This window comes from Corvus kubaryi, unplaced genomic scaffold (assembly GCF_017639235.1).
Source record: "Corvus kubaryi isolate FWS band 111438036 unplaced genomic scaffold, C.kubaryi_AGA036_p1.0 37385, whole genome shotgun sequence".
NCBI lineage: Eukaryota > Metazoa > Chordata > Aves > Passeriformes > Corvidae > Corvus > Corvus kubaryi.
Window position 1 is genome coordinate 35,718,096 of NW_024581127.1, and position 68,535 is coordinate 35,786,630.

Below are 68,535 nucleotides of genomic sequence, written 5' to 3' on the forward strand. Positions count from 1 at the left end.
CCCAAAACCCAACTCTGTATAAACAATACTGAAAGATGGAGTTTGGGAATAACAAAAGGAAAACTAAATGTGATTACAACTGTTTTAACGCAAGATTCTTTTTATTCTGCTCAAAAGGGTACAGAGAACACAAGATTTTGAGCTCCTTGGATCAGATCATTGGCATGGGAAGTTCAGTCTCCTGCCTCATATTTTAGGCACAGAAATGTCTCCTTAATTTTTTGGGTACAGAGAAGGAGGTCTAGGAAGAACAGCAGAAAATGATGGGGTGGAGAGGACCTGCTCTAAGGAGGTAGGGAAGACTCTTCTCAAGGTTTTTTGCCTTAAATATACTTCACACATTTGAATTTTTTACTTCAAACCCAACCAGACCAGCACAGCAAAGAAACTCCACAATTAATTTTGTGGGAGTTGTTGAAAAATCAATTGAAAAATTTGAGTTGGGCCTTCCTGAGTTTTGCTTCTCTCTTGGTTGTGGGAAAAGTGTGGATGCTAAAAAAACCCTCAATTTTTGGGAGCTGTTGAGGGGTTTTTTTGAGGCATCCACATGGAAAGCTGGGCTGGTGGGGGGTTATTTTCTTCATGGAATTTTCAGAATCGTCCCCTCACAGTCTAGTCCAGAAAAAGGCACAGAGGGAACTTGCGAGGATCCAAGATGGCTCAGCTCTGATCCCCAAATTTTCTGCACCATCGAAGTTGCACAGGTCAGAGTAACAGCAGCTGACAGGATGTGTCATCCCGATGCCATCCACGTCGGAGGGGATGCAGGTGGAGGAGCACATCTTGGTGACAGTTGAGACTTCTGTGACGGGATAAACTACAGCAAAGAAAAAAGCAGGAACAGTTAGGACTGGGAAAAACAGAGGAGAGCATCACCATTCTCTTTTGTCTTCTGATGACCAGGAGTTGGTGTCATAGAATCATAAATTGTTTGGGTTGGAAAGGACCTTCAAGATCATCCCATTCCAACCCCCTGCCATGGGCAGGGACACCTTCCACTATCCCAGATTGCTCCAAACCCTGTTCAACCTGGCCTTGGACACTTCCAGGGATGTAACAGCCACAGCTTCCCTGGGCAACCTGTGCCAGGGCCTCACCCTCCTGGCAGGGAGGAATTTCTTCCTAATATCCAATCTAAACTTACCCTCATTAGGTTTAAAGCCATTCCTTGTTTTCCTATCACCACACGACCCTGTAAAAAATTTAAATCTTATTTCTCAGCATTAGCCAGGAGCTTGCATTCACCAAATATTCCTTCACACAAACACTGCTTTCCACAACAGCAGGAGAGCTGGAGATCCCATGGGAGATCTCTTTTTTAAGTGGAAAGAGGAACCGGTCTCCACACCAGCACTGTCGAAACACTGATTCCTGTCAAAAGTATGGATAAAGAAGGAATTGTCCTTACCATCCTCCAGGGAATACATCGTAGTCTTGCACATGAGCTCACCCTCTGTGCAGTTCTCAATTGTCTGGCATTTGTCAACTGGGGTCAAATCCCTGCAGGTGTAACACCGCAAGAAGTGTCCTGTGAAGAGGGAAAACAGGAGGATGGAAAACATGAGGATGGCCTCAGTGTGGATTCTGTCTGTGCCCCTCCAGGTATCTCTCGGGAGGAATTTTCCAAAATAGTCATGCTGAGAACAGGAATGGAATAATAGAATGTGTTTGGACCGATGGGAATGAGAAACACAAAGGTCTGGTGGTCAAAGCACAGCTTCAGGTCGGGTTCAGACCCCTTGTGATGAGTCAAACAAGAAAGAGCCACACACATAGGAGACCCCGTGACACAGGAAAGATCTTGGGCTGATCTATTTCTCTGTTTTCTGGATCTACATCTTTCCTTAACTTCAGTAGAGCATCAGAAAGAGATCCCAGACTCCCAAACTCCCAGAATCACAGAATGGAGGAGGTTGGAAGGTTGGAAGGGGCGTCTGGAGCTCCACCAGTCCAATCCCTCCTCTCAAGAAGGACCAGCTAAAGCCTCTTGTCCAGGACTGTCTCCAGATGGGGTTTTAATATCTCCAAGAATGGAGATTCCGCAACTTCCCTGGGAAGCCTCTGCCAGTGCTCAGTCAACCTCACAGTCATAAAGTGTTTCCCAATGTTTCCAGTGTTTCAGTTTGTGTCTTTTGCCTGGCCCTGGCACTGGGAATCACTGAAAGGAGCCTGGCTCCGTCCTCTTTGCTCTCTCCCTTCAGGAATTTATAAGATTACCAATTTGAGCCTTCACTTCTCCAGCCTGAGCAGTCCCAGCTTTTCCATCCAGCCCATCCCTCAACTGCTTGTCCATGAGGATCTTGGAACAGGTTTCCCAAAGAGGTTCTGGACCCCCCATCCCTGAAAGTGTCCAAGGCCAGGTTGGATGAGGCTTGGAGCAACCTGGAAGGTTGTGGAAGGTGTCCCTGCCCATGGCAGGGGGTGGAACTGGATGATTTGTATGTCCCTTCCAACCCAAATCGTTCCCTGATTCCATGATCTTATAGGAGAGACCATCAAAGTCCTTCCTGAAGTCCAGGTAGAAAATATCCACAGCTCATCCCTTGTCTACCAGGTCAGTCACTTTATCATAGAAATTTGTCAGCTTGGTCAGGTTTGTCCCCTTGGTGAAGGATCTGGATACACACACAAAAGTCAGACTCGGATGTGAGTTGCAGCAGGGAGAATTTCCTCTGGTGCTGTCCACTCTGCCAGCTCTTCCCAAAGGCTGGGAGGGTGTCCCAGACAGAAGGAATTTGTCTCCATCAAATTCACTGAGCCACGAGAACAAACTGAGCACAACCCTTCCCCTCGTGCTGAGATTCTGGGTTTGTGAGAAGAATGTGTGAGGGGTTATTTTAAATCATGGAATGGTTTGGGTTGGAAGGGACATTAAAATCTTCTAGTTCCACTCCCTGCCATGGGCAGGGACACCTTCCACTTAGACCAGGTTGCTCCAAACCCTGTTGAACCTGGCCTTGGACACTTCCAAGGATGGGGCAGCCACAGCTTCTCTGGGCAACCTGTGCCAGGGCCTCCCCACCCTCAAAGAGAATTAAACTTGACAGCAGCACCATGAATGGATTGCATGGGGACATGTTCTGCTCTAGGCAGAGACCACAGAAACAAAATTTGATACTCAAGACTCCAAATCCATCCTGATCCAGCTCCTCCTGCCTTGTCCCTCACCAGTTCAGAGATGTCCCTCATCCCTGTTAAGCTGTAAAGCCCTCGAGAGCTGAAGGTGCCTCTCAGCTCCTACAACCACAGAATAACCACAGCCCAGATCTTTCAGTGCCTAAAGTCTTCCGAGATGGAGAAACTTTGGAGAAAACCACTGAAGAGCCCAGATTGTTGTGACACAGAGCACTCCAAGCTATCAAATCAAAACAGTATCTGGTGCTTCCTATCACCAAAAAAAAGCCATTTTTCAACAAGTTTTTCTGGGCGTTTTGCTCTCTGAAGGTTTTTCTGAGGAACCCAACACTTGATCTGGGTCCTCTACTCTGGGTCCCCTCTCCCACCCCCAGCAGACCCCTCAAAGTGTGTGTTATAAACACAGCGATGTATTTTGGTGTCATCACACCCCAGCAGCCCCTCTTTGGTCTGGGAAGCCCTTGTCACCCTGTCTGTGTGACATTCCAGCTGAAATTCCTTTAAACCCCACGGAAAGGGAGAAATGATTCAGCTCCTCCCAGCAAAGCTCCAACGGGATGTCAACAGGCTCAGGCAAACAAGTCACCCTATGAAAATAGACACCATCCTAATTAATGAGCCAGAAAAAGCCCTTTTTTAAACAAACACAGCAATTTTCCTGCTTTTATTCAAAGTAAACTTTATTATCTTGCTTGCTCATTGTGACCTGATGCTTTGTTTGCATTAATCCCACATCTGACTGTTATGAAATTCACCTTTAGGAGGAAGCATCGTTTTTAGTCTCACATTTCATGATGCTGGACAAATTCAACCCACAGGATTTGTGATCCTCTCTGAGAAGAAAACCAAACAAGCCACCACCTCTTCCTCCCCTGCAGAATCTGCTCGGCAAGGAGGGAGGAAGGAAAATGTCCTTGCATAAGAAGGAAAGAAATAAGAATTAAAAAATCATAACATAATTCCATAGACAGGCACAGTCTGGATCTGCGAATATCCCAATGAACAGTCACAGGTCCTGGACTGATCCTGCCCAGGAATTACCTTGGACATCCAGGAGAACACCACCAAAACTTGGGATCATCACTTTTTGTCCAAGAAATTGGTGTGGTAGAAACAAGGAACAGAAAGGATGGAGGAAGGATCATGGAATCATGGAATGGAATCACAGAACGGTTTGGGTTGAAAGGGACCTTCATCATCACAGAATTCCACCCCCTGTCACGGGCAGCAACAGCTTTCACTGGACCAAGTTGCTCCAAGCCCTGTCCAGCCTGGCCTTGGACACTTCCAGGGATGGGCATCCACAACTTTTTGGGATAACCTGTTCCAGTGCCTCACTTTGGATGATCTTTAAGGTCCCTTCCAACCCAAACCATTCCATGATTCCGTGATAAACATCAACCCTGCAGTACCTGGGCCACCAGTAATGTCCCAACCCCTCTTTCCCACTTCTAATGGCTAAAACTGGATAAATCACACATGTAACATTTTTGGAGAGATCCCACACATGCTGCATGGAACTGACTTCCGGGGCTAAGTAACAAAAAAGGTACAGAAAGTTAAAAATAACATTAAAAGAAAAAAGACAGTGAGATTGAGCACGAACATGGAAAAAGTGAGAGTGGGAATTTGCATTGAAGGAACGACATGGTTTAATCACACTCTGCCTTGTGACACTTCCTAAAGAGCCTGACCTGACAATCCCAATGACAACATCACCATGCCGAATATATGAAAATATTCCAAAGACAGACTTTTTTTTTCGGAAAACTGCCTAAAGTGGGAGACGTGGCTTTCAGAGGGAACAGGGCACATCCTATCCCATCACGCTGTATCTACTGAAGGAGTCTGGATAAATCCAAGTGGGAACTCACCCAAATCTATGCAAGTGACAGCAGCCAACAGAAGAAACAGAAACACCTTCATCTTGCACAGCTCTTCTTGTCTGGTCACTGGGTTGTCGGCACTCTTCACCAATGTCACACGTCCTGGTGGCTTGGCATACACCAAGATCCGTCCCCAGATCCAAATCTACTGGAAAAACGAGTCTCACTGAGCTATAAATGAATTGAAGGAGCTCCAAAGCAGGCCCCACCTCTTGCCACTCCGTCATCTCTTTTCATGTTCCTTGGAGAAGAAAATTTGGCTTATCAGGGTGGACAATGGCTGGGATTAATCCAGGTGTTTTGTGTCCAAGCAGGATGCAGAAGGCCTTGGAAGGTCTTGTCTTGCAGCTTGGGGATATTTCCTCTCACTTTTGGAGTGGTCTCAAGAAATCCCGGGGAAAAGAGCGTTGGTTGCGTGAATGTCAAGGAATTGAACCTCATGGATTTTTCTCCTCTGTGTTTTTACCTTCAGTGGGGTCCAGAGTTTATCAGGAGGACGAGAATCGTGGAATGGTTTGGATTGGAAGGGATCATCTCATTCCAAACCCTTTCCATGGGCAGAAAGACCTTCCATTAGGCCAGGTTGCCCCAAGGCTCATCCAGCCTGGTCTAGAAGTGGAAATCTGACTTTCAATTCCTCACTCACTGGAAAAAGCATGGAACACTGGGAAAAAAACAGGACCAGGATCTGAAAGTTTGGGCCAAGGGAACCTCTCAGGCTCATAATCCTGAGGAAGGACGGAGTGGAGAAGCCCCTCTGCTCTGAGCCAACCCTCTCCAAGTGTGGTTGCAAGCTCATGACTTTTTTGCTTCCCAAACACTTTTCCCATTCCCAACCCTGCTGCCTCAGGCATCTGCTGGATTCTCCTGCACCTCAGACCAGCTCAGTGGTAGGAAATCCTCCTCCAACCTGGGATGAGCAAGTCTGAGTGTGGAACTGCAAAGACTGGGAAGGAAGAGCCTTTTGGTGGCTATGCTGGGTGCCCTCCCAACAGAGACTTTTACTAAGGAATGGAGAGAAGCTGAATCCAAGATGGTTTTGGAGATATTCCCACCACCTTTGTCATTCCATCACTGAAGGAACTTTATACGGGGTTGTTCACTTGAACTCATGGAATCATTAAGGTTGGGAAAGATGTCAGGATCATCCCATTCAAAGTCAAACCAGCACCACTAAACCCTGTCCTCAAGTGCCACATCCATGGGGTTTTGAGCACTTCCAGGGATGTGACTCCATCACTACCCTGGAGCCTGTTCCAATGCCTGACAACCCTTTCTGTGAAGCAATTTTTCCTAATATCCAATCTAAACATTCCCTGGTACAACTTGAGGCCCATTTGTCTTGTCTTGCCTTGGAATGTTAAAAGTTTTTCTAGGAATGCTGGATAAAAATCCCAATCTCTCCAAATCTAAAGCTCCAGAATCATGGAATGGCTTGGGTTGGAAGGGGTCTTGAAGATCATCCAGTCCCAACCCCCCCTGCCATGGGCAGGGACACCTCCCACTATCCCAGGTTGTTTCAAACCCCATCCAACCTGGCCTTAGACAGTTCTGGGGATGGGGAACAGAGGAAGCCACAGCTTCCCTGGGAATTCCATTCCAGGTCTTCCCCACCCTCACAGGGAAGAAATTTTTCCCTAATATCCAGTCCAAAGGTGGTCTCGGCATTTCAGCAATCCCTGCTGCTTTGCCAAACACCACTTCTGGGTGACCTCCATCCTCAGGAATTCCTATGGATTGTTTTCACAGCTGCCTCTCTAATATTGTAATTATGTGGATTATGAGAGCTAAGCAGTTATTTCCAGCCCCAAAAAATTACCTAGGGAAAGGCATTTAGGTATATTCCAGGTCTGGCATTCCTCCTGTTCAGCAGAAAATGTTATAATCCTATTAAAAGGGTGAAATCCTCTGAGTGTGCTTGCCTTGTTCGTAGGAAAAAAAAAAAGAAAAGAAAAAACATGGATGGGGTGTGGCTCCTGGTTTCTGGTATTAAGTGGCCTCAAACAATTTGTGTTAAATGACTGGTTTCACCTGCACGGCTGAAATGTGATCGCCCTCGCCTCACAAAATCTTGGATGGAAGAATCTCCGCCACCACCCTGCTCTAAATCCTGTTCCCTCCTTTGCTCCGGAGGGTGGTTTTCAGGGGGTGTCAACACACCTTGTTTATGGTTTCAGTTGATCTTTATCTGAGTCCTGAAACGTTTTGTCTTTTATGCACACGCTGTGCTGCTGCTTTGCAGGACTGGCGACTCACCAAAAAAAAAATAACAAGAAATAATGAGAACCTTCAAATATTGTTTTGTTGAATTCCTTTTATTATTTTGTAGCAAACCACAACCTGTTCTGGTGGGGGGGGTCCCACCAATTACAGAAAAAAAAAATTAAAAAGACACAATCTGCATAAATCTGCCTCATCACAAGATGCCTTTAAAAAATAATAGACAATTTGGAGAGTATCTGTTCAAAGGGAAATTAATACAACAATTCTCCACATATCAGATGAGTTTGTTGTCATAAATAAAAGGAAAAGTTCAGCCAAATGTTTACTTCCCATCCTGGGAATCCTGTGCCAAACCCTTTTCCTGTCCTACCTCGCCAGCTGAGGCAGTCTCAGGATGGAGGCATCTTCACCAGACCTGCCTCAGTTGCATCCAGCCTGGAAATCTCCAAATCCCACAACCTCCCAGGTCCTATTCCAAGTCCTAAAATTCCTCATCCACCTCCAGGGCAGAGTTTCAGGAACTAAGGGCTGCAGGCACTGAGAGCCTTCTTGACTTAATTATTTTGAACTCTCCACATTCATTATTCTAATCAGCTCTTGATGTATCTCCTATGAATCCCAAATTTCCAGAGCAGGCAGACGCAGGAGCAAAAGATGGGACTGGATTTAAGGGTGGAGGGGTGCTGACATGACACTGTCATCTCCTAGTGCTAAGTTTTTGTGGGAAGAGGACTTAAAGATCATCCCATTCCCTACCCTGCCATGGGCGGAGACACCTTCCACTATCCCAGGTTGCTCCAGACCCCATCCAACCTGGCCTGGGACAGTTCCAGGGATGGGGCAGCCACAGCTTCTCTGGGAACTGCATTCCAGGGCCTCACCACCCTCACAAGGAAGGATTTCATCCCAATATCCCATCTATCCCTGCCCTCTGGCAGTGGGAAGCCATTCCCTGTGTCCTGTCCCTCCATCCTTTGTCCCAAGTCCCTCTCCAGCTCTCCTGGAGCCCCTTTAGGCACTGGAAGGGGCTCTGAGGTCTCCCCGGAGCCATCTCTTCTCCAGGCTGGACATTCCCAGCTCTCCCAGCCTGGCTCCAGAGCAGAGGGGCTCCAGCCCTTGGAGCATCTCCATGGCCTCCTCTGGACTCGCTCCAGCAGCTCCACGGGTCAGGGATGATGAAAGGCACTCACAGAAGCTGCAAGGATGGGTTACTCTGAGCACTGAACTGCTGCTGGGCAGATGCCAGGGATTAAGTCACCATGAATTTCACCTCTGGGACATCACAGTCCCCACCTGTCTCGCACAGAAACCAAAATTCTCTGGAGATGAGATTCTTGCACCAGAAAGAGAGGAATTAAATCGGTATCCCTTCCCTTCTCCATCTCCTCCATTGATGAGGAACATCTTTAAAAGTTAAAGAGAAAGCTGGAAAAGCAAAGTAAAAAATAAAGAATGCCAAGCCTGACTCTGGCCTACCCCTGTGAATAAGAAGTCAGGAATCCAACCCTGTAGCTCTTTTAGAGCCATTTTCACTAAGGCACCCCTCATTAGCTCATTAGTCACAGCAGCCTTATTCCTCCTAATTGATTTTACTATAATTCCCTACAATGTATGGCCAGGATCCAACATGTCTCTGCCTGGCTCAAAAACTATTACATTGACACAGCTTTGGAGAAAACTCATACCTCTCCCAAGCCTCTGGAGCATGTGAAGGTCGGGTGATTCCCATAACTGAACTTCTGGGAGGTGCCCTCAGGGGTAGGACATGTGTCCTCTCGGTGGGACAAGCCACAGGCTCAGAGAGCAGAGAGTTGTGGCTTTCACACCTGGGAGCAGGTGGGTCTGACACAGATTGGAGCTGCAGATGGATGCAAGAAGTTTGGCTGCTCTCTCCACGCTGGTTTCCCCCTCAGCACTGAAATGGGTCAAGGAATCATGGAATGGTTTGTGTTGGAAGGGACCTTCAAGATTATCTCGTTCCAAATCCCTGCCATGGGCAGGGACACCTCTCACTATCCCAGGCTGTTCCAGACCCCATCCAACCTGGCCTTGAAGGGATGGGGCAGCCACAGCTTCTCTAGGAATTCCATTCCAGGGCCTCACCACCCGCCCAGGGAAGAATTCCTTCCCAATATCCCATCTAACTCTGCCCTCTGGCAGTGGGAAGCCATTCCCTGTGTCCTGTCCCTCCATCCCTTGTCCCAAGTCCCTCTCCAGCTCTCCTGGATCCCCTTTATGTGGAAATACTCACAGCACACTTGGCCGGCTAGGCTCTCAGTTCAGTGCCTCAGAAAGCCCTGAGCTGCCTAGAGACACTGCACGGGCGATCCAGCACTTTAGTAGCTCCAAAAGCGGCAAGTGGTAGCCACAACGCTAATACCACGAGCGGGAGCAAAGAGGTAGAAATGCAGCCCTCGCTCTATGCTTTAATCCTGCTGGTACATTGTGCTAGGTCCGAGACAGAAACACACACAAGCTGCTAGCAGAAGGGTAGCCAGAGCAAGAGAGGGCGGAGCCGCCTCGGCTCGTCTTTTATTCAGGGGAAGGGAAAGGGGAGATCTAGGGGTGGACCCAGGGTATTCAGCGAATCGGACTCTGCTTCGGTGTAAGATAAACAGAAATGCCCAATCAAAATTTATAAAGAAATAACATTTATTATGCGACCGAAGTATCGGTTTCAAAGCCACGATCGAGAAAAGCAGCACCGAGCCCAGGGTCGGAGCTGGGTGAACACGCATAGATCTGATCTCTATCGCACCAGACCTCCCAAGTTCATGACTGCTGCTTTGGCTGGTCCCTTCTTATACAGTTTTTGGGTAGAGTCCGAATTAATTCTATTCTTCTCGTATTCAGGAAGTTTTCTTGTCCCGGAGTTGGGCTGCACAAAGCCTTTCCTGGGTCTGATGAATTGTCCATCCTGGGTGATGAGTGGGCCATTTCTGCTGATGGATGGGCCATCTCTGTTTCCGGGAACAGTTATTTTTGGTTCCCAGAATGTCCGATTCCTTATCAGATGCGATGTAGATATCAGAGTGTGGTGATCAAGTCGTCATGGTGCAAATGTCCCGGTGATAAGATCCAACCCCACCTAGGTGGAATCCTCACTTATTGTGAAAGAAATACTTTTAGTGTTGTGAAATTTTCCTCTCAGCCAGTCTGGTGAAGGGATTTTGAAACTCGGTCTCTGTAGGGTCTGATTACATTCCAGTTTTATACATAATAGCACGAATTACGTACTTTATTTATAACAGGTGGAATCCGAGTTACTTTCAGTTTTACCCGCGCTTAGAACAGAGGGGGTTCAGAGCACATGGCAGGGACAGGTCCTGGCTTCTCTGACCAGTTTTGGGCCTGGCCGCACCTCAGGGGCAGGCAGCAACACCTTCAGGCGCTGGAAGGGGCTCTGAGGTCTTCCCGGAGCCTTCTCTTCTCCAGGCTGGACATTCCCAGCTCTCCCAGCCTGGCTCCAGAGCAGAGGGGCTCCAGCCCTTGGAGCATCTCCATGGCTTCCTCTGGGCTCGCTCCAGGAGCTCCACGTCCTTGTGCTGAGGCCCTCGGAGCTGGACACAGAACTCAGGTGGGATCTACAGGGAGTGGAGCAGAGGGAGGGAATCCCATCCCTGGACGTGCTGGTCACACTCCCTTTGATGCATCCCAGGGTTCTGTTGTCTCCTGGCTCCAACAGAGACCTGAGGGAATGTGATTAAAGCCAGACTCGGGGCAGACAGGCCAGACCACCCCACAAAGGGTTCCTAAACTCTGCTCCTCATCCCAGATTCCCACCAGACCTCACAGTATCCCTGTCTCTGCCCCAGCCATGTGCTGTGAGCTGCACCTGAGGCTCAGATGCTTTGGATGTTCCCCAGGACAAGAAGGCAGGAACAAGATGATTTATTTCTATAAGGAGTCCTGTTCCCTCCAGGTAATCATTCACCCGCCTTTTTATTTTTTTTCCTAACCTGTTTTTCTCCCTCTCTGAATTCCATGCAGGTACCTCTTATCTCCAGGTTATTATTTAGATTAACCTCTGTGTAGCTCTTAACTCTTTCCAGGTGAGACCTTCACGTCCATCGCCTCCCTGGCCAGTGGCCAGCACATGGATACAGTGATTCCATGGGGGAATCCTGGAGGAGTTAATAATTCCTAAAGTGTATTCATGATGTACATAGGAAGGATTGATCATGTATTTATAACTAGTGGGAATTTTAATTCCTTCCCTATCAATTTTTTTCTAGCTCCCTTTTGCTCTTTTTGCTTCCAAGCTGAGAAATTCTCCTTTCCTGTCAACTCTGACCAAGGCAGCAATCACTTATTTGGAGATGATTTGCTCCATCCAGCCTTTCCAAGGCATTGTTAATGATGCAGGAATGTAAATCACTCACTCGGTGTAGCTGTCACCCACCTTAATTATCCCCTGCCTTCGTTCCAGGCTTAATCCAAGGAACAGGAGATACTTTCCTACTTGAGTCACTTCTCTCGTTGACCCAGAAGGGAAGAACAAGGACAACACGTGTAAAACACTAAATAACCCGACTGAAAAGTACCAGCTTTGCCTCCAGGCCCTCTTCATCTCCCTCTAATCCTGCAGAGCTTGGCATTGGAGCTGGAAATATCCACGGTTTTGGCTGCTGGGAGCTGCCCGAACCAGTAGAAAACTTAAATGAAGATTCCACTGCCCAAGTGAGAGGCTCAGTGTATCCTGCACCAAAAGGTTTGGTCTCCAGATGCTTGAAGATTTCAGGAAGATGTTTCTGATCCCAAAGCTTGTGGCTCCCAGAGCATTTCTCCCTGGGAAAGGTGAGGAAAACAACACTTCTCCTATGAGGAAAGGCTGAATTAGGATTGTTCTGCCGGGAGAAGAGAAGGCTCTGGGGACACCTCAGAGAGGCCCCTTCTGGTGCCTAAAGGGGCTCCAAGAGACCTGGAGAGCGACTTTGGATAAGGGCCTGGAGTGGCAGGACAAGAGTCAATGGCTTCACAATAAAAAAAGGTTGCTGGGAATGTGAAGCTTGTTCCAGCTGTCTGGAAAAGGCCTTATCTACTTCCATCTGATCAGGCTGTTATCAGACACCCACAACACCACTACCTGTCCTGATCTGCCCCCTCTCCCTGCCCAGCCAGAGCCCAGCCATGGCAGAACTCAATTCTCTGAGCTATCCCACCATGTCCCTGCGATTCCCAACATTTTGTGTGGTTTGGAACATGGATTTAACCCCAGGCAACACGAGGAGTTATGAGACAGATGGATTTGTTCAGCCTGGAAAACAGGCTGGGAAGGGAGGGCTCAGGGGGCCCCACAGCATCTGCCATGGAAAAGGGTCAAAGAGAGGTCTGGGCTGGATTTATTCCTCATCCACAGGTTCCAAATGAACTCCTTTCTCCATCATGTCCCTTAGGAGAAGGGGCTTGTGGTCCTGGAATGGCAACACTCCCATCCCAGTACATCCCAAGGGAAGCACTGGCAGAACTGGGACCTGCCGCTGCCACCTCCTGACAAGAGAGAAAAATGCAAATCCGTCCTCCCGGCCCATTTCCTAAGGAAGAAAGGAATTTTCAGGATCGTTTTTGGTATTTTTAAATTCTCACTGTTCCCAAAATTCATGGTTTGCAGTCACGTGGTTCCAACCAGCTTGAGGATGAGAAACCTCCAGGTGAAAATAAAATAAGGAGAAAAATTCAGTTTATTTAAATCACCTTGAACAAACCAGCAGCTGAATTCCAACAGGAGTAGCTCCACCTTGTCATTATAAAGAACCTGAGTGGTCAGATGCAAGGTGCCACCATCGTTTATCTACTGACTGAATTGAACCTGAATTTTTTTTGGCATCTTTCCTTCCATAGTTTGGTGCTAAATGGGTGCTGCTGCTGCTGGAACCAGCAGGTTTAACTGGTCTGAGCTCAGGTGCAAAACTCAGCCTCTGGAGCGACAACGGGTGAGTGAACCGCCACAATCTGTGCAATGAGAGATGGAATCTGAGCCGGGAGCACTTGGCACCTGTGGAAAACACCTGATTTAGCTCTGGGTGACAAAGTGTGACAAGAATCCGTGTGACATTCAACCCACCCAGCTGTTGGTGTTAATTGGCGTGGAGCAGAGAGCACGGAGCTACTCACACCTCTCCTCCCAGCAGTTTGGGGCTACTCACACCTCTCTCCCCAGGAGTTTGGTGCTGTTTGTGTTACATTTCCATGCAGCTTTAACTCCTATGCAAAGAACAAGTTATTAATGTCAGCTCGGGTGGCTGAGTATCCCAGGAAAGGTCAGATCATGGAGACGTTGTGCAATGCCTTAAATCTCTTCTTCTGGGGAGGTGATAAGCAGGAATGTTGGAACATGTTCCCACAGCCACGTAAAGCACCTCCCATCTTTCCAGCCCCCCTCCCATCTTTCCAGCCTCCTCCCACCTTTCCAGCCTCCTGGAGCCTGGGGGTGCCATTCCCCCTTTGCCCCCATGATCTCTCAAAATCCATGGGATGGAGAGAAATGAAGCAGGAGGAAAGGAGGTGGAGAGGGTCAGCACTGGCAGGAAGGTGGAGCTCTTGATTCAGCTGGTTTTTTTTTGCCTTCCTTTAGCACCGCTCCAGTTCTAAATTCCAAACTCTCTCCCTACACACCTTTCTTGACTCCTCCACGTCAAAACACCCAAATGAATCAGCTTTCTGGAGACTCCTCTTCAGCTCCAGAGCTTTCTCCTCCTCCGAAACCTGTATTTGCCCTGGATAGAGAGGAGGCCTGTCCAGAGGAACAGCAAAGGGTAGGATATAACCCCCCTACTCTGCCCTCATGAGATCCCACCAGGAATAGTGCATCCAGCTCTGGAGTCATAAGCACATGGATGACAGGAACCTTCTGGAGCAGGTCCAGAGGAAGCCACAGAGATGCTGCAAGGGCTGGAGCCCCTCTGCTCTGGAGCCAGGCTGGGAGAGCTGGGAATGTCCAGCCTGGAGAAGAGAAAGATCCAGGGAGACCTCAGAGCCCCTTCCAGTGCCTAAAGGGGCTCCAGGAGAGCTGGAGAGGGACTGGGGACAAGGGATGGAGGGACAGGACACAGGGAATGGCTTCCCACTGCCAGAGGACAGGGTTCGATGGGATATTGGGAAGGAATTCTTCCCTGGGAAGGTGGTGAGGCCCTGGAATGGAATTTCTAGAGAAGCTGTGGCTGCCCCATCCCTTCAAGGCCAGGTTGGATGGGGTCTGGGGCAGCCTGGGATAGTGGAAGGTGTCCTTGCCCATGGCAGGGGGTTGGAATGAGATGATCTTGAAGGTCCCTTCCAACACAAACCATTCCAGGATCCTATGATGTGGAGGCCAGAATTTTCCCACTTCAGACCCGTTTGGTGTCTCCCACCCTGGAATGATCAGGACAACCTTGGGATGCCAGTGAGGAACATCTGCAGAGTAAACAGGAGATGTGGCACCATTTCCCTCAACTTTCCAAACAACTGAAATACAGAAAAGTCCATCCTGGGCCTGTGCAGAGACAGGCAGATCCTTAGGGAGTAGCAGGAGCTGGGACATGGGTGACAGTGTGAGGAGAAATGATGGGAATGCCAGGCAGGAGCGAGGTGCAGGTTTCTCCCGGCTGTGCAATGTCCCCCAGTCCCCAAAATAGTCCCAATCCCAAAAATCACTTGCAAGTCACGCTGAAAAATATGGGTTGCAAGGAGGGAGGACAGTGAAAATAATCCCTTCCCAGGAAGGAGATAGTCCAGGCTGGGATTTTCCAGAGAAAAGGAAAGATATTTCTGTGTGTTTCAAAGAAACTCCCAAGCCCATCACTGTTATTCTGCATTTGTTTTACATTCCCCAGGGAATATAATCCCCTTCTCCCATGGGATCCAGCTGGGATCCCCAGAAAATCTTTAAACAAAAATTAGGATTACACAATTTGGCAGAGCTGAATGTTGGGAGAGCAGAACAGAGTCTCCAGAGCACCCAGCCCTGTGTCCGTGTGTGCATCTGTCCGGAGGCAGGAGCGGGGTCGGGTCCCTGGGAGTGCAGGAAGAGGAGCAGCTGCCCAGGGACACCCACACAGGGCCCTTTCTGTGCCCAAAATAGACACCCTCTCCCACAAGGAAGAGTGCAGGCTCCAAGGCCAAATCCCATCTCCATTCCCGGCAGGGTCACGGGCAAGCCAAGGATATTTATGAGCTATTGAAGGCAAAGACAATCCCTGTTCTTTATCCATCCCCAGGAAGAGATTCCAATGGCCTTGAGATGAAATGTCAGAATTTAACCCTCCTGTAGTCCCTAAATTCAGCCTAGTTTTTTTATCCAGCCCACAACCCACAGCCCTGAGCTTGGAATCCAATCCAGGCACTTTTCTTCCACACAAAACAAGATTTAATATCTGTAATATCTGCAGAACCACCCAAAAACATCCTTCCAAGTGGTTTTTTTTTTTTATTAATTCCATATATTTTTTTATTAGAGTATAAGAAACAAGATGGAACATACACTTCACTTATACTTAGGTTAATATATTTAAAGGGATGGATGCTTCTTTATCCCATTTATCCCGTTACAATAAAGATAATACACAGTTACAAATCTCACAGATAGGGATTAGTAAAATCAGCATTTCGGGGAAACCACCTCGGATCATCCAACAAAGCTGAAATAAAACGTGCCAACTTTTTTTTTTTTTTTTTTTTCCCTGCAACATTTTATTGGCTTCATATATTTTCATTTGATGAACCAGGAGGATTAGGGCTGGGAAGAAGTGTTCCCATGGAAAATGTTGGAGCTGGGAAGGCTCTTAAGCCTTTTATTTCTCAATTTCCACTCTCAGAGAGCAAAGCTGGACGAATTAAAACCTTCAATCTGTCTCTGCTGATGATGATTCTCTGCTTTGGGTGCAATTATTTGGTTTGAGGCAGCTCGTCCTCCTTGATTTCGGAGATCTGGGCTTCAAAGTTCCTCCACCAAGTCCGGCAAAAGCCAGTAGGTGGCAGGACCAACCCAGGGCTTCTCCCTGGGCACCATGGGCATTCCCAAAATACAAAATTGGGCGTTTCTGTTCCCATTCCCGTTCCACAGCCTCAGACAGGGGTGAAATAACTCCTTCAGGATCAAGGATCCAGAGCCACCTCCATCCCAAACAGAGACCCACAGGAGCAAGAGACTTGGGATAGGGCCCTAAACCTCCAGGCATCCAGGTGTGCACCACATCTGCTTTTTCCAGAGGGCCCGGATCCTATGACCCATCCCATGGACACACATGCACACCACCAGAGCTTCCCTCCGGGGTGGTGGCAAATAAAGCCCCTGGGAGACAAATCCCTTCAAAAAACCCCAACTTGAGTAAATCAACACCAATCCAGGACATCCTTGGAGTAGCAAAGTGGATCCTTGGAGTAATAATTAAGCAACCGATCATTTGTTCTGTTGGAGCAAGGGAGTCACGTCACATTTGCGGTTTCCAAAAAGAAATTTTGCCCTTAAAAAAAAACAATTCTCAAAACCAGCTGGAAGAACCATGCTCATTTTGAAGTCCTTCTCTTGGGCAAACTGCAAACCCCCAGATCCTGGGTGGGAAGGATTTTGAGCATTTTTAGACAATCCACAAAAATTCAAGCCCTTCGTGGGGTAGTGGGAGATGGCAGCAGTTGCTGGTGAATTACAGCCATTCCCAGGATGGAAGCACTGAAACCATTTTCTCGGGAACACGCTCCGAAGTGGGCAGGTATTTCACTTAACTCTTAAATTTCCACTAGAAACACTTCCAGGATATTTTATGCTTCTAGGGAGCCAAACCTCCTCCCCTCATAACCTCTTGTCTTGTCAGAACAGGTGAATACCTGAGTTTTCTGCTCAGATTTTGATCTCTGAATTCCACAGTCCACAGAAACACATCCAAAGCACTTCAGGGCTGTCCCACCACAGCCCTGAAATTCCAAATCCAGCATTTGGTTTAGCAACCCACCAGTGTGAACACTTAATGAATCCTGTGTTTTCCTACTTATTGTCTTATTATTAATGGTTTGAATTACTTCACCTGCCCCTTTTTAGGCCCGGGCTTTACAACGGACGAGGTTCTCACCAGGTTTGTCATTCTTGGGATTTGGGGGCAAAAATAAAACTAGAGTAGGACCAGGAATAGCGAGAGTTGGCACAATTGATGAGAAAGTGCTTGGGATTCAACTGTGACAAGCTGTCACTCCCTCCCTCTCTCAAACACACATGGATCTATCCAAGAGATCTTTGCCAGGAAAGGAAAAACTGAAAATATCCCTTTTTTCCATGCTCTAGATTGGAGCACATGGGAAGGAAGAGACAAAAAGAGAGCGAGGAGGAAAAACAAATCGCCATGTGAAATTTATCCAACCAACCCTCAGCTCAGTCCCCTGGCAATTCCATGAACATAATTTGTTATTTATTGGGATAAACCGCCTCTGGATGCTGCTCCCACCGGCCTTTGCTCCCTGGCGCAACCAAATCCCTGGCACCAGCTGAGGAATACGGAGATAGGAAGGAGATGGCCCTTGGAGGAGACAACCAGGGCCCTTGGAGGAGACAACCAGGTCTTCAGCCCAGGGGGTCATCCACTATGGCATCCTCAGGATCCTCATAAAGGCATGGATGGACATCAGGACACAGCTGATGGCTTTGAAGTTCAGCTCTTTGCTAAAGGCAATTGAGGCCCAAACCAACCCCAAAACCTTTTTCAAGGCAGCCAGAAAAGACAGAGCCCCCTAAATCCAAGGTAGAGCACTCTGGGTGCCACCTCAGTGTCACGGCAAGTGCTGAGGGACAAATGAACCCAAAAACAGAGGTTTTGAACCCTCTTGGGAAGAAGGCTGAGGCACAGGGAAGCTGGGGAATATTCACCTCAGTTTAGGAAGTTTTTTCCCAATTTTCCCTGTGCTCCACATGCATAGCAGAGGTTTGTGGGGCACCTCGGGCCCCGAGGTCCCAGGAGGATGCATTATCCAAAGGAAGGCACATCCAAGGACCAACACAATTGATGCATTCTTCCCACATTAACCACTAAATTGCAGGTCACATCCCACTGACCCATCCCTCCTGGTGGAAAAGCTGTCATTAACATCTGTGTTGCTTTAATTAAAAGAGGGGGAGAAGGGAGGGGGGTGGGGAAGCCCATGAAACCACTTTTGTTACAAATATTTCTGTACAACTGCAACCACCTTTCATTTATCACTCCTTGAAGAGGGGACAGAGGTGGAACTGAAGGTTTGTGGAGCTTTTGTTTGGGTTTTGACACAGAATAGGAGAAGCGGGTACAAGGCATGGCTAAAATGTGCCAACACCTGGGTTTTGCTGCTAGAAATAGGAAAAAAAGCCCAGGGCACCTCTGATCCATCAGTGGAAGTGACAAAAAGCTTGAACTTGGTGGTTTAAGGCTGAATTTTGGCTTGGTTTGTGTCAAGCAGGTCCACAGGCAAGCAGAGTAGGCAGCACAGATGACACAGAGAGGGCAGGAGGACACAACTCCCATGGGACAGCTGAGAACTTCTAGGAAAAACCTTGCCAAAACACCTGGGAAGATCCTGGGAGCTGAGGGACAGCAGATGTGGAAGGCTGGGTGGTGAAGTCACCTTCAGCAGTTCATGGGCACCATCAGGCATTGAAGGCTGGACCTAAAGATGTGGGTATTGACATCTCCTCTGACCTCACCAAATTTTTCAGACCTGTTGTCCTTGGTCATTCAGGTATCGCCATTGTTGTGGTCACCATGACAAGTCCAAAGTGGGGAAACTGAGGCACCAAGTCTTTGTAAAATGCAGATTCACTTTTAGAAGTCCTGCTCACAAGGTGATTGCTCCATTAGGGTTGACTCAGACCACAAAACCTGGCTTTTATCCCTAAAATGCACCTGGAAAAAGTCATTCCCAAGGGTGGTGGAACAGCTGGCCCAGAGGTGTTTATCAGGAATGACGGCAACAGGGAGAAGATGGATTTGCTGCTCACAGCTGGAAAGGATGTGGAGATGAAGCACTCAAAAGCTGCTCGAGAGGGTGAGGGACCCTCATGCTGGGTACAATATTGGGATTTTCCAGAAAACAGTTCCTAATCCCTGGAGCAAGGAAACACACACACGTCCCATCTCAGGTAACAACAGGAGCAAGTTTATTCAGGTCTGGCACTTACAGAACTTGGAAGGACAAGGTACACGGCATTGGTTTTCCAGAAAAGTCAGCCCGGGATCAGAAGAAATGAAATTATTTTATAAAAAGAGACTGCAGCTGCGAGGGCTGGGAATGTGTCTCCCTTTGGATCCCGCATTCCCGCTGCCCGTGCCACCCATGTGCTGGAGCAGACCTGGTGGTGCCTGGGGTGAGTCTGTTCTCAGCGAGTCCCAGCCTGGTTTTAACCAACCTTAGAAATGGGGGGTGAGGGGGGGTTATTAATAGGTAGAAAAAGCAGAAACCCTTCCAAAATTATCCACCTTGGCTGAGGAGGAGTGAGAGTGCAGCGGGAGACGTCCACAGGAGGAGGAGAACAGCTCGGCCAAACCGCCCAGGTCTCCAATGCTTGGAAGAGCAAAAAGTCTGGGAAACAATCACCTTGGAAGCCTGCTGAGAAGTAGAGGATCTCCTTGCAGACAGCAACAGAGAAGATATTGGCTAACGAGACCCGTGGGAGGCGGCTCTTCCTCAGGCAGCCCCATCACTCACGAGCCCGGAGGACGTAGATGAAGCTGACGAGAATTCCCAAGGCCAGGATCGTGTAACTGGCTCGGACGCTGCTGGAACCGCTGATGTTGCAGAGGAAGGAGTCGCAGCAGTAAACGGAGGCGGCCGCTATTCCCAGGTTGATCCCGGCACTGGGGCAGATGGGAGAGCATCCCTTCGAGATGGACTGGCCGGATTTGCCGCCTGGATATAAGGTTGGGGTGGAGAGGAAGAAAAAAAGACAGATTTAGGATGGTTTTTTGGGTTTCTGATCACCTGATCACCAAAGTGGCGCAGGCGGCATGGAGAGGATGAAGTGGTTCTCGGGAGACAGGAGCCCAGCCCATCTTATCTTATCACCTGTGATAAGCTCCCACAAACACCCCAGAGACCACACAACACCCCAGGGACACCCCTTTGGATCAGCCAATGTTCAGCCACAACAGCTCTGGTGAGGAATCCCAAAAATCCCTCTTGAGCTTTACTCTGGGCCTACTCAAGGGAGACAGGGAGCACTGGGGAGACACTTGGGAGCCAAGTCTGCTTTTCCAGAGAAGCACAGCCCACGTCAAGAGGCAGGAAAGAGGAAACCATTAGCACTGGGCTAAGAAGGGAAGTTTATAAAAGCTCCCAGTCTCTGTTTGTGCACCTCTGACCCACCCACGCTGAAGACTCAGGCATGAAACTCCCCCTCCTTCTGCCAGGGAGAGCCAGAATGGACTCTGGTTCCTGCAAAGGCACCAGGAGATCTGCCAGAGCATTCTGCCTCCCTCAGAGCAGCAGCTGGGAAGCACAGAACCCCCCAGATCTTCCCAGGCACTCAGGAAGGAAAGCCACAACCCTCCCTTCCCGCCTTGTCCACGGAAAGTGAAGCAAAGGTGGGACTCAGGGACGAAGAACCCAAACAGGAGGCAAAAAATCAGCAAGAATAGCAACCCTGGAGCTTCCCACGCAGGGAGCCTGCAGCATCCTCCACGCTTTCACTTATTCATCAGCAAACTCCCCGCCCCCAGCCTGAAATTCCCCCCGGACTTGCGGGCATCAGTGCAGGCACGTGGGCTTTAACGTGACTCCTCCTGGCAGCGCGTCCCTCGTACGAATTCCCGTGGGATGGTCCGACACTCAGTTGCTAAGCAGAACTTTCCCTTTTTTCCCCCCAGCCAGAGGAAAGCAAAGCCTCGCTGCAGCTCAGCAGGTGACCCAGGAGAGCAGCCAGCAGGGGCAGGAGGAGGTGCTGCCCGCACTCACCGAGTCCCACGCCGACGTACGTCGTCACGCAGTGGTTTTCATTCTCGCCACACTTGACAGGCTTCAGGCAGGCCCAGTTGGAGGAGGCATCCGAGCAGGAAAAGCAGATGAGCGTGTGGGCTGCAAGAGAAAGGCAAACCTCGCTTAGGGGCTGCTGGGGAGACCTCCTCACTTGGAGGTCCCCATCTCTGTCACACGGGATGTCCCACATCCGGCCACAGCCACGCTTTCTGTTTCAGTTTTGTCAACCTGCAATGTGGGGGGGTTTTTTCCCCAAAAAAATTGGCCAAGCGAATGGTTCAAGCCTAAGGAATGCATTCCAAGCTCTTATCAGCTAAAGCTGGTACAACCACAGCCTGGCACTTTCTGTCACCCCTGTTTGCACCAAGAACGTGTTCCAGCTGCAGCTGCCAACTGGAAACCAAACTCCAGAGGCAAATTTTTGAGGTTTTGGCTCATTCAGCTCAACCACCACGGACACAGTGTCCCTGCCTGGGCCAGGGGGGTTGGAACTGGATGATCTTTAGGTGCCTTCCAAGCGAAACCGTTCTGATTTTATGATTCTGTGACCCTGATGGGAAATGCTCCAGGTGTGACCACGGGTTCAAATTTCCCATGACCTGTCTTTGGGCACCCAGATCAGGCCATGCTTGAGCTGGAGCACCTGGTGGAAATGATTTCTCAGCAGAAAGCTCAAGACCTGCAAGGACTTGCACTGTCCCACTCCGCAGAGTCACAGCACTATAAAGGCAGCTTATTCATCCAATCTTTTTAATTTGGAGCAGGAGCATTAATTTGCATGTTCTCCTCCACGGCAGGTCCCCTAAAATTATAGAATCATGGAATCATTTCAGTTGGAAAAGAGTTCTGAGGTCATTGACTCCAACCATTAATCCAGCACTGCCAAATTCACCCCTAAACCAAGTCTTTAAGCAACACAGCTGCACATTTCTTGAACACTTCCAGGGATGGTGATTCCACCACTGTTCCAATATTTGACCACCCTCTTCAGTGAAGAAATTTTTCCTCGTTTCCAAACTAAACCTCCCATGGAGCAACTTGAGGCCATTTATGGCTTATCCTACACCAGCAGGGTGGACCAGCTGGCTCCCATCCCTCATCCCTCACAAAGAGGAATGATTGGAAAACAGCATTTGGGGTAGAAACTGGTTGTGGGGACAGCCTGGACCAGTGACTCAGCAGGGCCACAGGCACTTTGATCTCTGTATTTTACATACAAGAGCATCACATCCACGCTGCAGTTGTTGACCTACATATGCAGACAGATCAGGTCTGTTCCCAATGTTCCATGGATTTGGGATTTTGGAGCTCCCAGGCAGCCCTTCCACGAGGCACCACCTTTCCCCCTTCTGTGCTGATGGGATGAAAAACAGAGCGGGGGCTGATTCAGGGTGGGAAGTGCAAGGCGGTGCCATCGCTGCTCCCACCTCCTTCAGCCCTGCCACAAATGGATTATCAAAGAATCATGGAGTGGTTTGGGATGGAAGGAACCTTCAGGATCGTCCAGTTCCAACCTCCTGCCACGGGCAGGGACACCTTCCACTATCCCAGGTTGTTCCAAGCCCCGTCCAACCTGGCCTGGAACATTTCCAGGGATGGGGCAGCCACAGCTTCTCTGGGAAACCTGTGCCAGGACCTCATCACCCTCACAGGGAAGAATTCCTTCCCAATATGCAACCTAAACCTACTCTCTTTCAGTTTGAAGGCATGCCTGCTTGCCCTATCCCTGTAAAATAAATCCCCCTCCAGCTTTCTTGTAGACCCCCCTTGGAATATTTTCCTAAGGAAGTGAAGCGGGGAAAGCCCTGGGATGGGCTTCTTGAGGCTCAGCAGTTCCTGCCATGGATATTTTGAAGAATTATTTGGATAAATATTGCTTAGCATCTGTCCCACTCTGCCATGGGACGGCACGACATCTCAAGCTTCTTCTCATTCCTGTTTCTCTCAGGAAAATAAAAGGTTTCTACAAGAAAAATGAGAAAAAAAATAGCAATTGCTCTCAGAGGAATGACTTTTGAGCAGCCACAGCCAAGGAGGGGAAAGAAAACAAAATATAATCTCAGAGAAACAGATTAAAGTGGGTTAGTGGGAGATCCTGAATGTCACATCAGAGCAGCCAAACCTCTGCTTTGGAGTGGAAGCCAACACCACAACCCCCCAAGCAGGAATTTCCTGGCCTGGCTCACGCATCCTCCAAGGATCCTCACTCTGGCAACAATCCCTACAACAAACCCGGGTTACCTGAGCACACCAACACAACCACCACAACTGACAGCACCGGGATTACAGGGCCACCAGCTGAGTCAAAACCTCCGGGAGAGATTCCTCAGTGGATTTCTGGATTTGGGAGAGGGGGAGGAGGATGGGACCAGCCACTGAGTCATTGCCGAGCCCATCCATGGGGTGGCCACAACTCCATGTGGGACCTCGGAGTGAAGCCCAGCTCTGCTCCCAAGTCTCAGGTGACCTGTCCCAAACCCCTCACCTCACAACCACCTCGAGGAGGCAAATTGACTCATCTCAGGAATCTTCTGCAATCAGGAATGAAGTGGATTACAGGCTTCCTGTGGGCATTCTGGCAGGACAGACGTCTCCATATGTATTTGCTCGCTGCGCTGAAGGCACGAGTGGTGCAATGCTGTTCATTAAAGGTTCCAGGAACAAACACACCAGAAATCTTTGGACATGACACAAAAGTGCTGTTGGGCATGAAATTCTCTGCCACGTGACTCAATCCATGCTCCTGCCACAGCACCTCCTACCTGTCCCCATGTTTTTCTTTGTCACACCTACCCATTACCCCTTGTCTTAGCAGAAAAAAAATCCTTCCAGAAGAGGCAGAGTTTAAGAACAGAAATATTCGGTTACTTTCTGCCCCCTCCAAAAAACACCCACTGCAGAGTTAGGAGAGCACAAACACGCTGAGTGGTTTAGACAAAAGGCACAAGAAGGGTGGCAGAATTAATTTCATGCAGCTGGAGACGGAGCAAAGAGTTGCAGCTCAAGGTTACAAGAAAAGAAAAAAAAAAAAGGAAAAAAAAAAATCCCAAGACTGAACAATGCAAAAGAGAAGCCTTGTTTTCACCAGTGAAAGAAATTGAGTTTATTTGTTTGCTGCTCAGCTTCTCAGAGGAACAAAGAGCTCCCAAAACAGAGCAGGGTATTTGGGGGGAATTCCTTCAGATAAGGGGTTGAACCATTCTTACAAAGACAGGGAAAAAAAATGCCTTTAAAAGCCCACTCTGGAGCTTGGTAGCAGCAGGAAAATGCTGTTGCTTCAGCAGCTTTTCCACTTAGCCCCGATGCTGCTTTTCCATTCTCTTAAGGCAAAATCCTTATCAAGATCCATATGCAAGATCTTTGAGCAGGGGGTAAAGCTCTTCTGTAAGATCCCCCCTGGATATGCTGGAAGTGTTTGGGGATAAAATCATCTGCAACAACCCCTTTTGCCTCGATAAAAACTTACTTTTAAAGCTGAAAGGGTTGTAGGGGTTTTTTTTTGGGGGGGGTGATGGGGAATGAAACCCTTCACTGCTTTGGCCTGGCCAGCCCATCCTCCCAGCTGGAACTGAGCACAAGCCAGCTGGGCTCTGCCCGAGACTCCACGCTTCAATTGCCAGTCGCTTCCCGGATCCCACTGGGAAGGGGGAATGGGAAGGAAAGCAAACAGCCAGTTTCTTCTCAGCGGTGCCCTCAGAAAACAAGAAGGGACGCTGTTTGCAGAGCAGGGGCTGGGAGAGCTCAGAACTCTCCCGTTTGCTCTTTGTTTGGCTTCTCCAAGCAACGACATGTGTGGGAACAATATGTGGTTTTGCACGGCCCCATGGAGTTTGGATAGTCAGGGATGGAGTCGATGGGGAAGGTGGGGATGGCAGGCCCTGCGACTTGAGCAACTTGGCAGTCACACACAACACGAACCACGTTCTCCCCAGGCTCGGTGGCAGCCCCAGGATGCGCCCCACAGGGCATTTGTCCCTTAGGGGTCATCGCGCCACGCACCGGCCACCGCAGCCGGCCCAAGGATGCTCGGAGGGGGCAGCAGGAGCCAGAATCACGAGCGGCTCTGCCCTGACTTTGCTCCATCAGCCATTGCCAGGGCTGGGCTGCCTCTCCCCTCCACCTTCCTTCCCCTCGGCTGCATCTCAGTCCATCCCAGCGCCGTTATCCCGGCTCGCTGCGCCGAAAATGGGGAGCGGAGCCGGCCCTGCTCTTTGTTCGAGCTACAACTGGGAAAAGCTCCAGGATATCCACCCGCACAGCCGGAGATGCTCACATATTCATACAGGCGGGGAAGCTCCGAAGTTCCTGCTTCAGGAGGGACACTGCTGCGAGGCAGGTCTTGGAAAGACACCCCCGCATCCCGCTCCGAACCATACCGCGGCTCAGCTCCGTTCCCCCAACCCCTCTTCAACCCTTATATCCCCTACAATCCTCCAACTTCCACAGCCCACCCTGCCATACGCATCACTCCCCCACCCCCCCAATTTGCTCTCAAACGCAGGGCTCGCGCGGGACCGGGGGACCTGGGGGGGAGGCGATGGTGGCGGGGGCATCCCCTTCCCTTACCTCTCTCCACGCACAGCACCGCGGCCAGCACAGCGAGCAGGAGCGCCTTCATGGTGCGGACGATGTGGCCAGAGAGACGCGCAGGGCGGGCGGAGGAGCGCAGGCTGGCGGCAGGGCCGGGCGCCGGGGGTGGAGAAAGGGCGACGGCTCCGCCCCGCGGGCCGGGCCTGGCCCCCGCGCCGCCTCCCCCCTCCACCTCCCTGGCCACGCCTAGTTTCTTTTCCCCGCTCGGGAGAACCGGGGCCGGGAAAGGGGGCCGAATGTGTCGGCATGGCAGCGGCTGGCCGACGGGGAACAGAGCCAGCTTTCCCCTAGCCGTGCCGCAAAAGGCTTTTTCCAGCCCCCTTTCGGGTCCCCTCTGTTTCCCTGAAGGAAGAGACCGGAGCAGGGGGGCTGCCTGTATGCCGGACCCCACTCATCTCAAGCGCAATCCTTCAAACTCAGCTTATTCTGGGATTCTGGGATTCTCTGACTTCCTCTACCCACATAACCTGCTGATTCCCTGCCTCACCCTCTTCCTCCATGCATCTCCTCTCACGTATCCCCTGAGCACACACACATCCTCCTCCACACATTCGCAACCACCCTGTATACACACATTCCCCATATCCTGCATGGATCTCCTGCAGGCGAGATTCCCTCGAATACAGAACCCGTCCCTGCATGCAACACCCCCTCTTCGTGTCTGACCCATCAGCACGCACAGCCCCCACTGAAGAGCCAAGCACATAAAGAACCAACTCCCCCATCTGTTTACCAGAGCCTAAATTGGATTAGGCATACAGGATTGGAAAGCTTGAAGAGCCCAGCAGCTGGGATGGCATGGGACAGCCTGGGCTGCTTGGCAAGATGAGTCTTCAGAGTGTAAATAAGTCCCCTGATGTTGGAGTGTCCCAAATTCAGTAGGTCCCACGGAAATAACTAAATCCTCTAGGAAACGGGCTGCAGGAGGGGCAGTGGGGGAGGGCCCCTGCGAAGCTGGCTGTCAGGAAAGCCTGGGAATGGAGGAGATGGCTGGTGAGCCAGCAGGAAACAAGCAGGCTTGACAAACTCTGTGCCACAGATGGGTTTAATTCTGCAGAGTCAGCATTTCTTGGCAAACGCATCTGTCAGAAGAAATTCCGGCTCCTGTCTTGTCGGAGGCATTCAGAGCAATCTGCTTGGGGAGCAAACCCATGCCTGCAAATCCCTGCTTCCCGTTTCTTACCCATGACTCACTTTTATTTGTCACTGCCAGGTATTCTAGCTGGAACTGACTTCCGAGCAGTTTCTGTGGGCTCGTATCTTCCACTGAAACAGGCTGCTGGGACAAACCAAATACTAAAAAATGGGAAGTTTCAGCTTTGTGGTAACTCGAGGAATTGTAATTCAGACACATTTGCAAAACCCCTGTCTCATACAGACCAAGGAAGTAGATTTTGGTTGGATATTGGGAAGAAATTCTTCCCTGTGAGGGTGCTGAGGCCCTGGCACAGGTTTCCCAGAGAAGCTGGGGCTGCCCCATCCCTGGAAGTGTCCAAGGCCAGGTTGGATGGGGCTTGGAGCAACCTGGGCTAGTGGAAGGTGTCCCTGCCCATGGCAGGGGGTGGAACAAGATGATCTTTCCAACCCAAACTTGGGATTCTGTGACACACTCTCCTCATTCCCAGGTGAAGAGTACAAGGATCTACAGCTTCCTGGTTTTCTCCCACACTTAAATTTAACATTATCAGCCCCTTTTTTTTCCTGGAGAGGGCCTGTCTGCTGATAAGAAGGAAGAGATAGGACCTAAGAGTCACAAAGGTCACAACCCAGCGTGGGATCTGGAGTCATCCCGGTCCTACTGGAATGGTTGGGTGGGAACAGCATTAATGACAGGATGCTGCAAAAGGAAGAGGTGGCCAGATCCAGCAGGGACCAGTTTTCTGTGGTGGAAATTACACCAGGTAAGGAAGGAAAGAAAGGCAAAGTCCTCCTTCTGAGGACTCGGTGATCCTTTTGGGTCCCTTCCAACTCAGGATATTTTATATTCTACGGCCTAAGCTCATCTCCCACCTCCTCCCCAAGGCTGCTGTGTGGGACAGACTGCAGAGCTCAACACAGCAGCTCTGCTGGCAGAGATCTCTGTTCTAGACCAGCCCACAAAACACTGCCCTGAGTGCTCCAACCTCTTCTTGCAAGTTTGGAGGTCACTGGAGGACTTTGTTGAACCATTGGCTTCATATTGTGAGTGCAAGGCCAAAACACATTTCTTCACGAAAAGAAGGGTGAAGCAAGAGAGGCAACAGGGGTAGAGTCCAGCACCAGGAATGTGGCCTGTGCTGGAGAAAGGTGGAGACAGCTACAAAAGCACACTCAGAGGAAAAGGAGATAAGGAAGTGGCTGGATCAGAGGGCAAACTGGTGCTAGGGTAAATATTTCTTGGCTGTGGCACACTGGGGAGGAATGGGGACGGTTAAAATCAGGAAATGATGAGTGTGACAGGTCCTTTCATGGCTCAGGGCAGCAGAGATGGCGCAGAAATTAAACCTAGACTAACTAGGCCTGCAAGGCTTTGGTGTTGAACAGGCACTTGGGAAGTTCAAGCTTGAAATTCAGGGTCAGTAAAAGCTTGCTCAGCTTCTGTGGAGCCGGGTGGGACACAGAGAGGTTCCTTCCCCATCACACTTCTGTTTCAGGGTTTGTGTGAGACTTCCTGGGTCTGGCTGTGCACGTGAGGCACCTAAACGCCAGAGGAATTTGCAAATGAGACGTGTCCCCGGGTTAGTGGAGCAGAACTTCTCAAACTGCTTTGCTGCAATGATACAGGAAGGGGACAAAGTCCTTTTTTTTTCTATAATTATGCAATTACTCCTGTGGAGCTGGGAATTGTTCAGATTTTTCCCGGAGAGGGTTGGAACTGCTCTGTGGGAGGTTTCTGCCCCACCTGGCAAAATGTGGAGAATCAGTTTGGCAGAGGACTGGGAGGCCATGAAAGAGCAGGAATCCAGGATCTCCATCCTTGCTGCTTCCTCTCACCCCCAAAATTCTCTTTGTCTGGAGCACTTTGCTGCAACACAGTCTTGGCATGAAGGTCCTCCTTGCCCAGGTGCTGGCACAGGCCCCGACACTCCATGGAATGCTGGAGCTGGGATGCACCATTCCCGGAATTCCTGTGCACGCCACCGTGCTCCACCTGGCTGAACGATATCCATATCCCAGCCCTTCCTCATCATCCCACCCTGGATGTTCCTTCTCCTAAAGTCCCTTCTGGTTATTCTGGATCAGAGTTGCCCAGAAGACCCTCAGGATCATATTTGGAGCATCCAAGGATGCTCCAGATGTAGATTTTCCATGGGCAAACCAAGCTGCAAGTTATTCTTTGCTTTGGTGCCAAACAGGTCACTGTCCTCCACCACCTCTGCTGCATCCCATGGGGAAAGACCTGGGATTGCTCTCAAGAAGCTGCTGAGATTCCTGAAAATTCCTGAAAAAAAAGGTGCCCAACCAGATGCATCTTTGGGCTGTGCCATTTATTATATTTTTTATAGATAAAAGAATAAAACCTTCATCTGCTCCCTCCAACCACAACCTGGGGTCAGGATCTGACTGTCGTCTGACAGGATCTGACTGCTGCATGGATGAACTTTCACTTCTGGCTGCCATCCACATTTCCTTTTCCCTTCTCTCCCTGAGCCTAAAGTGAAAGTGGATTGCTGGCTGGTGTTGGAATTCTCACTCTTCCTCCTTCCAAAGTCTGCATGACTCACCCTCAGCCGTGCTTGTTTTAGGCTTTTGACAGGAAAACAACTGTGGTGATTTAAGAAGAGCTCCTTACTCAGGCAAAAACCTTAATTTCCCTGAACAGTCTCAGCAGGGCCCTGCTCAGACTGTGCCCATGGCTCCAGGAACCCCCTTTAAGCTCAAGCCTAACCCTTTAGGCCCTGATGTAAGTGGCCCTGTCTCCAGCCATGTCCTGGATGGACCTTGGCCGTGTGCTGTGATTTTATCTCCTATCTGTTTATGACTTCTGGTTGTGACTTTTAGGGTTGGAATTGCTGATCCTTTTTGTCCCTAACCCAGGATATTCCATTATTCTCTTCTCCAACACTGCCTGCTGGATGATCCTTAACTATATAGTGTCTATCCCTGTCTCCAGGCCTAATTCTGTCTCCTGGCTGAACTCTGGACTTGTTTTGTAGCTTTTTTCTGAGTCCTGGCCTTTTTTGTGCCATCAGAGGTTCTGGACCACCTGCAAAGGTTGCTGTGCCTGAGGGCATCTCCTCTCCTGCAACAGGGGCCTCATCTCTGGGTTTTTTGGGGGTAGGAGGAGGCTTTTCAGTCCTTTCCCCACCCCTTCCACCAAAAAATGCACCTCTATGAAAAACGAATTCACCAGACTCCATGGAGGGGGCACAAAATGTGCTGAAGCTGTAGGCAAGGTGCTGGAGCTTTATAGTGGAAATGTTAAACTTGGTGTAAAAAAAATAGGAATGGGAATGTTTCCAGGGTGTGGAAAAACCAGAAGAACCAGCAGAGTAAGAGTTAAAAGGAAAGGCATTTGTTGATTGCCATGGAGCACGGGTGCCTGTGGTCTTTCAGAAGTAGAGGAAGAACAAGCTGACCTTGGATAAGAAACTGTAGAGGACTAAGAGGAGGGTGGGAGCCATAAAACACCCAGATAAGGTAAACAAAAGGGCTGGAATATTCAGGAATTTCATCTAAAAGGGGAAAAACAAAAGAGAAATCAAGCAAAGAGAACATCCTCTCTCTAAAAACTGTCAAAAACAAGTCCAAGATTGTTTTGTTTTGTGCTCTGCCTTTCACCTTTTACCTTCACCTTGTGCTCAACCTTAAAGGCCCGAGGAGAGCTGCGGGGCTTTCATCTTTTGGCTGCTGGTGGCACAGAAGTGACATGGGCCAGATGATCTGGGCACGCCCACGTTGGTGCTTGTGATCCAATTAAATCCATAAGGAAGAGTTGTTATGATCCAATTTTAAGGTTCTTAGAAATGCCTCTGCTGGAATTAAGGTGCAAACGAGACCATATGCCAGTGACAATAGTAAGGGTTTTATTCGATGGTAAATATGAGAGAGAGAGAGAGAGAGAAAGAAAGGAAGAAAGAAGTAGAAGATAGGTGAGGGGGACAGAAAGAGTGACAGGGACAGGATAAGGAAAATATCACCACTCCATGGATCCCAGCGATGTTCAGTGATCCTCTCCAGCTGGTCTCTTGGTGGTGAAGGTCCCCCCAGAAGGCACAGAGTCCCATGGGTGTATATGCTCAGGCTGGGTGACCACATCTGGGCATGTCCCCCTGGCGGGGGGGTCAGTCTCTCGCAGCAGACTCTGGATCTGTTGCACCATGTGCAGTCCTGTGGGGCCAAGCCTCTCACGGGAAAGTCCCGTGGATGTGGCCTGTGGGGTTGGGGGTTCCACAGTGGGGCCAGTTTGTGTAATCGGAGGATGGGTGTTTATTGCCTCTCACCAGAGGTTGCACCACGCACCCAAAATCTCCTCCTTCCCGCTCGGGTGGGGGCAGTCTGTGTAAACCTGGCGTCTGTGAGCTGTGCTCTTCCCGCACCCCAAACTCAGCCGGGGATAGTTGCAGCTGGTGGCTTTGGCCTTTTGTGGATGCGCACCTTTCCCTCAGCCTGGGATGACTGAACAATGCGTTTCCCTTTATCTAATCAACAGTTTGACCTTCAGTTCAAAGTCCCACTCTTCAGGGAAGCTTCTTCGGTTGTGGCTTCTTTATAATGAGCAAAACTTTATATCAATGTTTGAGGCATGAACTATTTTCAGTCTCTGACAAGAGCGTGAAAGGCAAAATCCACTTTCCCCATAATTTTTGTGCTATCAAATCGCTCTCTTCTCCCCAAAGATCTCTCAGGGAGTTTTATTCCTCCAATTTCCTGTGACTGCAGAAGGGAGTTTCTCATTCCCAGGAGTGGGGTCTGCTCATTATCTAATTGCTGATTAACATCCAATTCTGCATCCTGGAGCTGCAGGCAGGTCCGAGGTGAGCTGTTGCGAGCCCTGGGCACAGAGCCAGGACCTGCTCCTGCCTCTCCTGGACCAAGGAAAATTGTACCCTTGGCACCCCCAATGCTTTGCATGGAACTTAAAGACTTGCCTGAGTAAGGAATCAGCTGGAAAATGGGAAAACCATCATTCCTATGCAGAGCTCTCTCCACTTTCTGCCTTAGCACTGCTTTAAGGTTGACTGAAACCTGGGAACCCTGGAGCTGAACATCCTTTGGAGTGAAAGTTCCTACATGGGAGTTATTTCCACATCACTGGAGGAGCTTTGGGTCGCTTTTGCTGTTCTGTCTTTGTCTTGGAGCAGCCTGATCTCGTGGAAGGTGTCCCTGCTTATTGCCAGAGTGGTTGGAACGAGATCTTTTAGGTCCCTTCCAACCCAAAACATTCCATGATTCTGTGATAAAGCAAAGACAACCCTGAACACCACAATTCTGCTCTGGTGAAGGGAACCAGCTCCATGTGGGAATGACAGAAAGGGGACAGAGAGAAGCAGGAATGGGAATGACCAGGAATCAGTTCATTCTCCCATCCCCAGGGAGAGGCTGAGGCCATAGTTTTTCCATGGTTTGATGCATCCTGATTATGGTGCTAAAGCTGCCGTTTCTGGAGGCCGTTTCCCAGCTCTTCACCTTACTTTAAATGCCATCAATCCCTTCTGATCCATCTAAAATCCTGTTTGCTGCTATTTGAACCCCAACATAAAGTGTGGGAAGAGTGAAGCAGCCCGAGCCTTCCGTTTGGAGGATCTGGAAGGTGCTCATCCCATCACACACCAGTTTGCACTTCCCAGTGCAATGTGTAAGATTTTTCCATGGAGTGCAGAGTTCCGACAAGGCTTCGTTTCACATTTTTTTTCCCAAAGTTTGACACGTGTTAAACTTGTGATCCAGCACAACTTCTTTTCCTGCCAGATTGCTGCGAGGGAGATTCCCTCACCCCATATTTGTGCCACATTAACTGGGGAGCTTTGTGCTTGGCCTTCCTAAATTACACCCTCTTTTCCCAGCCTACCACTTAAATTTACTGGAATCACCCAGAATCCTCCTGTTTGCAGATTCTCTCTGCTTGTCACCCGTGAGCTCAGTGAATTTATTGTCTAATCCGTCATCCAAACCAGCAATTAAAACTTTGCGTCATCCCAGAGCCAAGAGGAGCCTTTTAATGGATCGTTGCAGCCTGACAGCAAATTGTTGGCTGTGATTTGCTCGTGATTTCAGCCCGACTGGGTTTTCTTGGTTTTGCTTCTGAGCCCATCACGTGGCACGCTGCCAGAAGCTTTATTAAGGCTGAGCTGTGTGACAGGTACCACTTTTACCCTCACAGATTTTGTTGTCCTGTCACAGGTGGGGGTATCACCCACCTGTCACAACATTCTTGCTGCTCATCCCTGCCTCCTTGATAGCCCCTACACCATTGTTTGATGATCTATTTCAGAGCTTTTTTCCAACTCTGGACTGGTTTTTTCCAACACTGTGTGTGTCCCCAGAGTGTCTCCTATGCCCTTTAATGATGGATTATTTCCACATTTCTTATTGGAAAGGCTCTGGACGTGGCACTCAGTGCTCTGGGTTGTTTGACAAGGTGGGAATGGGTCACAGGTTGGGCTCGATGATCTTGGAGGTCTTTTCCAACCTAAATGAGTCTGTGATTTGTTGATATCCAGTCTTCAAAACACCCAGATTTCCCTGTTGCAAAGAAACAGGAGCAGGAGAAACAGGCTGGGTTTAGTAGCTGTGATGCATTTCTTTTCCCGATTTTCCTGGACACCACTTTGCCTGACAACTCTCACTGATTTGCATATTCATGTTGAAAACACTAATTTTATTCACTTTTGATGTGTTAATTAGTTCATCTCATTAATATCTGTGGCAGCAAAATGGCTCTTGCTCTTGTGTTTGATGTGGTTGTGTCTCCACACCTGTTTTCCCTCTCGCTCCACATGTGGAAGCACAAACTCATCTTCTGACGCTGCAAGCGCGGCTCAAAGTTGTGGGATTGGAAAACAAATCCTACTCTGAAGTGGTAGCTCCAAGAATCACCTGGATTTCTTCTCCCAGACAGCTCAGCCTGGAGAGCACCAAACCTCACACTGGAAAAGGGAAATGGGACTGATTCAATCCATGTGGGAAAAGGAGATTTAGGCTTTGCCTAAAGCTGAGCCACAGAAGCCTCGATCTTCTACCTGCACCTTCCTCCAGCCCAGGGAAGGGAGGAACCGGTGTGGAAAAGGAGCTGTGGCCTCATAATCAGCCCATTCCTCACCTCCAATCTAGAAGGAGAGCTTTAAATTGTCCTTCTTCCTTCTTTATTTGAAAGAGTTCCAGCGATTTTCCACTCAGAGGATCAGCAGTGACAACGTCCATTTGGAATTCCCATCTCCAGATTTACTTTTCCATGACCTTCAGCTCCCACAGCTGGGAGCTTTCAGTCCAGGAACCAGGTGGGTGGACAAGACAACCTGTAAATCCTGTTAAACACAATCCCTTCATCTCCAAAGAGTCAGTCACGATAATCCTGGCTAATTCAGTTGCTTCGGCATCCAGAAATTTCAGGAAAAGAAAGGGTTTCTCTAAATTTGTAGACAATTCTAGGAAACCCCTCTGTCATTTGATCTTCTGGCAGCACTCAAACTGCTGTGGTGAAAAGTAGGGGAAAGAGCTGGGAATAAGGGTCTGCAAAAGATCTGGGTAAGTTTTGTTCTCCCTCCTTAACTCTGCCCATCCTGGTTCCCCAAATCCTCGCCGGACTTATCTCAACCCTCCACTTGTTCCTTCCCCTCCAGATGGTCTCTCCCACAAAGTTTTTGCTTTCTCATGTCCAGTGAAACTGGTTAAGATATAAATTGCTCTTTCTACTTCTTCTTTCTCCTGCCAGCATCACAGGTGGTAAAACAGTAACGGCTTTGGCCCAGAGCCCAACTTTGCTGGAGTTTTTTGAAAGCACCCAAGGTCCTGCAGGGAAAAACTGTGCAAGGTATGGAGGGCTTGCTCTTGGAGGACTTGCTCCTGGAATTGGGATGCAGCACAGCCACCACAGCCCTACCAGTGCTGCCGGTGCCTGCCCGGAGCAGCTGGACATCTCTTCCTTCTTTTTGGTTTAAAAACTCATTCTTCCCCTTCTCCATCTGTCAGAGACTGAAATGTTATATTTTATGACTTAGACATTTTCTTGAAGGACTTTTAAAACTGCATTACAAAAGCTGCAGAGAAGACTTCTGCACCCTGAATGGGGCCCTGACTGAGGCCTGACACCGCTCGCTGATGAAGATAAGATAAAGTAACACCTCAGGTCTGGCGACATTCACTGAGCACCGGCTTAACACCCCCAAGGTGGAGACCACAGCCCCAGGGCTATCAGCTGCCAGGCTCGAACAGACCCCCTGCACCAAAGGGTGGAGGGAGGAGAGGTTTTGGGTACCTTGGAAAAGCCTCTGGTCAGAGGCCCAGTGACCGCCCATCCTCCACTGTGCAGAGGAGCCCAGCTGAGGGATCCTCACCACGGGGGAAGAAGCTTATCCACAGCAGAGGGGGTGACATGGCCCATCACAGGGCCCCCCAAGGGGTCCCCAGACCCTGCCCCAGAGATGATGCAGCAGACCCTCAGTGTTGCAAGGGACAGTGTCAAGCCAGCCCCTGCAAGAGAGGCACGTGGGCATTCCCACCTGGCCCAAAGCGTGTATTCATCCACGGGATTCTGCACTCTTTGGCGTGTCCCCACCACAAGAGCAGATGGAGGGGAACAACAAGACGTTGTTGGGACCCTCGGATGGGTGATTGCTTCCACCTAACCCCTGTCACCTCTCCCTGTCCCCCCACCCCCCACGCACTCTTCTTTTTCTATTTCTTTCTTTTTTTTCTCTTTCCTTCTCTTTGCCTCTCTACTATTAAATAAAACACATCCATTTTTTGGCATCAACATCTAACCTCGTTTGGTTTTAATCTCGTTTCTGGGAATATTTTGAACCTTCTAAGTTCTGTCCGGTTTATGCACAGAGACTTAGCTTTCCTTGCTTTTCTGGGTTTAAACCGGATCGTAACAGCATCCTAATTTTCCTTCCCTTTTGAGGCTGTCATTGGTGAGAGGAAATTAACAGCAGGTTCTGCTGTTAACTTGGTCTTTTGACATCTGTCATCTCCCGGCACAGCTCACCAGTCCGCTCAGTGGGATGTCAGTGTCCTCTTGTCCCTGCCCAGCAATGTGGTGTCACCTCCTTCATTTCCTTCATTTCCTTCATTTCCCCTCCATCCATTAAACAAAATGTTAAAAACCAGTTACCAGACCCAGAGCTCACAGCACAAAACATGAAGTTGATGTGGAATCTTTTATCCTCTTGGAAAACCAGTGGCTCTGAAATCCAGGCTCCATGAAATGCCTCAAAAATCCACATCCTTCCACATGTGCAACCAAAACCCAGCAGAGTTCCAGGGCAATGCTTCAGAAAAAGCAAAGATCTTGTTTAACCATCAAACACAACAAAAAAACCCAACACTCTTCAATTGTTTGAACCAGCTCTGGTTTCTCCCAGGACACAGCTGAGCTCGGGATGCTGCCAGCTTTTTCTTTTCTCTTTTTTTTTTTCCTGTGTGTTTTCCAGGAATGGGAGCTTGCAGCCGGGACTGTGACCCCAGAAGCTCTGAGCTGTTTGTGTGAGTCCCTGGCTGGCTGCCCCTTCTTCTTCTCTGTGACACCCCCAGGCTTCCTACAGAGCTTTTCTGTCTCCCCTCAGCTGCAGCTCCCACAGGGAGCAGAGCAGAGCGCTCGGAGGGCAAAACCGAACAAAGCTCAACACAATCAATGGTTTCTCTGCCAGGAACGTGGGTCTGTAGAGAGCCTCTCACAATCTCTGAATGACAGGGGTTGGCAACAGCTGTGTGAGGTTGTTTTGGCCCTGGAGAAAAAGAGGTGAATAGATACGAGGGTGTTTTTTCCAGCTGGATGAGGTCCATGAGGAGGCAGCGTGAGGGCAACTCCCAGCTCAGCAGGCTGCCCCCATTCCTTCCCTTCTCCCTCCCACCTTCCCTCTGCCTTTCCTCTCTCGGCCACGTTTTTCCCTCTCTGCCTTTCCTCCTTTTCTCCAATAAGGGAAGCTCATTTCAAAATGTGAACCAAGAGAGCAAAGAGCGTGAGGAGACAGAAATTGCTCCCCACCGAGGCTGGAGAAGTGTCCACAACACTGCCAGAAATCAGTTTTACTTCCACCTGTTTGTTTATAAGCAGATGTTTGATAACCAAACTCACTGTGAACAAATTCACCGATCATCCCCTGTGCTGACACAGCTGTGGAGCCATTCCCTGTGTTTCAGGCAGGGTGGGATATTATTCCTCCCAGAGCTTTGAAAGTTAAGAGACAAAACTGTGCCTTCAAGGATCTCCTCAGAGCAATAATGAACTGAAGCTTGAACATGTCAAAAAGGCCATTTTTTATGTGTTTTCTTAGGTGAGTTGGATGTCTGGGGACACTTCGGATTCAAGTAGGCTCAGGAAATCAATGGGAGTTCAGCACCTGCCTTATCCAGGCTCTCTCGAAGATCCCAGGGGAAGCTCAACCACAAAACATGAATCTTTGAGAGCAGAAATTATCCCAGAACAATACTTTTATTTCAGCCATCATGGGGAGCTCTTCCAGACCCATCACAATCCGTATGCAAAGATGTAAGTGACGCTGGCCAGGACACCCAGCGACATCACTCCGTGGCTGCTGTGCCGGCTGTTGACTCCATTCACATTGCACAAGGGTTTCTCACAGCAGGAAACATTCTGGGAGCTCTGGGTTTGTTGCTGACCTGTTGCTGGACACGTTGCAGAACACATCTTGGAGATGAGGTATTTAGGCTTGTTGGGCTCTAGTGCAGGAAAAAAAAGCGGGGGGGGAGAAGAAAAAGGAGGATGAAAAAGCATTGTTTAAATATTTTTATGGCTAGATCTGTTTTGGTGAGTAAAGGAAGGGCAGGCATTAATGCTCAAGGCAAATTTCATGGAATTAATCATAGAATCATGGAGTGGTTTGGGTTGGAAGGGAGCTTCAAGTTCATCCATGGGCAGGGACACCTCCCACCAGACCAGATTACTCAGAGCTCCGTCCAGCCTGGCCTTGGACACTTCCAGGGATGGGGCATCCACAGTTTCATACAATCCTAGAACTGGTAAGGTTTGGAAAGGCCTTTAAGATCATCAAGTCCAACCAGGACTTCTCTGGGCTCCATGTTTTGTCAATCCTAAAGTGGAATTAGCACCTGTGGGTGGCTTTCAGTTCCAGCTGCCTGAAGTGATGCTCAGGCTGGGTCATTCCCACCAGGATGGTTTTTCCTACGACATAAACCCAAGGGGAATGTTCTGCATGACCTGAGATTTGGCATAAGAGCATGTGGAGGTCTTTGAGGGCACAGAGCCCCCAGGACAGACCTGAAGGATTGTGCTTGGCATAGGGAGTCAGCCATGGTGAGGTTTGGCCAAAACCCTTCTCAAAACAACTCTGGGAGTGGAACATGCACAGATCCAGGTGTGAATTCACTCCCTGGTGCTGCTCTGTGTGTCCTCAGCATTTCCCCAATTCCCAGCAGGAATATCAAGTGTCTCTGGACACTGCAGTAAGGAACGACAAGGTCAATGTCTCCTAAAAGTTGGCCGTCAAGGCCTGTTGTTCCCATAGTGGGATGAAATCCCATTCCTGGGACTGCTCTCCTACAAAACAAACAAGGTGTTGTTCCCAAACCTACTTGTCCCGACGTCCTTCCGGATGGTCACACAGTGTTTCTCCTCCTTGGCACACATGGAAATGGTCAAACAGTCCTTGTTGGACTCCTGTTCTTGGCAGGTGTAGCACATGAATGGATAAACTGGGGGGGGAAAAAAAGGGAAAAAGCACATTACAAGGTTTAAAAACCACAAAAGCTCCAGTGCAGAGATCTCCATTTTCCTCGATACAGTCTGAGGAATGTTTTTGTGGGAATGACCAGTGACTTTCTTTATCCCCTGACCCGTGGCAGCAGCGCTAAATCCCTCTCTGTCTCCTCTGGCTCAGGCTGCGAAGTGTTATCGATCTGCTTGCAATCCCTGGGAGCAGGAGATGTGAGTGGAATTCAAGGATTTGGGGGCTTTTGTGATGGAGATTATTGCTGAGCCATAGTGGCTCTGTCCTGAGGGCTCGGCCACGGGAATTACCAATTACTGCTCAGGGTTTCTCCTGGGCAGGGCTTGGCAGGGAGAATTTAAAGATGCCTGGAGCATTTTGAGGAGGTGGACAATGCCCAGTGTCCTACTTCTCTTTAGTCTGGCTCAGAGACTGCTGTCACATCTCTTTTTTTGTGCTTGAACGTCTCTGAACTGGACTAACCTCAGTTCTAGGAAGTCTGATGAGAGCCCTCAGATGCTCTGTGAAACTTCTGTTTTTAGCATAAAATAGGGAATGAATGGAAAATCTTAACCAAAAGCTTGGTTGAAGTGCTAAAGACAGATTTGGTAAGATAATTCATACATCTGCAACAGTGGCAGTTGACTGGCAGGAAGGTCACGCAGTGATGAGTTGTGTTTCCTGTCAAAAATCTCTGTTCCTGCCCTCAAAACCAGAACATGGTAGGAAAGACCTCTGGAAAGCCTCTTGGAAGAAGTAAAAAGAGGAAGAAGAGCAAAACCACAGCCTGGGTGATAAAACATCCCAAAATATGTGCAGAGCACTCTCCACCCAGGCAGATTGAAAGGTTTTATGGTGGTTGGGTTCTGAGTTCGTGAAATCATCCAGAGCAAAGTGTGAGGTTTTGTGGTTGAGTTTCTTTAAATACACGGCTAATTTTTGGAGGGAAACAATCCCAAATGCTGGCTGATTTCCTGCTGAGTCTGGGGACAGTCTGTCACTTTGGAAAGGGCAAAAACAACTAAAGGACACGTCCCTGTGGGCACAGCTTTGCCTGATAAGAAGTTGGCAGTGAGGGAGCGGAAGGACAGTGAAGGTCACACCATGAAACGAGAAGTTTCTGATAGAAGGAAAGGAAAAAGTCATCAACTGTTGATCCTGTGTGGCTTTCTTGCTTCATTCACCTCTGAAAGAAGTTGAATTTTCATGTACAGAGTAGAGGAGATTCAGTGAGGTTTTAAGGAATTTTTGACACAACCTTGAATGATGTTATTCACGAGCGAGCCCAGGAAACACGAGCTGGTGAAAATGCCAGGGAATGGTTGCAAAGCCAGACACGAAAACACCCTCAGAGGGTGATTCCCAATGATTATTGGTCAAACCAACTGGAGCAATGGAAGAAATTCTTCCCTGTTCGGGTGGTGAGGCCCTGGCACAGGTTGCCCAGAGAAGCTGTGGCTGCCTGTGGATCCCTGGAAGTGTTCCAGGCCAGGTTGGATGGGATAGTGGAAGGTGTCCCTGCCCATGGCAGGGGCTGGAATGAGCTGATCTTTAAGATCCCTTCCAAACCACTCCATAATTCTCTGAATTTAAAGGATTTTGATAGATGGATGCAATAAAAGAGTGAAAACAGAGTGAGTGCAATCAGTAAAGAGAAATAAATAAAAATAAAAAAGAGAAATAAATGACTTTTAGATAAAACTGAGACACTTAAATGTAGGGTGACAAACAACGGGATCGGAACCACAGTGACAACAGCAGGAGTCAACAGTGTCACATTCCAGCCATGGAAACAGACGTCACCCAAGGGGACACAGGCAGAAATGTCATGTGCAAGATATGCAAAGTGGCCTTTCCACCCAGGCAAGGCCTCAGCTGGAACCCCGGTGCCCAAATCTCTCTGTGGCACTTCCAAAACTATGCAGAGCGTTCGGAGAGGGACCAGAGGAGAGGGAGGAGAAAAGGTCACAGATCTTGGAAATGTGATCTTGTAGAAAAGGTTGGAAGGGTTTAGTTTGTTTGTTGAAAATGAGAATATGCTGAGGAAAGTCACAGGAATCTTCTTCATGCAAGAAAAAATAGGCAGCAAAGAAGAAAGTAATAAAATGTTTTATGTGTCCCATGGTGGGAATATGGGAGAACAGTACAAAAAGACATGCTGAGAGATCTTAAAGGCTGGCTTAAAACTAAATTCCTAAAGGGATGAGAGTCTCTGAGCAGTTCCAGGCTGTGGAATCTTCCTTGTTGGAAACTTTCAGGGACACCTTAAACAAACATTTGCCTGATTTTGTCCAACACTGCAGCAAGGACTTCATGACCTTAGAGGTCTTTTCCACTCTTAGTGAGTCTGTGATTCTATGAAAAGGATCAAGACCTTTTAGGATTTCTGCTGGACACAAAATATCCGTAACAGTTGAACATGGATGGAAAAGGCAAAAGACCCTCTTTGGTTGGCTGAGAGATCAAGAGTTTTGACCAAAATTTGGTCATTAGGGTCTTGGATGAGACCCAGGATACATAAGAAGGATCAAATGACAGTTTCCACATTTTCCTTTGTCCCAGTTTTAGGCCAGAAAGCTGCAATCTCTTATTTTTGATCTAGGCTGGGCCACAGAAAGGTGCTGTGTAAAAGCCTGTCCTTAAATCCATTGGGAATCTGATGCCAATATAAAGTGTCACCAGTAAGGAATCCCACCATGAACCTGTGCTCCTGGATCTCTGTGAGCTTTCCACTTCATCCTGGGTCACACTGAGAACGTTGCCGTTGAAAATTCTCGTCTGTCCCTATTATGTTGCTTCAACCAGGAATGGTGGGCACAAAATCCATTTTTTTTCCAAGATTGAATAGTCCTTTTCTCACCCCAAAACTGGGCAAAGCTCCTGCTTTTCCAGGCACGCTGGAGAACCATTCCAAAGGATTTAGGAGTAGGGGGTTGATACATCAGCAATAATTGATTAATTAGATGTCTCTTTCTCAACCAGATTCGTATCATGGTTTCTGGGAAACCATCAGGTGTGGGGAAAATTTTGGCACTCCAGTCGTCATTCCCACGTGCCAGGAGTGATGGAGCAACACGTGTGTCTCACTCCCAGAAGGAGGACAACACTCAGCCTTCCCTTTGGGAGCGGGACGCCTTTAACATGAAAAGTTCTTTCGCCTCTGTTGCAGATTTAATCTACAAAAATTCCCACTGTTGCATTTCCTAGGAAGACACGTGGCAAACCACTACAAGGGAGGAAGCAGCAAAGCATAAAAGTCTCTAAAATACCCCAAACATGAAATTTTTAAGGAAAAAACCACTTTGTTATGCTTTCTGTCACTTCCAACTTGCCTCCTTTTGGAAGATCCAAAGACTGCTGTGTGGATTTAACCTGGCATCCAGCACCACCAGAGCTCTACCACTGGAAAGAAGAATTAATTCATCAGATTCTTATTTCTGCATCAAATCACTGATTGAGGTGCAAAAGGACATTGGTGACACCATCACAACACTGCCAAGTTGGTGACAGCCCTCTAAAGTGGAAAATTGTCACCATCTTCCCTCTAATCCTTGTCTTAAGTAGGAGCAGCATGAGAGGCTCACCTTGTTCCACACACAGGACAGCAACCAGCAAGGTGACAAGAGGAGTCCTCATCTCCAGCAGATCCTCCCAGCAGGACTGGGAAGCTGTTTGGAGGGCAGGTTTTATACCCCAGCCCAACAGCAGCAGTTTTACAGGTTCCCCATGGCTCGCATGTGGACATGAAATCAACCCAAGGGTGTGGAATGTTCATGTGGGAGTTTTCCATGCTGGAGCCCTTGGAACGGGCTGGCACCTTGGGGAAAAGCCCTTTCAGCCACGCATTTCTTGCTCTTCCGGTTGTGTGAGTGATGGGAAGTTGGGATCTGCTCTCTCCTCCTCTGAATTTCTCCCTTTCCTTCCTTCCAGAGCTGCTGCTCTGATGAAAGCAGAGCCTGGAGGCATGGGGAGATAGTCCTAGGAATGAATTTTTCTAATCCCTTTGCATAGACAGCACGTGATGTTCCAGCGTTTGTACCGTTCATTGGCTTTAATTATCCAACAGCACCAGCCTCAGCCTCTGAGCTGGCCTAAGCTGGTTTAGCTCAAATAAAATCAGTGTGTTTTACACCAAGTTGAATTAGCTAATGGTTGGTTAAACAGAAGATTTTCCTCAAATTTTCATGTCAGCCTTCATTTCTTTATCAATTTTCCCCTGGTTAATCCCTCTACTTGCTCTTTTCCTGCTTGTAATCCTCAAATACCTTGTACAATTTTGATTTAATGAAGTTTTGCTTCTATCCAGGGATTCTTTAGAGGAGCTGCTTTTCTCCACGCCCCACAGTTTCTCGAAATCAGGCCTCTGTTTCCAAGCCCACAAATTGGCACCCTGGAATTGCAGCTCTGCTCTGGAAAGAGCCATCCCTCCGAGTGTCATTTTTTCAATCTCTCCTCTTAAATCAATCCTTTTGCTTTTATTCCTCTGTGTTGCTCCTCTCCTCTGAATTCCTTAAAATCTGTTTCTGGCAGTCTGGGATAGAGACCCTCGTTCAAGATGCATCTTATAAGAGCTTGAGCTGCCAAGTCCACAGAGCTTCTTCTAAAACAAGATTAGTCCTGGAGAGCAGAAAGAAAATATTGTCAAACCCTGCTTTTTCTGGCAATTATGGAATAACTTTGCAGGCAATTCCCTGGATGTAGCCATCAGCAGGGTATTTTTGTCTAATATGAATCATTCCAACACTGGATGATTTCCTGATCCATGTGATTGTCTGACACTCTTTTCAGGCCCTCCTGATCTGTCCTGGGATAACATCATCAGGTGGTGAATTCCAGAGTTGTTCAAGCCCTGTGTCCAAATAGACATTCCCTGGCTTTGGAGGTTGGTGAGGTCAGCGGGGACGTGGTGATGATCAAATCGAGCCTTGTGCTTCACACAGGACAACTTGGTCTTCTGCTGAAGTGTTTTATAAACAGGTTTTTCTTCCTAATTAGTGGGTGTGGCTCCTTGCTGGCATTTTGCAATGAGGGTGAAAGGAAGGAACCATTTTTTCCCTTATTTTTAGTCTTATTTATCCCATAGACTTGTTGTGTTTATTCCTTTCCCCTTTCATATCCCTGCTCATGTTGATTTCTGAGGAATCATACACTGCGTTGGTTGGAAGGGACCTTAAAAATCACCTTGGCCCAACCCCCTGCCATGGGCAGGGGCACCTTCCACTATCCCAGGTTGCTCCAAGCCCCATCCAGCCTGGCTTTGTTGACTTTTCCAACATCCATTTTATTCCCGCATGAACCTTCTGGGAATAGGATCAGCACAAGTCGATTTTGACTTTGACTTTGACTTGGAAGGAGCAGTGAGGCTAAAACATTCCCAGCACATCCAACAAATATGTACAAAGGAGAGAAATTTGGGTTGGAAATGGGATTTTCTGTGTTTTCTGGGAGCTGTCTCCAGGACATGAATGTCTTCTTTAGTACTGTGGTTCTAAGGTACCTTGGAATGCTGGAGCATTCCCTCTTCCCAGTGCGTGGAGAGCTGTAAAAGAGATTTATTTCCCAATAGGACAGATTACAAAACTCAAAAGCACTCAGAGGCATCACTCAAGGATCCAGCATGGAGAGGGTGTCTCCTGGTGCCTGGGATTCATGCTTGGAGGAGGGCCTGGAGCAGGGATACCAAGTGAGGAGTAATATTGAGGAAGACAGGAAGAAAAAAAAAAACCCAAGGAAGCTGAGTCACCTCTCTGGAGTAATCTTATCATTATCCTTTCGGGAAAATTAAAGTGGATCTCAAATTGGAGCCATGAGTTGGCAATGGACTCAAACTGGAGCCATGATTTGGCTCCATGACAAATGGAGCAGTCAGCTTTGGGAAAAGGGTTGCTTTTGTCCCTTTCCATGGCTTCCAGAGGATTTTTAGACCCAGTGGGGGCCTTGCTTTGGTCTCTTGCATCCAGCCTGTCTCTTGCTTTGACATTGAGGCACTGTATTGGATCTGGGCAAATAAACAGGGAAAAGGGAGAGAAATTTCATGTCATGAAGGAAAAGGGAGGGGAATTATTCAAGGAGAACTAAAGGCAGCACAGACCCTTCAAAACCAATGGTGGGAAAGCCCTGAGAGAGGGAAAAGAAGGGCCAAAGTTAAAGCACCTCCTGCAGATGCCTCATGTAGGCAGGGAAAGGCCTTCTTGGCTGGCCCAGGTTCTGGTGCAGTGAGTCAGAGCTCTGAAAAATGAGTTTTATATAATCCACAGGGAGAGAGAGGCAGTTACCTCCCAGGAGCAATCCCAGCTATTGGAATGAGACTCCCGTCTCCTTCCCAAAAGCCCTCCAGGCATCGCAGATGTTTCTGCTCCTGGGGCAGCTCAGTGCTCCCACGTGAGGAGTGTGGAGCCATGGGAGGCACCAGAAACCCGAGGTGATGGAAGGATTTGGAATTAGGGAGCAGCACCTGCGTGGGAGGTGTCAATCGGGATTTCTCGGGAAGGCTGGCAGAGTCTCCTCTTACACAACATTTCGAGGGGAGGGTTCACTGTGGGAGCTCTCGTGTTTTTAGGACCTCCTGTGCCTCAGGAAAGTTGCTGCTCCCACCTCCAGATAAGGACTTTGGGATGTGGGTCAGCTTTGGAGCACATGGATGCGTTTTGTTGGGCACTAGGGAAAAGCCTATGGGATCAGGGGAAAATCAGGCAAGAAGGAGGTAGCCAGGATGGAGCTGCTCCCTTAGGGATGGCACTTCTGTATTCCCAGAGCTGTTTATAACTTTTCCATGCAACAGCCATAACCAGGGGTGTCCCACGTGCTTCCATCCCCTTTGCCATGCCAGGATCCTTCCCATCCCAAAACAGAGGCAGCTGCCAGGTTCAGGCAGCTCAAGACATGACCTTATTTTAAACCTGGCTGCCAAGGGCAGGTCTGGACTCCCAAGCTCAGAACAAGACCTGAGGCCGTACCAGCCCCATCTTGACCTTTCCCTGTGCCAACCATTGTCCCTAAGGAATCCTAAACCTGTGGATAGCACAGGATGAAGATTATTCCAAATAGTTCAGTTGTTATCCTGTTACAATCAGGGTGTGGGGCAGAATATGGCCAGCCAAGGTCACAGAATTGGTTTGTTCGGGGTTTTTGAATCTGTGTCACTTGAATATCCCTAAATTTGGCAGGAGGAACACAGGGTGAGGAGAATAAATTGGGCAGATGGATGGAGCCAGTTCAGTTGGGATAGGCAATAAAATCCATGGGAAGAATGGGCTCATGGCCAAAATCGAAGTATCCTTGGCTAACCTTGCATTTACATCGAGGAGGAAACAATGAGCTGAGGCAAGGAAATAGAGTTTGGATGGAAAAAGACTTCCTCCAAAGTAAGACTGGAGGAAGAAGCCAACGAGGAAGTCTGGGAGAGAAAAAAGCCAGGGAATGCAGAGCTGGGGTTGGATGTGGATGGGAGGAAGGTGGGCAGGAAGGGGTAAGAGCAGATGGGAGGAGCTGGAGCCATGAGCCCACGTTTCCTCTGCAAAGCTGTTGTAAAGAATAAAGATGTGGCTGTTCCCGAGCGTTGTGTTTCTTCTGCTCCTGGAAAATACCCGTCGGAATGAGCAGAACATGGAGCTTTGCAAGGAGGCTACAGAGGGAAAACCAGCTGGGTAAGCTGCACCCAACTCATTACCCTGGGAGATCTTCCTCAGGATGATCCCTGTGGAGAGCTCTTTCATCCCAGGAGAAAGGAGTTCAGCCTCCCTGGAAGGGTCGGAGTGAGCAAACCTCTCATTCCTAAGATTATCCACAAGGAGGGTCAGAGCAGGGTAATGGGTCCCTTCAATTTTAACTCGATGAGCTAACATAAAAGATTTATTTGTAGTGTTAATATTTCTTCATAGATGAGTCTGAAAAATTCCAGGTTTCTTTCCAGAAACCATCTGTCTTTTCCTATGATTTTTCTTTAAGCACCACGCAAAATACTTTTCTCCCTTTTCTAAATAATCCTAATGCTTCTAAGGGAATTTCCACTGGAAGATCTTAAACCAGTTTAAAGAAAACTCTCAAAATCCTTTCCCATCAGGCCCTGCCTTGCCCTCTCTGTTTCCTGGAGAGCTCAAGAGCCATTTCCTTCCAGGCAGCTGCCCCAGGAGAGGAATTGAAAGGAAGTCAAATAGAATTTAGTCTATTCCGAAATGGAGTTGCAAAAATGCCATTTCTGCCAGTGCAGAAAAATAAAATCTGGGGAGAGGCTTCCTGAAGTGAATGCAAAGTAATTTTAATATATTTCAGCATTATTCCCATTCAACTTGCAGGCGAACCCCTCCGCTTTTGTCCCATAACATGGATACATCCAGCAGCTACGCCCAATGTGCCACACCACGCAGCCACACAATAGAATAAAATAACACTTTATTGTGCCCAGTTTCTGTTTAACAACTGGAATATTAAAGGCTTTCTCAGAGCAAAATGATACAGGGTGGAAAATGGGTAAAAAATGGCACAAGAGAATGGTGGGGATAAAATGAAAGGCAAAAAATGCACAGAGTTATAAATGCCAAGAGTAGGAGAGATGGTGACCACATGGGGCCATTCTGCATGTGCAGGGCTCCATTCTATCCCTTTCTCTACCAAACATCATTTGGAGTTGTCACCAGAGCGCGGAAAGAGCAAAAATACCTTTTGATGGGATGTGACCTTCCAGGTAGGAGGCACAGGGCAGCATTCCCACCTTATGGACCGCAGCTTGAACCATGCCATGCAAAGCCAAGCAGCTCCTTCCCTGCAAAAACCCCTCAAAAACCCATCCTGAGGATGCAGGCGAGACTGGCCAGGACCCCCAGGGTGAGGATGGTGGAACTGGTTTTCACGCTGCTGGCCCCACTGATGTTGCACAAGGAGGTCTCGCAGCAGCTGGTCGCGACTCCGGCTATGCCGATGTTCAGGTCAATGGTTGGGCAAAATGCAGAACATTTCTTGGTGATTCGCTGGCTCCGGTCGTTGCCTGGAGTGGGAGGGAGAGAAAACAACAGGAAAAGTCCAGTTTTTCATCTTGGATTTTTTTTTTTGCAGGTTTCAGTCATAGCCTGGCTGTGCAATCCCGCGGGGAATTTGTTATTCTGCACTTGGTGCCGTTGGGTTTTCCCTTGGGTTTCGTCACATTCCATTATTATATGTGTCTGTGTGACCTATGGACACCACCTCCAGGTCTTACAAATCTGCTAGTTTCAGGGCCAGCTGAGGGCAAGAATTTGGGACTTATTTGTACAATGCGAGATTGCAAAACATCAGCACCGTGCCGTGGGATCGCTCCTTCCACAGCATCTGGCCCTTTCCATTTCCACCACCTCATGGGCATGAACTTGAGCTTGGAGTTGAGACAAGGAGTTTGTGCAGGGATAATAAAAATAATTATTTTTATTCCAAAATCTCCCTGTCCTGAGCGTGTTTAATCATCAGTGTTTAATTTCAATTGAGTTTAAGCAGTATTTTTACAATATGTTGCAACAGACCCAGGCTATGCCGAGTTCCCACCTTCCCAAGATTTGTTCTTTGCATGCTAAAATCCTCACTAATTCCTCCACCGCAGCTCCTGGTGGGAGGAGGCTCAGCTGTCAGCCCCACTTGAGCCCCACCTTGTCCTCAGAGCCTTGGGAAAGCTCCACACTCACCGGTTCCTGTGGTGGAATAGGTTGTCAGACAATACTTCTCATTCTCCGAGCATTTGGTGGTGCTGAGACAATGGATGTTGGAAGTTGCATCTTTGCATGAGAAGCAGGTCAGGGAGAAAGCTGAAAAAGAAGCCCAAAAACATCCATCAGTCACCTCTGGGAATATCCCTAGGAGCACAAAACGGGGTGGATGGAGGATCTGTCAAGCCCAGTCTTGGGGTGACCTTATGATGTGTATCCCATATCGCTGCCTATGCCCAGAAATTAATTATTGGCCTTTCTATGCCTCTGAACTGAGCCTGAGAGGGGGAAGAAAAAACTGAGCAAAACTTTCTCAAAGCAGTTTGAAACTTGTTCAAGGTCACATAAAGATAGCAGGTTTTTTTTTCCAGCTGGGGGCAGGGGGGAGGGAGGAAGCACCCGGCTGGCAGTTTTTTCCAGTCAGTTTTTTGGCCAGTTTTTTTGGGGCAGTTCCTTGTTCTCTGGAGAGAGGCTGAGAGCTGAACTTTTCCTTCTCTGGAATTTCGGATTTTCTCCCTTTTCTACTGGACTGCCTGATTGCTGTAACATCAGAGCACATCGGGAGGACTTCCCACCGGAGACAGAGGGCCTGGCCCCGGCCCAAGCCCCAGCTCCGAGGAGACCAAAGGGAGGACTCGAACACTTTCCCAGGTTTTTCCTCTACAGCGAGAGATTTTACCATTTAACATTATTTTCCTTTCCCGTGTGCTTGTTAAATAAATAGTTTTATCTTCTTCACTTTCCTTCGAGGAAAATTTATTTTTTTTTCCCGAACCTGGTGGGGGGAGGGGTGGTTGTGCCTTCTCTCAGAGTATATATATATTTCTAAATTTGGCCAAACCGGAACATGTCCACAGGCCAAAAATTCCTGCATGGGTTAAACTTGGCCCCAAGGACTCTCCAGGAGCCAGATTAAGCTCAAATCACTGGCAGAGCTGTGATTTGCTCATTAAGGAACATTCCGGGATCTCCCTTATGGGTATTTGGTCGACTGTCCCTCGAATCCATTAAAACATCTGGCATCTCTACTGTGTTTTTGGGAAGAGCAGCCCAGTCTCCCACCACTTGTAGTGTGAAGCTCTTGGGTTTTCTTTCCAACCTGGCTCCTCCAAGCCTCAGTTTCTGGCCACTGGTTGTTGTATGGAGACACTGGACCAGGGAATCTGTGGCTGGCCCATCCCTGGAAGTGTTCAAGGCCAGGTTGGCTGAGTCTTGGAGTAACCTGGGACAGTGGAAGGTGTCCCTGCCCATGGGGGTATTGGAACTAATTGGTTTTTAAGATCCCTTCCAACCCAAACCTTTCTATGATTTGGGATGATTTTCAGAGCTCTCCTGTGTCAGGAGGAAAATCTTGGATCTGTAGAAGGCCGGGCTCAGCAAATCCCTGCCTTGGCTGCAGCGGATTCCTTTTTCCAGCCATCCATGGGTAACAACTTCCTCACTCCACAAAACGTGCACAGCTGGAACACTCTGCATCTGCAAAGTGCTTTGCTAAAATCAGTGAATGAGAACAGCTGGCACTTGACGAGGCTGAAGCATCATTGAGAGCAAAGAGATCCTTGGGGAAGGGTTCTTTGCATGATAAGGGGAATTTCCTCCTCATCCATTTATCTGGCTGCAATGTCACCCTCCAGGGATTAAACTCATCCTCATTTCCAGACTATCCCTGGCTACAGGCAGTTAATGCTCAGCTAATTCTTGCAGCAGCTTTGTCTTTTAGCTTTGCCTTCCTTGCTCTTCATCTTCCTCACTCCTCTCCCTTGCCCAGGCTCCTTTGTCAGCAATGTCCCAACCTCTCCACTGCCCTTGTTTGACCTTGGACAAGCCCTTCTGGCCCAAACAGGCTCCTTAAGTCTCCTGCCAGCCCAGATCAGGCTCCAGCTCAGTCCATGATGGCACAATCAGTTTTGCTTTTAATTCTCTATTCTTCCTCTGCCTGTGTGGAAACTCTGCCTTCTTTTCCCACTCCAGCCCCTTCTTTTTCCATGGCCTTTCCTCTTGTGGTTCACAGCCCTCACATTCCCTTCTCTTCCTCTATTGTCCCTCACTGACTGGCATTGAGCAGAGGCCATCAGACAACACAGATCCCATCTCCCGTGGTCGTTCCAAAAGCCTCAGACTTGGCACCCAGCTCTCTTTGACTTCATATCCAGACTATTGCAATTTGCTTCCTGTCACAGTCATTCCCATCTCCAGAACCTTCATTTGTCCTATCTGGCTCTTGCCTTCAATATTGTCCTGACCTTTCAGGCCCAAATTTATTTTTTGAAGTCTAATTCCTTTAGATTGCCCCTGTCCAAAGTGCTTGGATTCATTCTCTTTTCATGTGCAAATTCTACACAGGAATATTTCAGCTCCACCCCAGCAGGAACCACCCTTTCCTCACAGAAACACTGAGCCTCCAAACTGGATCTTCCAGACACAGAACTCACTGTAATCCTTAATAAACGCAGCATCTTTAATCCAAGCCCATTCCCAGAAAAACTTCCTGAATCAGTGCAGGAAGCAGTGGAGCTGGTTAGGTGCCCAATTCCTGTTTCATCCCAACCGCCCAAAGCTCCTAATTTCAGAGTCCAGTTGCCCTGGGAGCCTTCTTGGCAGGAGAAGGGGGAAGCACCATCCAAGGGGGAATTTTCCAACCTCTCTCCATGCTCCAGAGGTTTCTGACTCACCATTTAATGCAGGACTCTGGGGTTGGCTCTTAAACTGGCACACCCTGAAGTCAGGGAGGACAATTTTGGTCAAACCATTGAAAAACACTTTAATTTTATTTAATTTCTTGGCGCATCTGTTGCAACGAGAGCTGAGAGGGGTAGGGAATTTTATTTCTTCCAGATGCAAACCCGGAGTTAATCCAGGCTGCCTTCGGATGTCGCCACAGTCACCAAGATTTTTGCTCTAACTGAAGAGAAACATTCCTCAAGGAATTTGCTGTCTCACTCCATGATCTTTTTAAAAAATGGGAGTAAAGCTGCAGGAAAAGATCCTTTTATTGGCCTTAACATCCTCAACTTGAGCACAATTTCAAGTTTCAAGCCTGTGAAATCCAACAATAGGAATACTTCCATCCTCAAATTAAGTGGGAGCCAAAGAGATCTGTTAGACCAGGGGCAGAATGGCCAGGAATTTGCAGGTCAAATCCTGGGAAAAATTCTGTTTGCAAACAGGCAAAAGCCCCCCAGGCTGAGGGAATCAACCATTCCCCTAAAACAGAGGGATGGTCCAGGCTGCACCCTCTGTTCCCTGCCTGACACAAAGCACAAGGTGTGGTCCTTGGCAGAGTCCAGCCAGAAAAATTGAGGTGCAGGTTCCCAGTGCTCTCCCAAAAAATCCCCCAGGTAATTATCAGAATGAGAATGGGACTCTGCATGTCCATCCCAAACCTGGGATCAACTGGGAATCATGGAATCATTAAGGCTGGAAAAGATCTCCAAGATCATCGAGTCCAGGTTCACCACTAAACCCTGGCTCTGAGCACCACATCCACGTGTTTTCTGAACACTTCCATGGATGTGATTCCACTGCTTCCCTGAGCAGCCTGGATGCTTGAACACCCTTTCAGGAATGAAATTTTTCCTAATAGATCAGACTCCAGGATATTAGAGGTCTTTTCCAACCTTAGGGAATCTGTGATCAGCAAAGTTGCACCTGGAAGCAACAAGGAAAAGCTGGGAGCCAGAACTTCACCTTCTTGTGGCTCAACCATCTCTGTTAATTCAGGTAATGATGGTTTGAGGTGCAGCCAATAAAAAGTGAGTTAAAAAGTAAATAAATCAGGCTGTGGTGTCAAATCTGGAGTTTTACTGCACATATTGCCCCATCCCTGCCCTGGATATCCCTCATGGATATCCCTATTCCCATGGAGCTGCCCTGAGGGCTCTCAGCTGCCGCTGAGCTATTCCAGGGGCTGGGCTGGCTCTGCAGGACTCATCTGAGGCGGGGATATCATCCCCCCCCCCCCCCCCCCTTCATCATCCCTTCATCTTCTGGTTGGGATAAATCCCCTGTCTCCTTATCCTGGAATAACTCCTTCATGACCCTTCAGCTTCACCCTCTACGCTGCAAAATCCTGGAATATCAAAGCCATGCCCCAGCTCTGGGAGGGTTCAGTGCAAAGCAATCCTTTCTGAACTCACCACTTTCCATGCACAGGGCGACGCCGAGCACGACCAGGAGGAAAAGCTTCATCCTTTAGAGGTCTGGCAGCCTCCAAAATAAGCAGGACTCAGGCAGGGCAGGTTTTATACCTCTGCAGTGTTTGCTTTGATCCGGAGATAATAACCAGAGGCTGCTGTGTCAGATGATGGATAATTGGGAGCAGCGTGTCCGGGCTTGTACGGAGAAGGGCGTTTTTTTGGAGAGCTGGAGGGGAGTGTGTTTTCCCCTAGAACTTCTCCTTTTCATGGTTGTTTCACAATGCAGCTGCTCCAGCTGACGTGAACTCTGCAACTGTTTCTAATTCTGGAGAAGTGAGGGGGAAAGCAAAACACAAAAACAAAGCAATTTCCCTGGAAAATAAGATTTTCCTTTCCAGGTCTCAGAGCAGGCTGCATCCCCCAAAATCATGTCCTTTCACATATGGAAATGATGGAATTTAAATTTAAAATTGAATTTGGGATGGCAACTTCTCCCAAATGTCTCCCAGGATTGTCAAGACAGTGAGATCAGAAGAGCAGAATCCTTCCTCTGCTTTTCATAGGGGACCAGGCATCATTTTCTGCCTCCTGTTTAAGGCAGCAGTTCAAAATCAGAAATGGTTCTGGGATATTTTTTATGAGGAGAAAATGTTATCTTATTAGAAAATAAAATCCACAGAGTAAATAAAAATGACAATTTATGTTAAAAAATAGAAATAACACCCACTCCCATGGCATGGAACAAGCTGGGAATTTTTTACTAATTCACCAGAAAAAATAAATGTCAGGGAGGAAAACACAAACCAACTTAAGCACGGAGAAGGAGGGGTTGGCTGAGCAACGATCTCAACTCATTAAGTCTTCAGAAAAAGAGAATTTGTGAAATGCCAAACAGGAGTATTCCATCGGATTCCCAGATTGTGCTCTTTATTCCTCCTTCTTTTTTCCTTTAGATCATCTTTCATCCAATCTCCCTTTATAAAATCAGAACCTTTCCCATCTTCTTGGGATCATTGTTGTTTTTCCCTCCCACCATTGCCTTTCTGCCATCAAGTCACGGGAACAGAGGCAACAATCCCGGGAAAGGTCCAGCTGGATCCTCTCGCGTGACCCTCGGAGCTGTGGGGGATGCCCCAAAGCTTCTGCCAGCACCTCTGCCCCTTGCTGCTCTCCATCTGCTTTATTCCCTTTTTCCTTATCTCCAACTTGCTCAGATTCCCATCTCGATGGAATATTTTGGGCTTCCAACGTGACCCACTTCCAGCCATCACCTCACCAGGAAAGCACGCCGGGTTCCTGACGTGAAGTCAGTTTTTCCAACACCTCCAAACTGGACTTATAAACATTGTCCCTCTGGAGCCCTGCATGAGTAAGGTGAGGAAATTCTGGCTTTCCCAACAGGCAGAGCACGAAACTCAGTTGGAACAGAGGTGGCAATTACCCAAAAAAGCTCCGAGGAGGGGCTCCCTCAGCCTCCTCAAGGCACCCGCCAGGAGGAAAACAAAGCTCCCTCCATGCCAGCGCAAAATATTGCGAAATGTTTTATTTTCCCCAAGCCAGAATAGATTTAATGAGTTTTTAGTGGTAAATCCATGTTTGTCGGGGCCTATCTGGAGGGCTCCAATCCCAAGGAGGTGCTGTTCTGTTCCAGAGCCAGCCTACGTTGGGATTTATCTCCAACAGCATCCTCTGTCAGGTTCAGAAATAGCAGCTCAGGCGCTGCTTTTTTTTCCCCTTCCCTCAAACTCTCATCCATGCCAAACCCTAAAATATCCCCTGTCTCCTGCAAGCTGCTGAGATTTGGAGAAGGCAAGACTGGATTTCTTAAAGGCTTTATTGTAGGATTCCTGAGAGATTTTCTGTGAGATATTCCTGAAATCTTCCAGCTGGTCCCATATGGCCCTCTGATATTTTGTCCCTCGCCAGAGCCAGGTGACAGAATGAAAGGAGCCCATGTGGGCAGGAAGGACACAGAGGACACGAGAAGAACCAAGGCAAAGGAGAAGATTAAATCCCAGTTTACAAGAATTTGGAATTCATGAAATTCAGGGAGATTCTGGAAAGAGTAGCAGGGGATTTAACGGGAGGTGAAAGTGGAAGGTGAGGTGGAAAGATTTATTTCCCTTGACAATGAAGTGGAGAAGGAAAAGAGAATGTTTTGCTTATCTTGTTCTAAACCTGGTTGAAATTGTCACATGAGAAGGGCAAATAATTGTTTATTTTGGGGGGAAAATGTGATTTTCATTGAACAAGTGCTGTAATGCAAAAGTAGCTGTGAAATTCAGATGTTGTTACTAAATGTGGAATTTTGAGTTGGCCAAAAGCTTTGAGAAGCGTCGCAGAAATGATTGTGATTAACATAAAGTGATGGGAAAAGCGATTAAAAAAAAGTGCAAAGCCCCAAGTTTCTGGGGAAATATTCCCCACAGAAATTCTACAACACTTCCACTTCAGTTATCCCACTGAAATAAATTCCAGAACACTCTTCTTGACCAGAAATTAAATCTTTATAAGATGACTAAACCTAATCCCTTCTTTACAACCTTAACCCAGCACTGCGGTTTCTCCCCTTGCACAGAAACACGTGGAATTTGCAGTGCTGTTGGAATAGGATTCCCCTAAAATCCAGCACAGGATTGTCCTCAAATCTATCACAGGATTGCCCTCAAATCCAGCACAAGATTCCCCTCAAATCCAGAGCAGGATTCCCCTCAAATAAAACCGGGCTGGAGGCCTTTTTTCCAGGTGCCTCTATAAAAACCTTCCCAAAATTCAGTGCTGCACTTTTAAGCTGGGAATCCCGCACTCCCCAGCTCCAAGATTATTTTATTTGCCTGTTTTAGCTGTAGTTCTGCTCCTCCAAGAGCAGAAGGGAATCTCCATCCCAAGAGCTGCAGTGGATCTCCATCCCATCTCCTCCATCCCCAAGCCTGGAAATGCAGCAGAAACCCTGGAAAGGGACGGAGCAGAGACCTCCCAACCAACTCAGACACCATCACCTTTCCCAGGCTCTTCCTGCCCATTTCCCACAGGAAAATCAGGAGCAATCATTCAGCAGCATCTCCAAGCAGGCACCGGCGTGGCCTTTCCGTGAGGACAGATTCCAGCAGCGTTTTCCTTACCTTGGACATCTCCAGCATCTTGGGGTGAGACCTTTACCTGTTTTAAAAGCTGGAACAACCCACCTTGCAGAGATCCCAGGAGAACTTCCCGGTGCAAATTCCTGCAGGACCAAATTCCTGGTCCTGTCTCAGCATCTACAAAACAATTCCCACTGTTGTCTGCAATGGGAATAACACAAACATCTCTGACCTTTCCAGACCGACACTGTTCCTTATCTCTGAGGGGTCTGGGAGACCATCAAGCTCTGTGGAGTGTCTGGAGCTGCTGGATGGAAGAAAGTTGGGAAAGGCCTGGAGAAGTCTTCCAAGTGCTAAAAAGAGGAATTCAATGTGAAGCCAAGCTGATTTCTCAGGCTGGTCCTGGTGTGGATACAACAAACACACTCTAGAATAACACAAATCTTTATTTTTCCTGACAGTTATCACACACGTGCTATCAAAAGAGCTTTTCCAGGGAAAAGTTAATATAAAACAACAGGGGGAAAAATAGGAGCTACACTGCCGTGTCACGTTGGGATCTGAAGCAGTGTCTGGGAATAAAACGGGGTCGCTGTTGGGAACATTTGGCTGAGGTTTCTCACTTGGGGAATACCTTGTGGCTTCTCGGGTGGTCACATCTTCTGCCACCCCTGATCACAATCCTGCCCTGAGGACACAGATCAAACTTCCCACGATTCCCAGCAGGATCACGGCGTAGTTGATCCGGATGCTGTTGGCGCCGCTGAAGTTGCACAGGGAGGTGCTGCAGCACTTGGTGGAATAAGCGGCCATCCCGAAGTCCACGTTGGTCTCAGGACAGTCCACAGAGCATTTCTTGGTGATGCGGTGTCCTATATCCTTGCCTGGGTGGAGAAGGGATAAGAAAGGAGATCTGGGATTTAGGATTCTTCTGGAAGAGCTGAGCAGAGGAGGTGATTTGCAATTTGCCTAATTTTCCACACAGCAATTAAAGCTCACAGGGGGTTTGATGGGGCTGGGTGTGATTCCACAATCCCTAGATAAAACGTGGGACACTGGAAAGTCCTTGATGGAAACCCACACCAGCCTAAATTGCTGGTCTGGTTGCCCAGGTGGTAGCCAGTCAAAGGTTGGCCTTGAGATCTTGGAGGTCTTTCCCAACCTAAATGATTCTGTGATTCCTGTAGGACAGCAATTCCAATGCATTCCCAGATTTTAAAATCCTGTTCTTGACACCCAACCCCTTTCCATTCTCCATCCCAAAACATCTCAGATCAAACACCAGAGGCTGCTCCTGAAATCTGGGTGCTCCAGCCAGCCCTTACACAAGGTGGTGAGGGCCTGGCACAGGTTTTCCAGAGAAGCTGTGGCTGCCCCATCCCTGGAAGTGTCCAAGGCCAGGCTGGAGCAACCTGGTGTAGTGGGAGGAGTCCCTGGAACGAGGTGATCCTGAAGGTCCCTTCTACCTCAAAGAGATATTTGAGGTATCTCCAAGATGCACAGCGAGGGATTCACACCCATCGCATTGGGACACTTAAACCTCAGAATCATCCTTTCCAATAAAACCAATCAATTCCCTAAAACGAAATTCCCCAGCAATGTCTCTAGAGGAAAAAAGTCCAATTTCTGGGACTCACCAAAGCCAACAGAGCTGTACGTGGTCGTGCAGTATTTCTCATGGTCCTCACACTTGTAGGTTTTCAAGCAGTTCCAGTTGGAATGTTCATTGTCACAGGTGTAGCAAAACAGGGAGGAAGCTGGAAAAAACACCCACGACACAGATTAGTGGTTCCCAGCAGTTGCCTCCTGGGAAAAAAGGTGCCAAAAGCCTTGGAAAATACAAAGGGAAGAGTCTGGTGTGAACAACTTTTCACAGCAAGGGAAATAAGTTTGGGTTGGATTAATGGAGCTGAGGAAGCAAAGATAGAAAACAAACCAAGTTTTCTTCCTGGACTGGAGATTTTAGGTGGTTAAATTTACATTTTTCAGCCTGAGCAGCATTTTCAGGTGGTTTTTTCTTCTCCCCAGCATCCACGTTGGCCTTGTTGAAAACCAACCTCCAAAAGCAAAGTCTGGCAAGGAGAGGAGGAACTGGTCCAATTCTAGAGCTCAGTTTTAAATGTTTTCCCTCTACAGCTGCAAAACCCTGCCCATACATGAATTAATTAATGAGTAATGATACCCCTGGGAGCCAAATTACTGAGGCACCACAATAAAGGGAGTTCCCTGGGAGAGGCTGTCCTGGACAATGGATGGATTATTCCTATCAGGACCTGGAACAACATGTTCTCCATGGAATTTTTTCCTCAGTGCCGAGCCAGGTTTATCACCGAGCCAGAAGAAAGTGGGATATTGCTGGGCACAACTGAAGTAAATTTAATCAAACTTCCAGGCTGGCCATTAGAACACAGATGTGCCTTCTCGTTCCCTGGAGGTGGATTCACAATTGGTGGAAGTTATTTCCCTCCTGCCCAAAATTCCAAGGAATGCTCCTCATTTCGGGGCAGGGGTAACAGAGGCAGCTGGGCTGCCCTCAGGAAATCCTGCTCCATTGTCACCAGCGGTGAAGAGCTCTTGGCTAAAGGTGAACAAAAATTACAAACCAGCAAGGGGTCTCCATGAGGCTGAGATTTCCCTGGTTCTGTTTTTCCTGACTTTCTCAGCCTGGGAAGGCTCTTTTTGCACAGAACAGCCCCTTCCAATTGAACTTGGGCTTGTTTTTAGCAAGGAATCCCTTCCCAGTGACCCTCCAAAGTTTGTTCTTGATTCAAGCTCTTGTCTGAGGTTGCGTCTGCCCATGACACTTGGTTAAACAATTCCAGTAGCAGTTTTAAAAGAGAGTTGAAATCCCTTTTAGTCTCTAACTATCCCAAGCACGAGGGAAAAAAGCCTCCCCTCTGTGATCTGGGGAGCTCTGGGTGTCTCAGCGCAGGACTGACATGCTCTGAAACCTTCCCAGATGCTTCAAGGAAAGTTGGACGGGGCTTGGAACAACCTGGGATAGTGGAAAGTGCCCTGCCCATGGCAGGGGGTGGAACAGGAAGATCTTTAAGGTCCTTTCCAATCCAAACCATTTTATCATTTGCTGATTCTCTGCTCCTTTCCAGTGCCAGGTGTTGCAAGCTCAGGTGTTCTGCATAGCAGGAGGTAAAATCAGCCTTGTTGCAAACCGGATTTAAGTTCTCCTTCTCATCTCTCACTATTTCTCCATCACTCAGGAATTTTCAGCCTCCCACCTCTCCTCTGCAGGTTCCCTGACCCGAGCTGGGGGCTCCTGTTCTTTTGCAGGCAAAGAAAAACCCAGACCTGGCAAGAATTACTGCGTTTTACAGACTCCGGAGCGCTCCCTGATCTGTTTTTCTGCCAAATTTCCCAAACCACTTCCTGCTGCAGATGGAGCCGAGTCCTCAGCACGTGCCTGAGAGCAACTGAAAGCACTGATGTTCCCTAAGTGATCCAAGGAAAATCCCTTCCAGCCAGGAAACAATAACAGCTTGAGCCATTAGAGCTGCTCTAAAGCCTTTCCTGCATCTTCCCTCCACCCTCCATTAGCTGGAGCTTTGCAAATGCAGCCAGAAATAACCCTAACGGTGCAAACTCTGCTCCTCAGGCTGGCAAATCCATGCCCAGAGCCAATATTTCCCAACTGGATATTCCCCCACAATTATCCAGGTAGGGCTGCACCTCCTTTTAAAGAGGACAAGAGCAGAGCATTGTGCATCCCATTCCAAATACTCCCAGGCACTTAACAGCTCTTCCAATTTAGGAGCAAAGAGCTCTGAGGCCTCCAAATATCTGCCAGCAGCCTTGCTACTTAATGGGAATTGTGGGGAATAAAGTGAAGCGCTGGCAGGAGATGTGGTGCCAAGACCAGCCACGCTTTCGTCCACAACAGCTCCTCAAGTTTCATTCAGGAACAAAAACCAAACCAAAGGCAAAAACTCTGAGCCCTGCTTGATTCCTGTCAGCGTTTTTCAGGTCGTGTCTTCAGCTCTGAGTGGTTGGAGGTGGATATCTGAGGGTGTGAGAAACCAGAATTCTTCTCCTCTGGGTTACAGAGAACCCACCCAGGAGTGAAGACTCAACCACACCAAATATTTCTCGCCGTGGCTGACACCGAAAAAACCCCACCAAGACCTCAGCAGCTGCAACAAAAGCTGCCAAACCCTCTTGTCCCTCCTCTATCTCCTTGTTTTTCCTCTCCTCTGGCTCTCCCAACCTCCGGAGCTCCTTACCTTGCTGGGCACACAGCACTGCAGCCAGCAGGGCGACCAGAAAAGCCTTCATGGTTGGTCCTTGTGCCCTCAGAGCCAGAGCAGTGGGGGAAGATGCACCCCAGGAAGGTTTTATACCGGCACGGGCTCCTCTCTGGCTTCCTTTGATTGCAATAATTTGAGGTTTGGGCAGTGCCAGCACCCAAGATGTGATCAGTGCTGGGTGTGTTTGTGCGTAGCAGCCTATTATGAGGCTGCAGATAGCAATGTTTTTTACCTCCCCCTCTCATCCCATCTTTTTTTCCGAGGCCTACTCCTGTCTGCATTGCTAATTTGGGGAGCAATTTAGCTGATCCAAACACAGGAGTCCCTTCTTGGGCTGAGCCACGAAACCTGGAGCGAGTCAGAGGCAGTCGTGCCTGGCTGGGGTGGCTCCTTGCTTGCTGGCACCCTCCATCCTTTCTCTCTGCCATGGAATGGGAGCTTAATATCTCTGGGAAGTGGGAGAGGAGGCAAGGAAAGATTTCTGGATTGTCCAGAGCCATTCGGAATTATCTCACTTGTGCAAAATGCTTTAAGCAGGAAACAGCAGCGTTCCTACAATCATGGAATCATGGAAAGGTTTGGGCTGAAAGGGACCTTAAAGATCCTCTTGTCCCCCCGCTGATCCCGCTCTTTGTGCCTGGAGATGTCACTCAGAGGCTCCCCTGGTCGGACAGGGATGGGATCCCTGTTTTGTTCTTCTGTCCTCCAGAACCACCCAGGGTTTCCAGGTGACAATGTTTGTTGCTCTCTTGAGACCAGCTCTGGACTCTGTCAGGTTTTTCCAGTCCCCCGTGACCTTTCCAGTCTTTCTGGGCTCCCTCCTTCTGCTCCCACAACACCTCTTGACTCAGGGTGCAGAAGAGCCAAATGACTCAGGGTGCAGGAGAGGCGCAAAGTGCATGGAAACACCTGCAGGAGTTAAAAATCGACAAATGGGAGTGAAAATGACAGAGAAATAAAAGAAATCCTGGTCCAAAAGTCTTGGCAGGACCCTTTAGAGAGAGAAATGACCAAGGGGAGCTCAGGGTCAAGGTTTGTAAGGTCCCAAATGGTGTGGGAACAGAAGAAAGAACAACCAGGTACTCTTTGTTTTCCCCAAATGAATCACAGAACCACAGGATACCTTGAGTTGGGAGGGACCCAAAAGGATCAATGAGTCCAGCTCCTGCCCTGCACAGGACACCCCAAAAAATCCCACTGAGAGCTTTTTCCAAGCTCTTCTGGAACTCTGGCAGTCTTGGAGCTGTGATTACTTCCCTGGGGAACCTGGGAAGTCTCTTCATAGTCTCTTCCTGGGCCCACCTGCCTGCAAAATCCTGGAAAGCTGGACCCATTCCCAACCCCTTTTATGAGTTTTTTTTTGCTTCCAATCATTTTTTCTTTGCCCAATTCCTCCTTTTCTGCAGCAGCTTCAACCCTCAGTGATTCTGTCTCAGTGTCCAGAGGGTGGAGGGGATGAGCCCCCAGTGTTCCAAGTTTTCCATCCTTCCCTCTGGTCTGACCTTGAGCAAGAATCTTGAACAATTTCATCCTTTGGGGAGGATGCGAAAGGCCCACGGGACAGATAATGCAGCAACAAGATTTCAGAAATAATCTGGGGAAAAAAAAAAATTCTCTCTGAGCAAGATTCCTTATAAATACAGGCATGAAAAACATCAGGCAGGAAACGGGATCTGCTGGAGCGGGGAGGGAAAAAACAGGTATTAATCCACATGTTTGTTTAATGTATAACACCAGGGCTGTCTCAGGCAGCTGGAAAAACGGAAAATGAAACTTCCCTTCCATCCCATCAAAAATCCCAAAATGAAAATGAATTATTGCCCCAAATCCAGCTCATCTCGGAGCCAATCGAGCAGAAAAATGCAGCTCCTCAGCGGGAAGAGGGAACAAGGCTTGAACACAGCCCACAACAAGCAAGGAGAAAAGCTTTGGAATTAAAACAAATAAATGAGCAGTAAATAAATGAGGCTGTTAAAGCAAAGTGCAGCTGAATAGAAAAAAATGTCAAGTGAGAAATGGGCTGTGGGAAGTGGGAATGTGAGAGAGCTTTTAAATAGATTAGAGAGAGGGGAGGTTAATAATAATAATAATAATAAACAAGATTAATATTTCACACAGAAGTGGAAAGAGAGAAGGAGGGAGAGGGGAAATATTGGTGCAAAGCAAAATAATTCAAGGCAAGCACACAAAGCTTGGGGGGAAATAATTAAGGAGAGGCAGAGTGAGGGAAAGGAATAAGATGGGATGGAAGTCCCTTCTATGTGGAAAATGTCCATTTTCTTATGTGCAGGTCCTGTTCAGGTGCTAAAAACAGCCCTTCAAGGGGCTGGGAAACTGCAGAACTCCCCAAATCCCAGTTTAACCAAACACTGGGGGCTCTTGTGCAACCTGGATGGGGAAAGCATCCAGGGCATCACCTGACCTCTATCCCAGTGTCCCTGGAGGAGGCTGCCAAGGCTTTGGGAGGCACCCCAGGCTCTGGCCAGGTCCCAAATCCACACTATTCTTAGGCCCTGTTGGCATTGCAATCACGCCCAGGGCCACTGCAAGGGCTCTGGGCTCCAACCAGCACCATGGCACTGGCGGGAACAGTGCCTTTGGAAGCAGAATCCAGTTTTTCCAAGCAAAGGGTGAAAAGAGATGGAAGAAAATCCAGGGCAAAGAGAACTGAGGGAGTGGGAGTGCAGATGGTGCCAGGAGAACACAGCGGGGAGGTGTTAAAACCATTTCCCAGGGGCGTAAAAAAAGCAGGGTGAGGGGAGGGCAGCAGGGTGACTCTTGCAGCAGAAACTGGGCCAGGTGGGTGTCACCTGATGGGTGTCACCCAGTGAGTGTCACAAAGGGAATTAAACAGTTAACAGGGCCTGGGAGTTTTAGGAAAAAGAAACCTTCACCCACTTGGGGCTTGGCAGCCACAGAGGGTATTTGTGCCAGACTTTGGGAATGCCTTGTGCAAGGCCAGGCCTTTTTGTGTAACTGGAGTCAGACAAAGCGTGGTTTCAATCCGGGATGGAGGGATGGGATGGAGGCAGATCCAGAGGAGTTTAAATGTCAACACTTCCCACTTTCTCCCCTTTTTTCTCTCTGGAGGGTGGCTCCAATCTCAGCTCCCCTCAATGGTGCAGGGAGGAATCTCTGCTTCAGCGCAGGGTTGGGAAGTGCAGCCTCAAAAGGGAAGGGAGAGGCCATGGATAAGGTGGGAAGACATCGATGGTGCTCCTCATGTCCCTGAGTCACTCAGATGGTGCAAGAGGTCCAGCCTGACTCCAGACAACACCAGGCTGATCTGGTTTTGTCCTCTCCTCCTTCTTTGGAGGCTCAACAGAGGCCAGGTTGCTTCACCTGGACCTGCAATGGGTTTGGTGAAGGAGGAGGAGGGGGAAATCATGGGATCCAGAAACCCCTGGAAGAAAGGAAAAGCCAAGAGTGACATTTTGCCTTTTCCACCTAAGTAAGGCCTGCTGCAGGCAGCCTGCTCCGTTCCTCCCTTTCCCAAAGCACACCTGGCACAGCTGTTCTGGCAGGCTCCAAACAACAGGACACAGCTCCTCAGGTCATTCCCAGGGCAGAGGCTACCAAACTTCCAGCTGGGAAGGACGGGAGTAGCCCAAATCCACCATGTGTGGCTGAAATACAAAGTGATCCAGGTGGACTTCAAGGCCAGGTTGGATGGAGCTTGGAGCAGCATGAGGTAATAGGAGACATCCCTGCCCATGGCTGGGGTTGGAATGAGATGGCCTTTAAGATCCCTTTCAACCCCAAACGTTCCATGATTCTGTGACTTCCAACTCAGCAGCTGTGACGGTCACCAGGAGCCTTCCTGTTGATCTCAAGAGTTGAGGAACTTGAGTCCTTTGGTGCTGCAGCCAACAGGGAACCGAAGCCATTTCATCACATTCCCTCAACCTCCAAGATCCTAAGGGATACTTCAGCCCCATCAGCTTGGAGCGACATCAAACAGCACCATCATGCCCGGAGTCAACCTCCATGATTCACACCCCCACCAAAATCCGGATGGAAAGGCCAGATCCTGACTCTGTCATCAAACAGGGCACCAACGCCACCCAAGGCGTTGGGCCACCAACATGGCTTGGGCACACCCCAGCCTGGACGGTGCCCTGGCATGGGGCTGCTCCTTGGAAGCCACTTGGATGTAACCACCCTGTTTGTGGAGGAAAGGGAGTTATGGACGTGAATCACCCTCCTCGGAGCCAGGGCCAAGGTTTGTTATTCGGTGGTGGCATCTCCACAGCCAGGAATGGGAAGGTTGGAGACCTGCGGGGTCTGAGGCGAAAAGGGCAGTGAAGAGGGTGGTTGGGAACAGAAAGAAAAGAAGAAAAGAGAGGAGAAAAATCCAGTATCCTCTTGGAATTTCCAAAAAAGAATTCATTCCAGTCCCCCTCAAGGAGGGCACCACTGGCTGCAACAATATTTGGGAAGAAACAACCCCTCCCCCTGACAAATCCCACATCTGCCATTTTTTTTTCACTGAAAGTGGAAATTTCCTCTTGTCCAATCCAACCCTCCTGATCCTGTTTCATAACACGAGGAGTCAACATGCAGGAGCTAAAATGGGATCATCCCCTGCACCACATGATCCCACAGGCCCTGACAAGATCTGATCCCTCTTTGGAAATCTTGGCCTGTGATAGGAATCTCAACCATGCCAGGACAAATAATTACAGAAAGATGACCAAAATCTTTGCCATGGAATATTTTGGCCGGGGTTTGAAGAAGACAAGTAGGTGACAGCTGCTGTGTTTGTCTTCACAACATCTCTGTGAGCACTGTGGGGGTTCTGTGTTTATTTTGTGGGTGTTTTTAAATTAAACTCCAAGATCCAGGATGGTGTAGGGAGCTGTCACCAGAACCTGCCAGGCTGGTGTGACACAGCTTTGGTGGCATTTTGAGGACATCCCCGGGTGTCTGCAGGGCCTCCAAGACAGCTTCAGTCATCTGCATTTTGGGTCATCTTCCATAAGAACCAACATTTTCCATATCTACTCATTTCAATGTGCTTTGGGTTCCTGACTCATCTCTTCCACGATGGGTGTTCCAGGCATGGAAGTGATCCTCTGCACTGGAGCCAAGAGCTGGAATTTCCAAGCTTAGGTGAAAGCTGGGAATCAAAAGAGATAAATAAGTTTTTTTTATCTGTGGAAAATGTAGGATGAGCTCCATAGAAAATCTGTCTGCTCTTCATGGAATCACAGAATTGTTTGGATTGGAAGGGAATTTAAAGATCATTGAATTCCAGCTCCCTGTCATGGGCAGGCACACCTCCCACTATCCCAGGTTGCTCCAAGCCCCGTCCAACCTGGAACACTTCCAGGGATGGAGCAGCCACAGCTTCTCTGGGCAACCTGTGCCAGGGCCTCCCCACCCTCCCAGGGAGGAATTCCTTCCCAATATCCCATCTAAATCCACCCTTTTCCAGTTTTAATCCACTCCCCCTCACCCTATCGCTACTCTTCATTTGTTTTAACTTCTCTGGGTCGGGTTTTTTCTCAAGAAGATCCCAAGTGAGACCAGAAAAATCCAACGAGAATGGAAAAAACTCAGCCCATGTGTGGGAAGATCCGGATGCTCCGGTTTCTCTCCTGCCTCGCTCCCGCCACCACAGCCAGGCACGGCATCAAAAGCCCGGTTGGGCTGGTCCTCGTTGGGCTGGTCCTCGTTACGTCCAGAAACTTGTCACACCTCGTGTAATGACCCCGCTGAAACCTCCCCAGCCACGGCCAGGGACAGCAAGGCTGTCCCCAGGGAGAGCCCATGCTTGCAGAGGAGCTCCAGAGCCAGGAAAAATCCTGGCTGAAACCATCCCAGCCCCACGGGTGTGGCCACCAGGGCACAGGAACAAACAGTCCTATCTGAGAACTCCATCGTGTCCTTCACTGGAAGAGCTGATGGGCACTTTCCCAGGAGGGTTGGCCAAAAATTCAAGGCTGTGTTGTTGTTTGGGTTTTTTTTAATTATTATTATTATTTTGGGAAGGTAGGGAATGGTTATATCAGGGTGGGACAGAAGGAGGGAAAGTTATTAGTCCAGCTCAGGTGCATCCCTGCACATTTCAGCTGCGTTTGGCTTCTTCCCACCACCCCTGGGGTTTGGTGAGAGCAGCTCAAGTGCCAAAATCAAACCCATCCACTGGCAGAGCATCCCCTCCAAGCCCAGCTTGGAAACCTCATGGATGGCAGCCTGGGAGTGGCATGGGAATCAAAATCCACCCACACAATCCAGGGAGCAACAGAAGGGTTGAAAATCCACCCTGGCTTTGAAGGCACCACCTGCTTGCCAAGGAAAGGGCACGGTGGGAACAACTTGCCCCATGTTGATTGTGCACATCGTGTTCCAGGCTTTGACTCATTCCCAAATTATTAAAACTGTCAGGAAAAGGACAACCAGGTCTTGAGGGGATTTTAAAAATGTTTCAGCAAAGAATTCCAGGGCCTTGAAATCGAGTCTGAACAGGGAGAGGCATTCCCAAAGTCACAGGCATGGGAGAGATTTGGCTCCTTAGTCTCCCTCCTCTCAAGGAGCAGGGGAGGAGGAAGGAAGGAGGATCTCCAATGGAAAAAGAGGTCCATGAAAATTCCCAGAAACTTATCCTTCCATTTCTGGAACATTCTGCAATGCTATTTCTTGGCATCAGGCCCCAGTTTTGCTCCCTGCCTCCCCACGTGGAAGAAAATCCACTTTCCTTCCAGCTGAAAGGGAAATGGGATGAAGGAAGTGCAAACAGAACCAAATTTGGGATCGGCTGAGCACCTGGAGACCAAAAGTTCTGCCTTTGTTCCCTGGGCATGGCTTTCCCAGAGACATCCTGGGAATCTCCTCTCCTCCACAGCCCTAAGCGGAGCCTCTGGTGGCACTTTCAGAGCCTAAATCCAGACATGACATCCCCTCTGTCCTCACTGCCACCTGGTCCTGGTGGTGGGATGGGTCCTGCCCACCCCCTCTGATCCATCTCATTCCCCTGGGGAAGGGTGACCAGAAGAGAGGAGGATGCACCACGCCATCCAAGCAATCCTCAGGAATCCTCAGGAATTGCTTCCTTTGGGTTTCTCAGCCAGCTGGTGGTCCTGGGCAGGTTCACAAAGTGCTCTGATAATGAAGAAGAGCTGTGAATAAACTTCTACACCAGTAAATCATTCAAAAACTTGGCATTTTCCCATTATCGACACTCCCATGCCAAGAAACTCCACCCGGTCCATGCCCAGGAGACGGATTGGGATGTGTTTTGGGGATGGAAAGGGTGCCACAAGCACGCTGTGCCACATGTCCTCACAGCTGGGGGACATCCCCTGCCCTGTGCTGTTTATCTGCCTGCATGGAGCCTCTCCCCATAGGATTTAACCTCGGGATCCTTCACGTGTTTGCTTCTTCCTGTTCCCGCGGTGCCGACTTTAGGGTGGAGGATTTGGGGTGGGAGGTGACACGATCTGTGGGGACACTGATGGGACAGCCTCCAACCCAGCTCCCTCTTGCTGCAGAGAAGAGGAAAGACCATTTCAGGAATGCCTGAACACCACTCCTGCCGGTTTCCTTGGAAGCAGGACAGCATCCAGGGGAAGCTCTGTGTTTCTGCCACCAAACCTTGGGGACCGGGGGTATTTTAGCAAATGAAATGTGGTTAAATGCAGAAAACCACCAGGCTCTGCTTCGCCAGAACCCATCAGCCCCAGAAGCAGGCAGCAAACCTTGGGAAGAGCATCTGTCTGCAGATAATCCAACCCTGCAGCAAGGGCCACGTGTCCAGGGAAAGCATGGAATTCTAAGCATAGGGAAAAGAGAAACATTTTTAAACTGCAAGAGGGGAGATTCGGGTCAGATTTTAGGAAGGAATTCCTCCCTGGGAGGGTGGTGAGGCCCTGGCACAGATTGCCCAGAGAAGCTGTGGCTGCCCCATCCCTGGAAGTGCCCAAGGCCAGGTTGGACAGGGCTTGGAGCAGCCTGGTCTGGTGAAAGGTTAGGGGGTGGAATGGGATGAGCTTTAAGGTCCTTTCCAATCCAAACTATTCCAGGATTCTTTGGGGTTTTTCTGCTGTGGGGCAGGGGTAAAGCACCACCTCCCTCACTCCCTGCTGACATCCAGCTGGGAGCTGGCTGATGAGCAGACAAACCAGTTTCCCACTTTTCCAAGGTGGAGCTCATCCCTGAGATCCTCTTTGCTCTCCTGGGCGCTGTGGCAGAGCTGTGATAGTGGGGGGGAGGGGGCAGCTGCTGGAGGGGGAGGCAGGTCAGTGGAGCTTTCCAAGGTTTTCTGAGGACACAGGGCTCTGCATCCCATCCTGGAACCCACCTCATTCCAGGGACCAAATCCTGGTCTCAGACCTCCTCTGTTTACACCTTCAAGACCCTCCAAGTTGAACAAGGGGTCCTGGATCCCACCAGACCTGCTGGGCAGCCTCAACCCATCGTGTTGTCACCCTGGTGACACCAAATCAGCCAGCGGCCAAGTGACCGAGGCCCTGAGCAATGGCCACACCCTCATCTGCTCCTCTGTGTCCACATCAAGCTCCTTTGTGACAGGGAGGAGGGCAGGAATGTCTTTCTGCAGCGTTTGCAGGTCTGGTTTCGAAGAGAACTCCCAACAAAAGCTTTCCAGTGAGTCAAGGAACAGCATTTCCGGAGGAGGGAGCGACGTGGGAGCAGCCCCGGCGTTGCCTCCACAGTTTCTGGGAAGGAGGAGTTGGAGCAGCACGGAGCTGCAGGGACCTGGGAGAGGCACAGACACTGTGGGTGGACACCTGACCCTCCTGATCCTGCTCCAAGGTCATCCCTGGGCCAGCTGGATGAAACATTCCCAAGGGACTGAGA

General features: G+C 48.8%; 5 protein-coding genes across 6 annotated transcripts; all 5 read right to left on the minus strand.

The window, feature by feature from the left end:
• Positions 1-333: 333 nt before the first annotated feature.
• Positions 334-5,180, minus strand: LOC121668395 (ly6/PLAUR domain-containing protein 2-like). The gene is made up of 3 exons (XM_042036172.1): positions 5,010-5,180; positions 1,409-1,528; positions 334-817 (listed from the first exon to the last, which is right to left on the minus strand). The coding sequence occupies exons 1-3, from the start codon at positions 5,059-5,061 to the stop codon at positions 606-608; spliced, it is 384 nt and encodes a 127-aa protein (XP_041892106.1). The 5' UTR covers positions 5,062-5,180; the 3' UTR covers positions 334-605.
• Positions 5,181-19,313: 14,133 nt separating this feature from the next.
• Positions 19,314-25,843, minus strand: LOC121668288 (lymphocyte antigen 6E). Its single transcript, XM_042035926.1, has 3 exons — positions 25,716-25,843; positions 21,129-21,248; positions 19,314-20,084 (listed from the first exon to the last, which is right to left on the minus strand). Exons 1-3 carry the CDS (start codon positions 25,765-25,767, stop codon positions 19,876-19,878), a joined length of 381 nt encoding a protein of 126 aa, XP_041891860.1. The 5' UTR covers positions 25,768-25,843; the 3' UTR covers positions 19,314-19,875.
• An 11,452-nt stretch (positions 25,844-37,295) lies between these two features.
• Positions 37,296-42,353, minus strand: LOC121668368 (lymphocyte antigen 6E-like). 2 transcript variants are annotated; one of them, XM_042036136.1, is made up of 3 exons: positions 42,154-42,353; positions 38,436-38,555; positions 37,296-37,562 (listed from the first exon to the last, which is right to left on the minus strand). In XM_042036136.1, exons 1-3 carry the CDS (start codon positions 42,203-42,205, stop codon positions 37,351-37,353), a joined length of 384 nt encoding a protein of 127 aa, XP_041892070.1. In that variant the 5' UTR covers positions 42,206-42,353; the 3' UTR covers positions 37,296-37,350. The 2 variants fall into 2 exon arrangements, with proteins under 2 accessions (XP_041892070.1, XP_041892071.1); XM_042036137.1 differs by lacking the exon at positions 42,154-42,353 and adding an exon at positions 41,265-41,437.
• A 4,590-nt stretch (positions 42,354-46,943) lies between these two features.
• LOC121668370 (lymphocyte antigen 6E-like) lies at positions 46,944-52,670 on the minus strand. Its single transcript, XM_042036138.1, has 3 exons — positions 52,377-52,670; positions 48,220-48,339; positions 46,944-47,552 (listed from the first exon to the last, which is right to left on the minus strand). The coding sequence occupies exons 1-3, from the start codon at positions 52,426-52,428 to the stop codon at positions 47,344-47,346; spliced, it is 381 nt and encodes a 126-aa protein (XP_041892072.1). The 5' UTR covers positions 52,429-52,670; the 3' UTR covers positions 46,944-47,343.
• Positions 52,671-55,884: 3,214 nt separating this feature from the next.
• Positions 55,885-59,837, minus strand: LOC121668371 (lymphocyte antigen 6E-like). The gene is made up of 3 exons (XM_042036139.1): positions 59,692-59,837; positions 57,094-57,213; positions 55,885-56,340 (listed from the first exon to the last, which is right to left on the minus strand). Exons 1-3 carry the CDS (start codon positions 59,741-59,743, stop codon positions 56,132-56,134), a joined length of 381 nt encoding a protein of 126 aa, XP_041892073.1. The 5' UTR covers positions 59,744-59,837; the 3' UTR covers positions 55,885-56,131.
• Between the last annotated feature and the right edge of the window lie 8,698 nt (positions 59,838-68,535).

Bases quoted from the DNA above. Each gene is read 5' to 3' on its own strand.
- LOC121668395 (XM_042036172.1), bottom strand. From the start codon at position 5,061: ATGAAGGTGTTTCTGTTTCTTCTGTTGGCTGCTGTCACTTGCATAGAT. The intron at 1,529-5,009 runs GTGAGTTCCCAC...CCCTCTTCACAG, and splicing joins TGTCACTTGCATAGATTTGG to GACACTTCTTGCGGTGTTAC. The intron at 818-1,408 runs GTAAGGACAATT...TCTTTGCTGTAG, and splicing joins GATGTATTCCCTGGAGGATG to TTTATCCCGTCACAGAAGTC.
- LOC121668288 (XM_042035926.1), bottom strand. From the start codon at position 25,767: ATGAAGGCGCTCCTGCTCGCTGTGCTGGCCGCGGTGCTGTGCGTGGAG. The intron at 21,249-25,715 runs GTAAGGGAAGGG...TTTCTCTTGCAG, and splicing joins GGTGCTGTGCGTGGAGAGAG to CCCACACGCTCATCTGCTTT. The intron at 20,085-21,128 runs GTGAGTGCGGGC...CCTTATATCCAG, and splicing joins GTACGTCGGCGTGGGACTCG to GCGGCAAATCCGGCCAGTCC.
- LOC121668368 (XM_042036136.1), bottom strand. From the start codon at position 42,205: ATGAGGACTCCTCTTGTCACCTTGCTGGTTGCTGTCCTGTGTGTGGAA. The intron at 38,556-42,153 runs GTGAGCCTCTCA...TTCCCCCCCCAG, and splicing joins TGTCCTGTGTGTGGAACAAG to TTTATCCATTCATGTGCTAC. The intron at 37,563-38,435 runs GTAGGTTTGGGA...TTCCTGCACTAG, and splicing joins CCGGAAGGACGTCGGGACAA to AGCCCAACAAGCCTAAATAC.
- LOC121668370 (XM_042036138.1), bottom strand. From the start codon at position 52,428: ATGAAGCTTTTCCTCCTGGTCGTGCTCGGCGTCGCCCTGTGCATGGAA. The intron at 48,340-52,376 runs GTGAGTTCAGAA...CTTCTTTTTCAG, and splicing joins CGCCCTGTGCATGGAAAGTG to CTTTCTCCCTGACCTGCTTC. The intron at 47,553-48,219 runs GTGAGTGTGGAG...CTCCCACTCCAG, and splicing joins CTATTCCACCACAGGAACCG to GCAACGACCGGAGCCAGCGA.
- LOC121668371 (XM_042036139.1), bottom strand. From the start codon at position 59,743: ATGAAGGCTTTTCTGGTCGCCCTGCTGGCTGCAGTGCTGTGTGCCCAG. The intron at 57,214-59,691 runs GTAAGGAGCTCC...TGTTTTTTCCAG, and splicing joins AGTGCTGTGTGCCCAGCAAG to CTTCCTCCCTGTTTTGCTAC. The intron at 56,341-57,093 runs GTGAGTCCCAGA...TTCTCCACCCAG, and splicing joins GTACAGCTCTGTTGGCTTTG to GCAAGGATATAGGACACCGC.